This window comes from Pinus tabuliformis, chromosome 2_2 (genome assembly GCF_031772625.1).
Source record: "Pinus tabuliformis cultivar Carrire ecotype Pingquan chromosome 2_2, CPIR1, whole genome shotgun sequence".
In the NCBI taxonomy this organism is placed as follows: Eukaryota; Viridiplantae; Streptophyta; class Pinopsida; order Pinales; family Pinaceae; genus Pinus; species Pinus tabuliformis.
In genome coordinates this window covers 472,818,900-472,890,988 of record NC_142300.1, presented here as the reverse complement: position 1 = coordinate 472,890,988, position 72,089 = coordinate 472,818,900, and the positions used below count along the sequence as shown (strand labels likewise).

The 72,089-nt window shown below is 33.1% G+C and overlaps 1 protein-coding gene across 1 annotated transcript; it reads left to right on the top strand.

Moving 5' to 3' along the window:
* The first annotated feature begins 39,910 nt into the window (after nt 1-39,910).
* Nucleotides 39,911-49,205, top strand: LOC149193382 (laccase-12-like). Its single transcript, XM_089406620.1, has 7 exons — nt 39,911-40,145; nt 40,663-40,814; nt 40,957-41,207; nt 41,322-41,450; nt 41,535-41,652; nt 47,805-48,631; nt 48,755-49,205. Exons 1-7 carry the CDS (start codon nt 40,023-40,025, stop codon nt 48,883-48,885), a joined length of 1,731 nt encoding a protein of 576 aa, XP_089262746.1. The 5' UTR covers nt 39,911-40,022; the 3' UTR covers nt 48,886-49,205.
* Nucleotides 49,206-72,089: the final 22,884 nt, after the last annotated feature.

Here is a 72,089-nt window from a genome sequence, read left to right as displayed (position 1 = left end):
ATATAGGCATATTGATATGGAAAATATGATAACAAATGGGTTGTATGCAGAGATATTGCAAGAAGCAGGTTTTCAACTAAGAACACAAAGTCTTGGAAGAATGCCAAAAGCAAACATGCATTATTCTGATAAAATGAAAAATGAGCAATAGTTTCCTTAGTAATATTAAGTAACAGATTATGATATGTATCATAGCTAAAATTTTGCATCTATAAATTCTCACAAATGGTTTGAAAACAATGTTATAGGTAGCTATGAAAGGAGAAGACTTCTTGATACCGATATAGCTATGGAAGAGGAGCCCTCTTTGTGACCAATGTAGCTATGGAAGAGGAGCACTCTTGGTGACCAATGTAGCTATGGAAGAGGAGCACTCCTTGTGACCAATGCACATCAAAACAATTGCATCAGATGACAAAAATGTGATAGTTGTTGATTCAAAAACCAGCTACCTGTGAATGAGGACATGATGCAGTGATAGACTAAGGACATCGTAAAATTTAGGGGGGGGGGATATGTAACACCTCTCCCTTGCATTCTAAATTATTTTAAACCTAAGCTGAGTTAAATCTAGGTGTGATATCCTCCCTTGTGTGTTAAAATGATTATAAACCTAAGGTGAGGAAAGCTAGGTGTGATACTGTTGGGTCCCTATAATACTAGTGATTACCCCATTACTATTGTAGTTATACCTCTTATTAATATTGTTGTGCCCCTATTGCCCCCATATTGTTATTACTGTGCCCCATAGAATGCCTCTATTGTTATTTTTGTGGCTTTATATTATTATTGTTAGGTCTGCTCGATTATATTGTGACTCCTTAGACTCCTATATATAGAAAGGAAGTTTTGTCATTTGAATCATCCAAGAATTGTTAATTTATGTAATGTAAAGGAGGTTTCCCCCTCGAAGAGGCTGAATTCTAAGGCGTTGATCTATCTTTTCTTGAGCTGGTTTCATAACATTTGGTATCAGAGCTTTGGATTCTAGGGTTTTGCTTCTCCAAACAGGTCATTGTGGAATTTTCGCTATAACTTTTTTCTGCGACGTTTAAGAAGTTGAAAAAAAAACCCATTTGAGAAGAAATCGCGTTGAACCTCGGGTCAAAATTTCAAATATTTTCGCGCTATATTTGCAGAGATATGATTTGAGGAATTTGGTCTTTCTGCAGACTTCTGAATTACATTCCAAACAGCTGACCTGGGGAAAATCGTCATAACTTTCTCTCTGGGGATCGGATTTAAATTTCATAAGAAGGTACAAAAATAGGACGGACTGTAGTTTCTTGTATGCATTTTTCAAATCCAAAGGTCGAAACAGTGACTCGTGGCACGTCGTACAAGTTCGCTCTACTGAACTAGTCTATAATCAAGTCACTGTGGGAGATTTCACATAACGCTTCCTTGGAGAATCTAATTTGGGTCTGACTTGTGGCATTAGAAAGAGGACACAAAGGGCTACTTCAGGTCACATATGTAGAACTAGATGATCAGAAAGTACAGAGATACATCAGAGGCAATATCGAGCTCCTACAAAGTGAAAAAAGGTGTGTAGATTTTCTTAAATTTTTGCTTAAGCTTGGTTTGAAAATTTATTTTGAAGGAATTCAATGGGCATAATAGAGCATTATTATTGGTAACTGATGCACCAAGGAAAGAAAATGCAAACACCTAGTAAGGAAACTGAAAGCTCTAGCATGAGTCATGAAGAAGAAGAAGAAATGCTATATGATATATCAAAATTACAAGAACAAGTGCAACAAGTGTCACTTGCACAAAAAGCAACAGAATCTAAGATGGATGATTTAAGGAAAGATGTAGAAGCTAAGATGGATGGTTTAAAGAAAGGTGTAGAAGCTAAGATGGATTGTTTAAAGAAAGGCGTAGAAGCTAAAATTGATGGCATGGATGATAAGATGGAAGAATTGAAGATAAATATGAATAAGTTGCTACAAGAAATGGTCACTAAGGGTGAAAGGGTACTAAAGGAAACTCATGATGAGAACAAAAGAAATGTTAATCATGATTCCATAGACTCTAATGTTGGATCGAAGACTCACCATATTCCAAAAATCAATATGAGGAAGTTTGATGGCAAGGATCCCGCCACATGGATATTACAGATGGAGCAATTCTTCGATCTCAATAATGTGCAAAACACACAAAAGGTACGTATGGCAACTTTATATTTGGAACCAAATTAGTTTGTATGGTATCAATGGCTTTGCTCTCGTAAATAATTTATCACTTGGGCAATTTTTACAGAAGAATTGATAACACATTATGAGGATACAAAAAGAAACACTTTTTTTAGCCAATTGATAAGTCTCAAACAAAAGGGTTCAATAATGGAGCACATTGAGGAGTTCCAAAACTTGAACATAAGGGTAAAAGATATTCCAGAGGAGCATAGGATTGATGTGTTCATAGGGTCTTTAAAGGATAATATCCAACATGATGTTCACCTTTGGGAACCTGATTCACTATAGAAGGCATTTAGGTTAGCAAGAACGCAAAATTATGGAAACCAAGAAGCATACCACTCACAACTATAAAGACGGAAGTGTTGTTGCCCCTAGTCTTCCACAACCTATAAGGTTGACACCACAACAATTGGAAGAAAAAAGAGCAAAAGGGTTTTGTTACAGTTGTGATAGCAAATACACTAAAGGTCATAAGTGTGCTGAGAAGAAATTATTCTACATAGATTGTGAAGAGGAAGAAGAAAAGGAGCAAGAAAGGTCAAAAGAAGAGGATATACTCCAGGAACAAAGCCTAGATGAAGAACAAATAAATCCGACCATATCTTGTAATGCATTGGCAGGAATTACCACTCCTCAAACCATCAAGATAGAAGGACAAATCAAGAAGAAAAAGGTAATAGTGTTGACTGATTCAGGAAGCACCAACAATTTTATTCATTATAAGGTAGCAAAAGAAATGAATTGCTTCCTATATCCAACACTAGAGTGTCGAGTGATGATTGCAAATGGAGGAACAATAAATTGCTTTGGAAAGAGCCATAGTATCAAGCTATCCATGGAAGAATATGTATTGACTAGCCCAATGCTTTCCATTCCAATGGGAGGTGCTGATGTTGTACTAGGAGTCCAATGGCTACAATCCTTGGGTACAATAGCTTTTAATTTTCAAGAACTTTTCATTAAATTTTCTACGGAAGGATAGGAATTTGAATTAAGGGGTATTGCAGGGAAACGATGAAAGATAATCAGCTCTAATGGTATGACAAAGCTTCTAAAAAAGGAGAAAATAGGTGTAATTTCACAATTATGTTCGCTAGATATTTCCACATCAGAATCATCTATTTCTCTAGATCTCCAAAAAGTCTTGGACAATCATTCCAAGGTATTTGAGACTCCCAAAGTTCACCCACCTATGCGTGATCATGATCATGCTATTCATCTGATTCCAGGAAGTGTTCCTCCAAACATCAGGCCATACAGATATCCCTATGTCCAAAAGAGTGAAATTAAACGTATGTTTGCAGAAATGCTAGAGGCTGGTATAATTCAACCGAGTCAAAGTTCTTTCTCTACTCCAGTAGTATTAGTGCATAAGAAGGATGGATCATGGTGCATGTGTCTGTATTATAGGGAGCTCAACAAGCTCACTATTAAAGATAAGTTCCCCATTCTTGTCATTGATGAATTACTAGATGAATTTCATGGATCAATTTACTTCACCGAGCTGGATCTTCGTTTAGGATATCATCAAATCAGAATGAAGACTGAAGACTTTCTGAAAATAGCATTTAGAACTCATGAGGGTCATTATGAATTATTGGTCATGCCTTTTGGCCTTACCAATGCACCTTCAACATTTCAAGGTTTGATGAATTCAATTTTCAAACCATTCCTTAGAAAATTTGTGTTAGTATTTTTTGATGATATACTAATCTACAACAAGTCTTGGAAGGATCATGTTGAACATGTTGATAGGGTGCTACAACTATTGGAGGAGAAACAATTATATGAAAAAAGATCCAAATGTTTCTTTGGAGTCCAGGAGGTGGAATATCTGGGTCATATTGTATCTCATGAAGGAGTTAAGGTAGACCCTAGCAAAATTAAAGCCATTAAGGAATGGAAAATCCCCACATCCATAAAGCATCTACGAGGATTTCTCGAGTTGACAGGGTATTATCGCAAGTTTGTTAAGAATTATGGGAGAATAGCAGCACCTCTAACAACATTATTGAAGAAAGATGCATTTTCATGGACTCCGGAAGCAACAAAGGCCTTTGAACATCTTAAAGAGGCAATGTGCCAAGCACTGGTCTTAGCTACACTGGACTTCACAAAAACCTTTATTGTGGAATGTGATGCTTCAGGAAATGGAATTGGTGTTGTTCTAATGCAAGATGAAAGACCCATTGCTTTTGAAAGTCGTCCAATCAAGGGAAAGTTTTTAAGCAAAGCTATTTATGAGAAGGAAATGTTGGCAATACTCCATGCACTTAAGAAATGGCCACCCTACCAAATGGGAAGACACTTCAAGGTAAAAACGGATCATGATAACCTTAAATACTTATTGGAACAAAGATTATCCTCTAAAGAGCAACAAAAGTGGGTCACAAAGATGTTGGGTTATGACTTTGAAATCATCTACAAAAAAGGGAAGCAAAATGTGGTGGCAGATGCACTCTCAAGAAAGGATGAGGATGTGGAAGCATTGTTGTGCGCCATTTCTATTATCCAACCAGATTGGATAAATGAAGCAAGGGAGGAATGGAAGAATGATGAAGAAGTGTGGGCACTTATTCGAAAGTTACAACAAGATTCCAATACGTCTGATACATTTAGCTGGCAAAATGATTTGTTATGGTACAAAGATCGCTTATACCTCTGTAATAATTCCCAGCTAAAACAAAAGATTCTTATGGAATTGCACACTTCTCCCTTAGGAGGGCACTCAGGATTTTTAAAAACTTACCACATGGTTAAGAAGGATTTTTTTTGGGATGGCCTTAAATCAAATATTCGAAAGTTTGTGCCGGAATGTTTGGTTTGCCAACAAAATAGAGTTGAAACAATTAAGACACCGCGTCTATTACAACCTTTATCCATTCCAAACCAACGTTGGGAGGATGTTTCAATGGATTTTATCACAGGTTTACCCAAGTCTGAGGGAAAGAGTGTTATCATGGTGGTAGTTGACAGACTTACCAAGTATGCACACTTTTGTGCATTATCACATCCATTTAAAGCCAGTACAGTTTCTACTGCATTTATGGAAACACTTCAAAAGCTACATGGAAACCCAAAGATTATTGTAAGTGACAGAGATCCCATTTTCACTGGAAATTTTTGGACAGAATTACTTTCTTGTCTTGGTACTCAGTTAGCTCATAGCTCATCTTATCATCCTCAATCTGATGGGCAAACTGAGATAGTAAACAAATGTTTGGAAGGATATCTTCGTTGCTTTGTATCTGATAAACAGACACAATGGGTCAAATGGTTGCCTCTGGCTGAATGGTGGTATAACACTTCCTTCCATACAGCAACAAAAATGACCCCATTTATGGAACTTTATGGGTATCAACCACCATCCATCACATCATATTTAAGAGAAAATTCTAAGGTTCAGGCAGTGGAACATCACATCGAACATCAACAACAAGTCCTCCAACTCTTAAAGGATAACCTCGTGTTGGCACAAAATAGAATGAAACAACAGGCAGATCAATATCGCAGTGAAATAAGTTTTGATGTAGGTGATTGGGTATTCCTACGGCTACAACCATATAAGAAAATGTCCCTCAAGCAAGCTAAGAAGGATAATAAATTATCACCAAAGTATTATGGTCCGTACAAGGTGTTGCAAAAGATTGGTACTATGGCTTACAAATTGGAGCTTCCTGCAGCTTCTCGATTGCACCCAGTTTTCCATGTTTCATGTTTAAAGAAGGTTATAGGCGACAAGCTCCCAGTTCAAACAATATTGCCAGAACTTGACGAGGAAGGAAAAATTATATTGGAACTGGAAGCAGTCACAGAAACAAGAACTCGACAGCTACGAAACCGATCAATTTCAGAGTATCTTATCAAGTGGAAGAACTTATCAGCTGAAGATTCCACATGGGAGGATGAGAATTTTATGCAAAAGTATTCAGAACCACTCAAGCGTTGAGTAAAACACTTTTTTGAAGGAGAGGGGCATGTTGGGTCCCTATAATACTAGTGATTACCCCATTACTATTGTAGTTATACCCCTTATTAATATCGTTGTGCCCCTATTGCCTCCATATTGTTATTACTGTGCCCCATAGAATCCCTCTATTGTTACTTTTGTGGCTTTATATTATTATTGTTAGGTCGGATGGATTATATTGCGACTACTTAGACTCCTATATATAGAAAGGAGGTTTTGTCATTTGAATCATCCAAGAATTGTGCATTTATGTAATGTAAAGGAGGTTACCCCCTCGAAGAGGCTGAATTCTAAGGCATTGATCTATCTTTTCTTGAGCTGGTTTCATAATAGATACCCTCCTTTGTAAGTTAAACTATTCTAAACCTAAGCTGACGAAAGCTAGATGTGATAACCTCCCTTGTGGGTTAAACTATTCTAAACCTAAGCTAAGGAAATCTAGGTGATGTATTATGAAAAGAAAATGTGTTATTATATAAATTAATAAAATAAATCACTTGGAGGGTGGAGCACCAAGAGAAAGGAGATTCTTGCCAAATTCATTGAGAATGGGATAGAGATTAATCTTTCACGATAAATCTTGTAGATGTGATTCTAGATCATCTTAGATGGATTGGATATCCATTGGATGGATGGGAGATAGATATCCATCGGACATAAAAGCTTTGCGGGAGATAAAGGAAAGATTTTATGAGGAAAAGTCTCATGGGAGATAAAGATGAGCTTTTCTGAAAAAGACTTAGGCAAATGGAAAAATCCATAAAAGTGGGATGCCGCTAATGAAAACTAAATCATGAAAGAGGGTATTGAATAACCAATGCATTGATCAATTGAGGACAGTTGATCCTTGGCAAGAACTTTGACTCGAGGGGAAATCAGAGGTGATTCATGGTTCGATGGTGGTGCTCCTCCCTCCAAGTGATTGTTTTAGATGGAGTCATATGCGTTGAATGTATTGTATGATTTCTTACCTCTATATTTTATTTCTTTCTATTGAAATGGTTAAATCATGTAGCTCAGTTGTATAGATGAGATGTTATCTGCATGGAAATAATCGTTGTCTTATGTATGTGAATTTTAATGTATATGAGAAATGGGGGTATCATGGAATTTAACTGTCGATACTTGTGTCAAAGCGTTAGAATTCTCATGATCGACTTGCATGTGTTTTTCTAATGTGAAGTTATCTATACAAGTATATTGAGTGGATTGACAATTTTAATACCCATGCATGGTAGCATATTGCACTTAATTAGATTTCATGTGTTAATTTATTTCTATGAGAGTGATGGCAATATTATACATGTGACTCATTTTACATCCAAGAATAGGCGGAAGAATGGCATGAAGTTATATATATACTAACGTTGCTTATGCAGAGATTATGTGTGAATATGTGAGATGACTATGGATTCTCTAGCTAATCGTATTACATTTAGTAAAGAGAGATGGTATGACATAATGCTCTAAAGTGATAACTTCTTACGCATGCTGACTAATTGAGGAAATAATGTTTTCCATTGTAAGACTCATGGGTTAAGTATCTGTGTTTGCATGTCTAATCTAGCTAGTATTCAAGGGAATGAAAGGTTAGTCAATGACGTAGTGGCTATGTGTAATCGGCTATGATCATGAAATTAATGTCCGTTAGCGTTGATATAAATTAACCTAAATATTTGATAGGGTGGATACATTACAAGTTTTAAATATTGATCACATACATTAGACACATTAATGAAACTAAGGAACCAGTAAAAACATTTAAGGAGAAATTTGGACTATGTTCTAATTGTAATATGTCTCAAATACCTTTATAAGACAAGATCTGCAAGGAAGAGTAAAGCTTTAATGTTGAATGAACTGAAATTTAAAATTTTAGGGGATTTGGGCTTATTTTCTGAATACGCCATGGAGGTTCATTACAGTTGACCACCTACATCACCTCTAGACCAATTAGAGTTATGATGTGGCAACTTTGACCATTTTTAACTCCTGTTTGGTGGATTAACCACCATTGTGGAAATTTGACTCATTAAGTAATTTCACACGTGGCTTGAACAATTTATTTTAATGACGTGATAAATTACTTGAATTTAGGAGTTATTTAGAGTTATTTTTCCTTAGCTAGATCTAGGGAATTAAATTAAATAATGATATTTTATTTTGAAGGAAGTTATATCTCACTTTATATATCCCCGTCTGCAGTTATGGTTGGATTATGAGGGAACTTTTCTCCTTCGAGCTTAATGGAAATATATTTATTAGAGAAATTTTAGTGTTAATGGATTATCAATGTGGTGATGCTTCTGACTTAGAAGCTATTCCTTTTTGTCTATTTATTCTACATTACCGAATGCATCATTTTTATTACTCAAGACTACCACAAGGCTACTAAGATGAATTCATTTGAAGAGAAACCTTGTTACTTGGATGGAGGAATCCTATATTCCCTTCTCACATGCTCTCCTTTCTTAGTTTGGGGTGAGTTTTAACCCTCCTTTCTAGGTCATACACTAAATTTCATTAGTAATGGTTTTGATTCTATTTCAGCCATAATCAACCTTATGGTTAAAGGGCTTCTCCTTGGAGGGATCCCTTCTAGTGGGGTCATGGTTTAATGATATTCCTTAATTAGTTGAGAAATTAACTTAGTTATTAGTTTTTAATCTCTTATCCTAATCCACAAGCACCAGATAACTACTGGAGGGGCTAGTTGATTAAGTCGACTAGCCCACTTGAGTTAACTCACCAAAAATTTATTATAAGTTGGATGGATCCTTTGTCGATAAAACTTACTAAGTTAGTTTGGATAAGTTAGTTCAAACAATTAAATATTTGTAACTGTCTACAAGGATATAAAAGTGTACGTACTTGTCTATATGTAGTTGGTTGGTAACCTTTTGAGATATATGTAATATAATTATGCATTTTCTAATTCTCCCCTACTTTTGTGCCTCTTTGTCTCTTCCATGTGATGTATATTACTCTTTAAGCTTACTTAATTTTATACTCTATGGGTAACTAATGCATACTTTTCAATATACTATGACATTGGTTATGTTTTCAGTAGCGCTGGACCCAAGTTCATACCATATGCTCACATGAATGTTAACTTTGGAAGAGATAGAATAATGGTGGGAGAAAACATTCAATAATTACTTGAAAAAATATGCAAAGAAAAATTAACTATCTATGGAAGAAACCATGGAACATTTGGGGAATTTTGAATTCTAAAATGGGTCTCCTAGGGGAAATAAAAAAGTAATAGTTAAAATAAATAAAAAAACATTTATCAATTTTTAAATAAAAGGAAAAGAAACTACTCTTTTTATTGTATTTTTAGTTTATCTCCTTGAAGGTTTACTCAAATGTCAAGTATAGACACCCATTGGATGTAGAATTAATTTCCACATCTAACGAGTACCCACTATGAATACTTTTGAGTATACCCACATAAAAAAACAATTGAAAATACATGAAAAAATGTGACCCAAATTGAAAGTGATGTTTTTTTTTCATTTTTTTCCATTTATTTTCGATGTGGAAATTTATTTCATGTATTTTCAATTTTTGATGTGGATATATTTAGAATTATGTAGAGTGGGAATTTGTTGGACGTGGAATTTAATTCCACATCCAATGAGTGTTTGTGCTTGATATTTGAGTAAACATTCACAAATATAAGCAAAAAAATACAATTAAAAAAATGTAGTTTTCTTATTTTCCTCCAAAATAATCTCCCCTAGGGTTGACATCATCATATTAAATATTATTAATTCTTTTAAAGTTAATTTTTGAAGTACATTTTTGTTTTGAGACCCATTTTTTACCTCAAAATTTCCTAAATGTGTTTATTCACTAAAGCACATGAGAAGTTCATTGGATCAACCACCATCAGAATAAAGAAATGTATCTTTTGATTGTTTTTTTAAGTTAATTAAAATTTAACATTTGAACTATTTGAATCTCATTAAACCAACAAGATAATGAGAGGAGATGCTCTAAATTCGTAACTAAGGTTTTTTTTTTTTCTTTTTTTCTTTTTCTTTTATGATTAACGTCTATATCATAGGAGGGAAGAATTTACATTAAAAAAAGAAAGGATATACATGATAGAAATAAACTATTTATGATGAGGGAGTTGATGGAAAAGAAGGAAACAAAATAAAAATTGAAATAAAATCAGGTTTAATTAAAGTAGAAAGTTAGTCAAATTCTGGGTTCAAAGACCTCGAATTTTGTAAAGGATAAGTTGCAAGAATTTAGAGAAAGAAAGAGATATTGTTGTCACAAAATATAAAAATAAATACTGAGATATGCACAATAACAAATTTCCAAATGAAAGCATGATTTTATTTATAATGAAAAGTACATCCGCAATCTCGTAAAGCAAACCGGTCTGAGAACAAAATTATTGCAATGTAAAATAAATCGTATACAATGGCATGGAAAATAAGTAAGGATGCCAAATCATTGAAATAATTCAAGAAAATGTAGTTATGGTCAGCTTTTTCCTTGCAAAAGGATAACTGTTATCATTGGTGAAAGGATGTCAAGACCTTCAAACAACAATAAAATAGATTAACAAAACACAAGATACCTAGAAAATTCCATGGAAAAATATTAATGGGGTCACCATAACTTGTCTCCCCTTAGTGAAATGAGATTGTTGTCACCGTCAATATTAGCTTCCAACTTTTGAAGAAAATATAATTAGAGGACAAAATGACAACAAATTTATGGCATACCTCTCTTCACAGTTCTATCCCCTTTTCCTTCATAGATCCAATCCATATTTAGAAGACTTGAAAACAATTTTGGAAGTTTTTACATTTAAAATACTACATTATGTTTTTCTAATCTGAATTTGATTAGAAAGCAGGAGGAAGGGACGTTCTGAAGGTACAAAAAAATAAATTAATTTATGTGACTTTACGTTTAATCCTAGTAGGTGGAACTCTTCTTTCCATTAGTTGGGTTTCATACATTACTCCTTTAGAGACATAAATGAGAAAAACTTGTAATCATATGATTTTCCACTGATAAATGTATAATTTCCAATCATGATTATAATAATATAATATAACATGTCACAAGCGAAGTATATTATAATCACATGTGCAACCATTCAAAAAACATAAGATGACATACTATTAAATTCTCCATTGCATGTAACATCAACGTAAACAATAGATTATCATCATGAAAAATAAACCCTTGTGTCTCCCAAAATACCTTGTTCTTCCATAACCTTTGTAATCCATAGATACTAGATGTGCTCTCAAAATATGTACATGATAAACAAAGGGTCGTATGCACGGAAAAAAGCCAGACTATAAATAAAGTGAAACATAAAAAATATCCATATATGTGTGTGTGTGTGTGTGTGTCTCATGAGGTGCCCAAAACAAACTGAAGCATTAACATCATTTACTAGTGTCTATCAACCATACAGTAGCAACAACTCAACAACATACATAAGTGCATCAAAAATTGTACTACAAGCCTCCATCATCTATTATGATGGTATGTGTGAAGGAGAAATTTCTTCCTATTGCTCTTCATGGCGAGGGTGAGATGTGATGGAATGGAAAGAACCATGTCAAGAATTATGTCGAGTAACCTAGGAATTTTTCCTTTTATCACTTGTGGTAGGTTGAGGAATAGTTGCATGTGTGGAGGATTGACCAGTTGGGTTGGAAAGTAAAGTGGGTTTCTTGGAGACCTAGTCAACATATGGAGGATGTTGACTTGTAGGTGTAAAAGGTTGTGGTGCTACCCATGGAGAACGTACAACATGTGAAGTGACTGATTACAAGTGATGAGAGACATTTGCTTCAAGAGGAGGGGGAAATTAAGTGGTAGGCGAACCTTGAATAAAGCACAAAGGTTGTGTTGGAATTTCATTTTTCCAACCATCATTGTTAGAAACAACGAGAGGAGTAGAAACATGTGGTGGCACAGGGATGCCAATGATTATTGTATGATGAGAAGGGGGTTGATGTGGTTGAGCCATAGGCTGAGGGATATGCTGGCCTATAAGGTTAACTATGCAATTCTTAAGCAACTACCTCGGTTATTTTGAGTTTGCATCAAAATGAATTAACACTCTGGGCATCATATTGCTCCTGATTCCCAAATTTCCATCTATGTTATGTCTCCCTCTCCTTTCATTTCTGTTAAATAAAATCATGTTGGAAAACCATAATGGTTAATTTCATAGGTACTAAAAGATAAGGCATATAACATTAATGAAAAAATAATTTTTCTAAGTCAATAAACAAAATAAAGAGTTAAATAAGGAGGGAATTGTTGCTTAGCAAGTTGACATAATTAACTTCTATGCGAAGAATTCGGGAATTTTATTAAAGAGAAAATAACAATGGAAATGAAATATAGAGGGAATGTAAAAGTATAGATTTCTATTTACACACACATATATATTCCTTTCATTTTTTTCCCTCTAATAAAAACACAAAAATAGAATAGGAATCAAACTTGTATGAAGAGAGCATGTTTTCTAGTGTTCGATGTGCAGTAGAAAGCACAAAGAAGAGGGATATTATATGGAAAGTTTAACACAAACATACCTTCATGCTCGTTTGGTAGATAACATAAGTTCAATAATAAATCCCTTTCACAAATAGTGCAATGGTTCATTTTGAGGCAAGGCATTTTCCATTACAAACAACGATTGGATATTTTGAGAAGAAGGTAGACAACCTTTTATTTTATAGAGAGAGAATGGAGATTTGAAATAAAAGTCAAAATTACTTAGGGGGAAGAGCACTCTATTACATTTTTATATTTTTATTTAATTGTAATTATCAGGAACAAGGTGCACATGATCGATAGTGATTGAACCTATGAAATGCAACAACAAAAAAGATGAATTGTGCTAACATGGTTTAAATAGAGATGATAAATCTATGGCACCAGCATAATCAAATGGTTTTTTTCCTAATATTAAATTATATATGAGGCTCCCATTGATATGATTAGGATTTAAGGCTTTGCCAGTCAAGGTTGAAAAAATTAATTGTTTTATATCAATAATTAAATATTTTGAATAATGAGAAATTAATCATAAAATTAAATAGTTTGGGAAAGGATTTAGCAGGGAAATAAATTTCTTTGAATAAATTCAGCTTATGGTTCCAATTCTTAAAGCATGGTTCAAGCACAACAAAAGGTTTTCTGCATGAAGTGCAGTGAGGTCTTACTCCTTTAAAAACATATTGCAATTTGGGTAGTTCCAGAGCTTTTGTTCCCGAGGAAGTCCTTAAGGGCTAAAAATTCAAGTGTGCAGGTGACCAGTACTAGAGTGAGATTGGAAGAATCAAGGGAATTTGAGATAATTTTAATTATTTCACTTTTTTTCTACCCAGTAAAGCAAAAAAATGCATTGTAAACAATGGTAAAATTGATAGTTTGAAAGCTCAAATGGAAACATGGTCCCTAGGTTAAAACTCAAGATTGTACCAAGCAAGATAAACCTAGGAAAAAGGAGAAAGGGAAAAATGGGAAAATCAACTCAGAAAAACCATTCAACTCATGAATGAGAGAATACCAATTAAAACATATTTGTGAAACTCGTGTACCTTGAAGGTGAAAGAAAGCTTGATTGTGGTGAAAAGAATCCAAACTATTGCCTCATCCTTTGAGTTTGTAGTAGGAATTTCCCTATGTTATTTTAAAAATAACTGAACCATGTAAACTGAAACACATATTTTACTCTTGGTAACTGATGAAGAGTTATTAGAATAGAGTAATAAAATTGAGGCATCGATGTGATGTGAGAGTAAATTTGGGAGAGGCAATTGATGTAGAGAATTGTGAATAAATACAATGATGAATTCAAAGTAAAGGGTGGTATGGAAAGATGAAATACAACGTAAAAGATGTCATTCCATGTGATTTTGCTGATGGACATGAACCAATATGAATGAGCCACCAATATGCTAGAAAATCTTGAATAAATTGGTAAAAACCTTTATTTCAACTTGAACATATATGTTGATCTAATTTTTTTTTCACATTAGGTGGATCAAAAAATGATATATGCATCACAAAAAATCTTATGCAATATTTTTTTGAACATTGCCACTACAAAGACATTTATTTATATTAGTTTTATTTTATGATAATGATGATGCCATGACTTAAATAGAGTTGGAAGGAAACATCCAAATTGGACAATTAAAATGCATTCAATTTTCATATTCCATTTTAATTCCCCATTCTAATGTTAAACTAACACAAGGATTAAAACAACTCCAAATACATCACTAGCATGTTAACAAAAAAACAACATATTAAACCATAATAAAGTACAAGGTTGGTTTCCATTAGATGGACTCTCCTTGTTGTTGGAATAATGGAGAAACATGTAGAATATGCTCCTATAATTAGAACTAGTTATGTATGGTTAGAAAGTTGATTGTCTTTTTTTAATTATACATTGTAGGTTGGTAGTTGTTATATTCCAGGAATCCGTTCAACAAGAATCTAATCCTATATATCTAATAGTTTTTTGACCTACTAAATACAAGCGTGGTGTGGTGCAATCTCATAATTGAGGGATTTTTTCACTAGAGAGATGCATCCTTCTTCAATGTTTTCTTTTATTTCTCCGTGTGGGTATCAGAGCAAGGTTACTTGAACATAGAGTCGTGAGGCTATGTTGACGAAGTCTTGCATGAAATTGTGAAGGGTTGTTGGTATGGATTGCGTGAGAGAAGTTGTGTGGATGTTGAGTGTTGTGTGCTATTTGAATATAAGATATACCATTGATATAACGAGGGATGTGATACACTATTGAGTGTAGGCATTGTTATTGTAACTGACAGTTATCGTGTGCACTAGAATTTGAAGGTTATGCTATATGAGGTCAAGGCTCTAAGCATGTACAGGAAAAGAATGAATCATGAGCAAGTGGAGTTGTATCTTGAGTTAAATGAGGAGTTCTGTGTGATGTCTATTCTTGGTGGAATGAACAACGACATGAGTTGGTGATCATGGAGAACAACAATTACTATGTAAAGGACATAATAAGTAATCTTTTTTGGATGGGATAATACAAAGGCTAAAAAATAGAGACAAAACACCAACGGACAATGTAGGGTAATGTTGGACACGATTTCTTTAAAAAAATTGCCTTTGTTGGATAAACTTCAATGCAATGGTGGAGGCCAAATTTACAATAGTGTGTTTAATGTAAATAAAATTTCGAAGAGGAATCAAATGATAGTCACAACATGTGGTGGCTTGTTGATTTTAGATGCATGGATTTCAATGAAAATTGGATTGGAATTAAAATGTCATCTGTCTTAGTGGATTACTTTTCTTCCCTGGTCTATTCCTGACCATGTTAAGTAATGAAATACCTAGAGAAGAAGTGATCTTCTCAATATTATCAACAAATAAATATATTACATAGGAGACATCAACAATAAATAATTGAACTTGAAATCAACTGTAACTCAATCGAACTACAATAGACTATGAAACCTAGATTGACACATAGTAGGTGGTTGGAATTAGTTTCTCCAACACCCCCCCTTAATTAAAACCACACAAAATCTAAAATAAGATTTGTCCATGAATGTCATCTATATCTAAAATCTAAATCTTTTTTTGATTTGTCCATGAATGTCATCTATCTCTTCAAAAATTTGCTTGTATTTGGTTTGCTGCCACATGTTATCTTTTGTAGTGTGTTGTTCATTATCAATGTTTTGAACATCAATTTGCTGCAACATAAGATGAGAATAAAATTTTATCTCCAGGGCTCCAATACATGAATATTTCATTGATTCTTTCATCATCCAAGTTGTCTTCAACATTCATCTCCATGACTTGAATGTAGACTTTATCAAAACATGGCATTGCAAGCCATCCTTAATTCACTTGTTCCTGTTTGCTGCTAACATTTACACATTCAAAATCAAGTTTAAGTCTAAAAATATTGCAGAACCATATTCTTTCTACTCTCTAATGAGTGCTTTCTCTTTGTGTGTTTCCTTCTCTACCTCTATCGCTTCCACTTCTTTACTAAGCTGTGTTGCTCCAAATAGGTTGTATTACACTTGGTTTTCAAACCTAAGTGAGCTTCTCTCATTAAATAAAAACATGTCAATAAGATTTTTTTGTTGCATTATCTACAACCATTCATCATTAGCCAACTCGTCTTCATCAGATTAAACATAAACAAATTGAACCATAACATTAGCTTCTCCAATAATAGTGCCATTATCATCAACCAACACTATTGTTGGATTCACCAAATCTTGATCCACTTGTGGTTGTGCACGGTGGGATTCAGGAGCATCTGTGTGCTATTTCTCTACTTCTTCTCCAAATTTTCATTGTCATCATCCACTTGTGACTGAGCACCATGGGATTCAAGATCATTTATGTGCTATTTTTCTACTTCTAGTAACAAACCATCATCATTGTCATCCAATTTCAAGTGGAATTCACCAAAATCTTCACCTCTCTATAGATTTGTTGTTATAGATCCACCTTCATCTTCAACTTGAATGCTCCCCTTTACACAAAAACTCCTTTCAAGGGTTTCCCAAGCCTCCATTGATGTCTTTGAATCCGCAATGAGGGGAAGAATGGTGTCACCTACACATTCTTTTATGAGTTTCAATGCGAAGGAATTCTTTAGCCTTTTAACTTGCAAATCTTTGAAATAGATCTCAAATAGCTCTAAGACTTCCTGAGCCTCTTGGTTTTTCCAATTTGTTGAACACTGGTTGATTACGGCTGAACAAGAAAATCGACTCACAAATAATGGTGGTTTCACATCTCAAGAATCCAAAATGGATTCACCTTCAAATATTGATCAAAATCAACACTGCAATGAAACTCTTTACTTTATCCTCTAGCCGTAGAATTGAAATCACTTTGAAAATTTCTCACGAGGAAAACGATCCACACATACTTTGACAAACTCCTTTTCATTTAATAAACTAAATATTCTTCCAAAATCCAACATCACAATGGTCATACGAATATGAACCAAAAATTTGAATCACCTCTTTTTTCAAAAGAAATAGTTCTTCCAAAACAAGACAACTTTTCAAAGGAATTTGGCTTACCTTACAATGATAGTTTTTTTTAAATACACCTTTCTAAAAAATCACATGATCCCTCTCTTAGACGAATGAACCTTTTTCTAATTAAATATGAAGCTTTTTTTTAATCAAAATAAATGACCTTTTTAATAGAAACGAGGCCCCTTCTTAAGTAAAAATGAAACTTTGGATGAAGAAAGGAGGAACATTTTGGAAAATGCATAGTTGTGACTTGTACTTTGACCAGTCGGCTCTTGGGGTTTTCGTACCTTGTTTTTATTAGATTCAAACGGAAGATTGCAGAGGGCCCAAAATTAAAAGTTAGAAATGTCGTGCCTTCAATATATAGTACTTGTGATAATAAGATGGAAAGGTTAGTTTCATAAGTTTGTGGTTTTCATCACACCTGTTTTATCTTCAGGGATGTGATGCAATAGAAAAACAACTCATTTCCTTAGTTGTTTCAATTTTTGTCATCCTTTTTTAGCTATATATTTAGAGCCCATTCACGAAAGGCTTTCTATGCATGAAGAGTGGCTTCAGATACCACACTATGACTAGGACAATTCGTGCTTTAAAAAAAAAACGACTTTGACTGATGGATCCGTCAACAATTTGTTTCACCCTAGCTTCTTGGCCTTTCTTCAATGGCTACACAACGACCTGCTTCTGGACAAGAACACTTTCTTTACAATTGGCTTCTTCTGCTCCTTGACTTCTTGATCTCTGCTGCTCTCAAGGAGTCTTATGCAGACTGAGCTTTGATACCATGTTAAGGAATGAAACACCCGGAGCACAATTTCTCTTCTCAATATTATCAATAGCTAAATAGATTACATAAGAGACATCATAAATAAATTACTAAAATAGAACTCAAATGTAACTCAACCGAACTAGAATAGACTACGACACTTGAATTTAGCCCTAGCAGGTGATTGGAATTAGTTTCAACTAAATTGGAATAGACTATGACACCTGGATTGACATCTAACAAGTGGTTGGAATTAGTATTGTTTCCCCTTCGGGGTCGAGTTGGCTTGTATTATGTCTGTGAGTTCCTTTAGTAGTTTTTTTCTTTTCTAATTATCATGCCCCTGATCCTCAAACGTGTTAGTTCCCTTTCGCGTGTGAAGTGGTGGGCATGTTTTATCCCCTCTAGGGTCACGTTGGCATCTACATACTAGGTAAGTGAGAGTCGACCTACCCCACTTTGCTTTCTGGTGTCTATGGTACTTTGTAGCAGTTTTTTTCATGCACAGAGGGAGCCAGGGGTGGTCGAGGCATTGTGTGGTTTGAGATCACTTCATTGTCGAATCACAAAGTCCAGAGGTGTAGTAAAAGCCACTTTGTGGAGGAAGCAGTGACTACAAGAATGAAGGAGAAAATGGATGAACATAATGGAAAGGTGTGCAACATGGTTGCTCACAATGGTAGAGCACACCGATGTTTGGAGATGTGTAGAGTCTAAAGACACTATCAGCAACAACAAAAGCAAGCATAGGTACAAGGATAAACAAAGGATCCTCTATTATGATGGTATGTGTGAAGGAGAAATTTCTTCCTATTGCTCTTCATGGCGAGTGAGGGATGTGATGGAATGGAAAGAACCATGTGAAGAATTATGTCGAGTAACCTAGAAATTTTTCCTTTTAACACTTGTCTTAGTTTGAGGAATAGTTTCATGTGTGGAGGATTGACCAGTTGGGTTGGAAAGTAAAGTGGGTTTCTTGGAGACCTAGTCAACATATGGAGTATGTTGACTTGTAGGTGTAAAAGGTTGTGGTGCTACCCATGGAGAACGTACAACATGTGAAGTGACTGATTACAAGTGATGAGAGACATTTGCTTCAAGAGGAGGGGGAAATTAAGTGGTAGGCGAACCTTGAATAAAGCACAAAGGTTGCGTTGGAATTTCATTTTTCCAACCATAATTGTTAGAAACAACGAGAGGAGTAGAAACATGTGGTGGCACAGGGATGCCAATGATTATTGTATGATGAGAAGGGGGTTGATGTGGTTGAGCCATAGGCTGAGGGATATGCTGGCCTATAAGGTTAACTATGCAATTCTTAAGCAACTACCTCGGTTATTTTGAGTTTGCATCAAAATGAATTAACACTCTGGGCATCATATTTCTCCTAATTCCCAAATTTCCATCTATGTTACGTCTCCCTCTCCTTTCATTTCTGTTAAATAAAATCATGTTGGAAAACCATAATGGTTAATTTCATAGGTACTAAAAGATAAGGCATATAACATTAATGAAAAAATAATTTGTCTAAGTCAATAAACAAAATAAAGAGTTAAATAAGGAGGGAATTGTGCCTAGCAAGTTGACATAATTAACTTCTATGCGAAGAATTCAGGAATTTTATTAAAGAGAAAATAACAATGGAAATGAAATATAGAGGGAATGTAAAAGTATAGATTTCTATTTACACACACATATATATTCCTTTCATTTTTTTCCCTCTAATAAAAACACAAAAATAGAATAGGAATCAAACTTGTATGAAAGCAGCATGTTTTCTAGTGTTCGATGTGCAGTAGAAAGCACAAAGAAGAGGGATATTATATGGAAAGTTTAACACAAACATACCTTCATGCTTGTTTGGTAGATAACATAAGTTCAATAATAAATCCCTTTCACAAATAGTGCAATGGTTCATTTTGAGGCAAGGCATTTTCCATTACAAACAACGATTGGATATTTTGAGAAGAAGGTAGACAACCTTTTATTTTATAGAGAGAGAATGGAGATTTGAAATAAAAGTCAAAATTACTTAGGGGGAAGAGCACTCTATTACATTTTTATATTTTTATTTAATTGTAATTATCAGGAACAAGGTGCACATGATCGATAGTGATTGAACCTATGAAATGCAACAACTAAAAAGATGAATTGTGCTAACATGGTTTAAATAGAGATGATAAATCTATGGCACCAGCATAATCAAATGGTTTTTTTCCTAATATTAAATTATATATGAGGCTCCCATTGATATGATTAGGATTTAAGGCTTTGCTAGTCAAGGTTGAAAAAATTAATTGTTTTATATCAATAATTAAATATTTTAAATAATGAGAAATTAATCATAAAATTAAATAGTTTGGGAAAGGATTTAGCAGGGAAATAAATTTCTTTGAACAAATTCAGCTTATGGTCCCAATTCTTAAAGCATGGTTCAAGCACAACAAAAGGTTTTCTGCATGAAGTGCAGTGAGGTCTTACTCCTTTAAAAACATATTGCAATTTGGGTAGTTCCAGAGCTTTTGTTCCCGAGGAAGTCCTTAAGGGCTAAAAATTCAAGTGTGCAGGTGACCAGTACTAGAGTGAGATTGGAAGAATCATGGGAATTTGAGATAATTTTAATTCTTTCACTTTTCTCCTACCAAGTAAAGCAAAAAAATGCATTGTAAACAATGGTAAAATTGATAGTTTGAAAGCTCAAATGGAAACATGGTCCCTAGGTTAAAAGTCAAGACTGTACCAAGCAAGATAAACCTAGGAAAAAGGAGAAAGGGAAAAATGGGAAAATCAACTCAGAAAAACCATTCAACTCATGAATGAGAGAATACCAATTAAAACATATTTGTGAACCTCGTGTACCTTGAAGGTGGAAGAAAGCTTGATTGTGGTGAAAAGAATCCAAACTATTGCCTCATCCTTTGAGTTTGTTGTAGGAATTTCCCTATGTTATTTTAAAAATAACTGAACCATGTAAACTGAAACACATATTTTACTCTTGGTAACTGATGAAGAGTTATTAGAATAGAGTAATAAAATTTAGGCATCGATGTGATGTGAGAGTAAATGTGGGAGAGGAAATTGATGTAGAGAATTGTGAATAAATACAATGACGAATTCAAAGTAAAGGGTGGTATGGAAAGATGAAATACAACGTAAAAGATGTCATTCAATGTGATTTTGCTAATGGACATGAACCAATATGAATGAGCCACCAATATGCTAGAAAATCTTGAATAAATTGATAAAAACCTTTATTTCAACTTGAACATATATGTTGATCTAATTTTATTTCACATTAGGTGGATCAAAAAATGATATATACATCACAAACAATCTTATGCAATATTTTTCTGAACATTGCCACTACAAAGACATTTATTTATATTAGTTTTATTTTATGATAATGATGATGTCATGACTTAACTAGAGTTACAAGGAAACATCCAAATTGGACAATTAAAATGCATTAAATTTTCATATTCCATTTTAATTCCCCATTCTAATGTTAAACTAACACAAGGATTAAAACAACTCCAAATACATCACTAGCATGTTAACAAAAAAAAAAACATATTGAACCATAATAAAGTACAAGGTTGGTTTCCATTAAATGGACTCGTCTTGTTGTTGGAATAATGGAGAAACATGTAGAATATGCTCCTATAATTAGAACTAGTTATGTATGGTTAGAAAGTTGATTGTCTTTTTTTAATTATACATTGTAGGTTGGTAGTTGTTATATTCCAGGAAACTGTTCAACAATAATCTAATCCTATATATGTAATAGTTTTTTGACATACTGAATACAAGCGTGGTGTGGTGGAATCTCATAAGTGAGGGATTTTTTCACTTGAGAGATGCATCCTTCTTCAATGTTTTCTTTTATTTCTCTGTGTGGGTATCAGAGCAAGGTTACTTGAACATAAAGTCATGAGGCTATGTTGACAAAGTCTTGCATGAAATTGTGAAGGGTTGTTGGTATGGATTGTGTGAGATAAGTTGTGTGGATGTTGAGTGTTGTGTGCTATGTGAATATAAGATATACCATTGTTATAACGAGGGATGTGATACACTATTGAGTGTACGCATTGTTATTGTAACTGAAAGTTATTGTGTGCACTAGAATTTGAAGGTTGTGCTATATGAAGTCAAGGCTCTAAGCGTGTACAGGAAAAGAATGAGTCATGAGCAAGTGGAGTTGTATCTTGAGTTAAATGAGGAGTTCTGTGTGATGTCTATTCTTGGTGGAATGAACAACGACATGAGTTGGTGATCATGGAGAACAACAATTACTATGTAAAGGACATAATAAGTAATCTTTTATGGATGGGATAATACCAAGGCTAAAAATAGAGACAAAACACCAACGGACAACGTAGGGTAATGTTGGACACGATTTCTTTAAAAAAATTGCCTTTGTTGGATAAACTTCAATGCAATGGAGGAGGCCAAATTTACAATAGTGTGTTTAATGTAAATAAAATTTCGAAGAGGAATCAAATGATAGTCACAACATGTGGTGGCTTGTTGATTTTAGATGCATGGATTTCAATGAAAATTGGATTGGAATTAAAATCTCATCTGTCTTAGTGGATTACTTTTCTTCCCTGGTCTATTCCTGACCATGCTAAGTAATGAAATACCTAGAGAAGAAGTGATCTTCTCAATATTATCAACAAATAAATATATTACATAGGAGACATCAACAATAAATAATTGAACTTGAAATCAACTGTAACTCAATCGAACTACAATAGGCTACGAAACCTAGATTGACACATAGCAGGTGGTTGGAATTAGTTTCTCCAACACCCCCCTTAATTAAAACCACACAAAATCTAAAATAAGATGCATGCTGGTATAAGTCTCAGATAGGCTTACAATTCAAATTTTTTGACATCAGCTAGGTTTCCTTTTCCTCTTATTTTCTTGAAGATCTCGTATCATCTAAATTGCTTCAACTTTTTCTTTTCATTTTGCATTTCAAACATCAGTTTCTTCATTTTTTGGTTCAACTCTTCCATTGTTTCTTCGATTTTTCCATGAATGTCATCTATCTCTTCAAAAAATTTCTTGTATGTGGTTTGCTGCCACATGTTATCTTTTGTAGTGTGTTTTTCATCATCAGTGTTTTGAACATCAATTTGCTCCAACATAAGATGAGAATAAAATTTTATCTCCAGGGCTCCAATACATGAATATTTCATTGATTCTTTCATCATCCAAGTTGTCTACAAGATTCATCTCCATGACTTGAATGCAGACTTTATCAAAACATGGCATTGCAAGCCATCCTTAATTCACTTGTTCCTGTTTGCTGCTAACATTTACACATTCAAAATCAAGTTAAAGTCTAAAAATATTGCAGAACCATATTCTTTCTACTCTATAATGAGTGCTTTCTCTTTGTGTGTTTCCTTCTCTACCTCTATCTCTTCCACTTCTTTACTAAGCTGTGTTGCTCCAAATAGGTTGTCTTACACTTGGTTTTCAAACCTAAGTGAGCTTCTCTCATTAAATAACATCATGTCAATAAGATTTTTTTGTTGCATCATCTACAACCATTCATCATTAGCCAAGTCGTCTTCATCAAATTAAACATAAACAAATTGAATTGTTGGATTCACCATAACATTAGCTTCTCCAATAATAGTGCCATTATCATCAGCCAACACTATTGTTGGATTCACCAAATCTTGATCCACTTGTGGTTGTGCACGGTGGGATTCAGGAGCATCTGTGTGCTATTTCTCTACTTCTTCTCCAAATTTTCATTGTCATCATCCACTTGTGGCTGAGCACCATGGGATTCAAGATCATTTATGTGCTATTTTTCTACTTCTAGTAACAAACCATCATCATTGTCATCCAATTTCAAGTGGAATTCACCAAAATCTTCACCTCTCTATAGATTTGTTGTTATAGATCCACCTTCATCTTCAACTTGAATGCTCCCCTTTACACAAAAACTCCTTTCAAGGGTTTCCCAAGCCTCCATGGATGTCTTTGAATCTACAATGAGGGGAAGAATGGTGTCATCTACACATTCTTTTATGAATTTCAATGCGAAGGAATTCTTTAGCCTTTTAACTTGCAAATCTTTGAAATAGATCTCAAATAGCTCTAGGACTTTCTGAGTCTCTTGGATTTTCCGATTTGTTGAACGCTGGTTGATTACGGCTCAATAAGAAAATCGACTCACAAAAAATGGTGGTTTCACATCTCAAGAATCCCAAATGGATTCACCTTCAAATATTGATCAAAGTCAACACTGCAATGAAACTCTTTACTTCATCCTCTAGCCGTAGAATTGAAATCACTTTGAAACTTTCTCACGAGGAAAAAGATCCACAAATACTTTGACAAACTCTTTTTCATTTAATAAACTAAATGTTCTTCCAAAATCCAACATCACAATGGTCATACGAATATGAACCAAAAATTTGAATTACCTCTTTTTTCAAAAGAAATAGTTCTTCCAAAACAAGACAACTTTTGAAAGGAATTTGGCCTACCTTACAATGATAGTTTTTTTTAAATGCGCCGTTCTAAAAAATCACATGATCCCTCTCTTAAACGAATGAACCTTTTTCTAATTAAATATGAAGATTTTTTTTAATCAAAATAAATGACCTTTTTAATAGAAACGAGGCCCCTTCTTAAGTAAAAATGAAACTTTGGATGAAGAAAGGAGGAACGTTTTGGAAAATGCATAGTTGTGACTTGTACTTTGACCAGTCAGCTCTTGGGGTTTTCGTACCTTGTTTTTATTAGATTCAAACGGAAGATTGTAGAGGGCCCAAAATTAAAAGTTAGAAATGTCGTGCCTTCAATATATAGTACTTGTGATGCTTAGATGGCAAGGTTAGTTTCATAAGTTTGTGGCTTTCATCACACCTGTTTTACCTTCAGGGATGTGATGCAATAAAAAAACAACTCATTTCCTTAGTTGTTTCAATTGTTGTCATCTTTTTTTAGCTATAGATTTAGAACCCATTCACGAAAGGCTTTCTATGCATGAAGAGTGGCTTCAGATACCACACTATGACTAGGACAATTCGTGCTTTAAAAAAAAACGACTTTGACTGATGGATCCGTCAACAATTTGTTTCACCCTAGCTTCTTGGCCTTTCTTCAATGGCTACACAACGACCTGCTTCTGGACAAGAACACTTTCTTTACAGTTGGCTTCTTCTCCTCCTTGACTTCTTGACCTCTTCTGCTCTCAAGGAGTCTTATGCAGACTGAGCTTTGATACCATGTTAAGGAATGAAACACCCGGAGCACAATTTCTCTTCTCAATATTATCAATAGCTAAATAGATGACATAAGAGACATCATAAATAAATTACTAAAATAGAACTCAATTGTAACTCAACTGAACTAGAATAGACTACGACACTTGAATTGAGCCCTAGTAGGTGATTGGAATTAGTTTCAACTAAATTGGAATAGACTATGACACCTGGATTGACATCTAACAGGTGGTTGGAATTAGTATTGTTTCCCCTTCGGGGTCGAGTTGGCTAGTATTATGTCTATGAGTTCCTTTAGTAGTCTTTTTCTTTTCTAATTATCATGCCCCTGATCCTCAAACATGTTAGTTCCCTTTCGCGTGTGAAGTGGTGGGCATGTTTTATCCCCTCTAGGGTCACGTTAGCATCTACATACTGGGTAAGTGAGAGTCGACCTACCCCACCTTGCTTTCTGGTGTCTATGGTACTTTGTAGCAGTTTTTTTCATGCACAGAGGGAGCCAAGGGTGGTCAAGGCATTGTGTGGTTTGAGATCACTTCATTGTCGAATCACTAAATCCAGAGGTGTAGTGAAAGCCACTTTGTGGAGGAAGCAGTGACTACAACAATGAAGGAGAAAATGGATGCACATAATGGAAAGGTGTGCAACATGGTTTCTCACAATGGTAGAGCACACCGATGTTTGGATATGTGTAGAGTCCAAAGACACTATCAGCAGCAACAAAAGCAAGCATAGGGACAAGGATAAACAAAGGATCCTCTATTATGACGGTATGTGTGAAGGAGAAATTTCTTCCTATTTCTCTTCATGTTGAGGGTGAGATGTGATGGAATGGAAATAACCATGTGAAGAATTATGTCGAGTAACCTAGGAATTTTTCCTTTTATCACTTGTGGTAGGTTGAGGAATAGTTGCATGTGTGGAGGATTGACCAGTTGGGTTGGAAAGTAAAGTGGGTTTCTTGGAGACCTAGTCAACATATGGAGGATGTTGACTTGTAGGTGTAAAAGGTTGTGGTGCTACCCATGGAGAACGTACAACATGTGAAGTGACTGATTACAAGTGATGAGAGACATTTGCTTCAAGAGGAGGGGGAAATTGAGTGGTAGGCGAACCTTGAATAAAGCACAAAGGTTGTGTTGGAATTTCATTTTTCCAACCATCATTGTTAGAAACAACGAGAGGAGTAGAAACATGTGGTGGCATAGGGATGCCAATGATTATTGTATGATGAGAAGGGGGTTGATGTGGTTGAGCCATAGGCTGAGGGATATGCTGGCCTATAAGGTTAACTATGCAATTCTTAAGCAACTACCTCGGTTATTTTGAGTTTGCATCAAAATGAATTAACACTCTGGGCATCATATTGCTCCTGATTCCCAAATTTCCATCTATGTTGCGTCTCCCTCTCCTTTCATTTCTGTTAAATAAAATCATGTTGGAAAACAATAATGGTAAATTTCATAGGTACTAAAAGATAAGGCATATAACATTAATGAAAAAATAATTTGTCTAAGTCAATAAACAAAAATAAAGAGTTAAATAAGGAGGGAATTGTTGCCTAGCAAGTTGACATAATTAACTTCTATGCGAAGAATTCAGGAATTTTATTAAAGAGAAAATAACAATGGAAATGAAATATAGAGGGAATGTAGAAGTATAGATTTCTATTTACACACACATATATATTCCTTTCATTTTTTTCCCTCTAATAAAAACAAAAAAAAAGAATAGGAATCAAACTTGTATGAAGAGAGCATGTTTTCTAGTGTTCGATGTGCAGTAGAAAGCACAAAGAAGAGGGATATTATATGGAAAGTTTAACACAAACATACCTTCATGCTCGTTTGGTAGATAACATAAGTTCAATAATAAATCCCTTTCACAAATAGTGCAATGGTTCATTTTGAGGCAAGGCATTTTCCATTACAAACAACGATTGGATATTTTGAGAAGAATGTAGACAACCTTTTATTTTATAGAGAGAGAATGGAGATTTGTAATAAAAGTCAAAATTACTTAGGGGGAAGAGCACTCTATTACATTTTTATATTTTTATTTAATTGTAATTATCAGGAACAAGGTGCACATGATCGATAGTGATTGAACCTATGAAATGCAACAACAAAAAAGATGAATTGTGCTAACATGGTTTAAATAGAGATGATAAATCTATGGCACCAGCATAATCAAATGGTTTTTTTCCTAATATTAAATTATATATGAGGATCCCATTGATATGATTAGGATTTAAGGCTTTGCCAGTCAAGGTTGAAAAAATTAATTGTTTTATATCAATAATTAAATATTTTGAATAATGAGAAATTAATCATAAAATTAAATAGTTTGGGAAAGGATTTAGCAGGGAAATAAATTTCTTTGAACAAATTCAGCTTATGGTCCCAATTCTTAAAGCATGGTTCAAGCACAACAAAAGCTTTTCTGCATGAAGTGCAGTGAGGTCTTACTCCTTTAAAAACATATTGCAATTTGGGTAGTTCCAGAGCTTTTGTTCCCGAGGAAGTCCTTAAGGGCTAAAAATTCAAGTGTGTAGGTGACCAGTACTAGAGTGAGATTGGAAGAATCATGGGAATTTGAGATAATTTTAATTCTTTCACTTTTTTCCTACCCAGTAAAGCAAAAAAAAGCATTGTAAACAATGGTAAAATTGATAGTTTGAAAGCTCAAATGGAAACATGGTCCCTAGGTTAGAACTCACGACTGTACCAAGCAAGATAAACCTAGGAAAAAGGAGAAAGGGAAAAATGGGAAAATCAACTCAGAAAAACCATTCAACTCATGAATGAGAGAATACCAATTAAAACATATTTGTGAACCTCGTGTACCTTGAAGGTGGAAGAAAGCTTGATTGTGGTGAAAAGAATCGAAACTATTGCCTCATCCTTTGAGTTTGTAGTAGGAATTTCCCTATGTTATTTTAAAAATAACTGAACCATGTAAACTGAAACACATATTTTACTCTTGGTAACTGATGAAGAGTTATTAGAATAGAGTAATAAAATTGAGGCATCGATGTGATGTGAGAGTAAATGTGGGAGAGGAAATTGATGTAGAGAATTGTGAATAAATACAATGATGAATTCAAAGTAAAGGGTGGTATGGAAAGATGAAATACAACGTAAAAGATGTCATTCCATGTGGTTTTGCTGATGGACATGAACCAATATGAATGAGCCACCAATATGCTAAAAAATCATGAATAAATTGATAAAAACCTTTATTTCAACTTGAACATATATGTTGATCTAATTTTATTTCACATTAGGTGGATCAAAAAATGATATATACATCACAAACAATCTTATGCAATATTTTTCTGAACATTGCCACTACAAAGACATTTATTTATATTAGTTTTATTTTATGATAATGATGATGTCATGACTTAACTAGAGTTACAAGGAAACATCCAAATTGAACAATTAAAATGCATTCAATTTTCACATTCCATTTTAATTCCCCATTCTAATGTTAAACTAACACAAGGATTAAAACAACTCCAAATACATCACTAGCATGTTAACAAAAAAACAACATATTTAACCATAATAAAGTACAAGGTTGGTTTCCATCAAATGGACTCGTCTCGTTGTTGGAATAATAGAGAAACATGTAGAATATGCTCCTATAATTAGGACTAGTTATGTATGGTTAGAAAGTTGATTGCCTTTTTTTAATTATACATTGTAGGTTGGTAGTTGTTATATTCCAGGAAACTGTTCAACAATAATCTAATCCTATATATGTAATAGTTTTTTGACTTACTGAATACAAGCGTGGTGTGGTGCAATCTCATAAGTGAGGGATTTTTTCACTAGAGAGATAGATGCATCCTTCTTCAATGTTTTCTTTTATTTCTCTGTGTGGGTATCAGAGCAAGGTTACTTGAACATAGAGTCGTGAGGCTATGTTGACGAAGTCTTACATGAAATTGTGAAGGGTTGTTGGTAGGGATTGTGTGAGAGAAGTTGTGTGGATCTTGAGTATTGTGTGCTATGTGAATATAAGATATACCATTGATATAACGAGGGATGTGATACACTATTGAGTGTAGGCATTGTTATTGTAACTGACAGTTATCGTGTGCACTAGAATTTGAAGGTTGTGCTATATGAGGTCAAGGCTCCAAGCATGTACAGGAAAAGAATGAGTCATGAGCAAGTGGAGTTGTATCTTGAGTTAAATGAGGAGTTCTGTGTGATGTCTATTCTTGGTGGAATGAACAACGACATGAGTTGGTGATCATGGAGAACAACAATTACCATGTAAAGGACATAATAAGTAATCTTTTTTGGATGGGATAATACCAAGGCTAAAAAATAGAGACAAAACACCAATGGGCAACGTAGGGTGATGTTGGACACGATTTCTTTAAAAAAATTGCCTTTGTTGGATAAAATTCAATGCAATGGAGGAGGCCAAATTTACAATAGTGTGTTTAATGTAAATAAAATTTCGAAGAGGAATCAAATGATAGTCACAACATGTGGTGGCTTGTTGATTTTAGATGCATGGATTTCAATGAAAATTGGATTGGAATTAAAATCTCATCTGTCTTAGTGGATTACTTTTCTTCCCTGTTCTATTCCTGACCATGCTAAGTAATGAAATACCTAGAGAAGAAGTGATCTTCTCAATATTATCAACAAATAAATATATTACATAGGAGACATCAACAATAAATAATTGAACTTGAAATCAACTGTAACTCAATCGAACTACAATAGACTACGAAACCTAGATTGACACATAGCAGGTGGTTGGAATTAGTTTCTCCAACACCCCCCCTTAATTAAAACCACACAAAATCTAAAATAAGAGGCATGCTGGTATAACTCTCAGATAGGCTTACAATTCAAATTTTTTGACATCAACTAGGTTTCCTTTTCCTTTTATTTTCTTGAAGATCTCGTATCATCTAAATTGCTTCAACTTCGTCTTTTCATTTTGCATTTCAAACATCAGTTTCTTCATTTTTTGGTTCAACTCTTCCATTGTTTCTTCGATTTGTCCATGAATGTCATCTATCTCTTCAAAAAATTTCTTGTATGTGGTTTGCTGCCACATGTTATCTTTTGTAGTGTGTTGTTCATCATCAGTGTTTGAACATCAATTTGTTGCAACATAAGATGAGAATAAAATTTTATCTCCAGGTCTCCAATACATGAATATTTCATTGATTCTTTCATCATCCAAGTTGTCTTCAACATTCATCTCCATGACTTGAATGCAGACTTTATCAAAACATGGAATTACAAGCCATCCTTAATTCACTTGTTCCTGTTTGCTGCTAACATTTACACATTGAAAATCAAGCTTAAGTCTAAAAATATTGCAGAACCATATTCTTTCTACTCTCTAATGAGTGCTTTCTCTTTGTGTGTTTCCTTCTCTACCTCTATCGCTTCCACTTCTTTACTAAGCTGTGTTGCTCCAAATAGGTTGTCTTACACTTGGTTTTCAAACCTAAGTGAGCTTCTCTCATTAAATAACATCCTGTTAATAAGATTTTTTTGTTGCATCATCTACAAACATTCATCATTAGCCAACTCGTCTTCATCAAATTAAACATAAACAAATTGAATTGTTGGATTCACCATAACATTAGCTTCTCCAAGAATAGTGCCATTATCATCAGCCAACACTATTGTTGGATTCACCAAATCTTGATCCACTTGTGGTTGTGCACGGTGGGATTCAGGAGCATCTGTGTGCTATTTCTCTACTTCTTCTCCAAATTTTCATTGTCATCATCCACTTGTGGCTGAGCACCATGGGATTCAAGATCATTTATGTGTTATTTTTCTACTTCTAGTAACAAACCATCATCATTGTCATCCAATTTCAAGTGGAATTCACCAAAATCTTCACCTCTCTATAGATTTGTTGTTATAGATCCACCTCCATCTTCAACTTGAATGCTCCCCTTTACACAAAAACTCCTTTCAAGGGTTTCCCAAGCCTCCATGGATGTCTTTGAATCTACAATGAGGGGAAGAATGGTGTCATCTACACATTCTTTTATGAATTTCAATGCGAAGGAATTCTTTAGCCTTTTAACTTGCAAATCTTTGAAATAGATCTCAAATAGCTCTAGGACTTTCTGAGCCTCTTGGTTTTTCCGATTTGTTGAACGCTGGTTGATTACGGCTCAACAAGAAAATCGACTCACAAACAATGGTGGTTTCACATCTCAAGAATCCCAAATGGATTCACCTTCAAATATTGATCAAAATCAACACTGCAATGAAACTCTTTACTTCATCCTCCAGCCGTAGAATTGAAATCACTTTGAAACTTTCTCACGAGGAAAAAGATCCACAAATACTTTGACAAACTCTTTTTCATTTAATAAACTAAATATTCTTCCAAAATCCAACATCACAATGGGTCATACGAATATGAACCAAAAATTTGAATCACCTCTTTTTTCAAAAGAAATAGTTCTTCCAAAACAAGACAACTTTTCAAAGGAATTTGGCTTACCTTACAATGATAGTTTTTTTTAAATACGCCTTTCTAGAAAAACACATGATCCCTCTCTTAAACAAATGAACCTTTTTCTAATTAAATATGAAGCCTTTTTTTTAATCAAAATAAATGACCTTTTTAATAGAAACGAGGCTCCTTGTTAAGTAAAAATGAAACTTTGGATGAAGAAAGGAGGAACATTTTGGAAAATGCATAGTTGTGACTTGTACTTTGACCAGTCGATTCTTGGGGTTTTCGTACCTTGTTTTTATTAGATTCGAACGGAAGATTGCAGAGGACCCAAAATTAAAAGTTAGAAATGTCGTGCCTTCAATATATAGTACTTGTAATGATAAGATTGAAAGGTTAGTTTCATAAGTTTGTGGCTTTCATCACACCTGTTTTATCTTCAGGGATGTGATGCAATAGGAAAACAACTCATTTCCTTTGTTGTTTCAATTTTTGTCATCTTTTTTTAGCTATAGATTTAGAGCCCATTCAGAAAAGGCTTTCTATGCATGAAGAGTGGCTTCAGATACCACACTATGACTAGGACAATTCGTGCTTTAAAAAAAAATGACTTTGACTGATGGATCCGTCAACAATTTGTTTCACCCTAGCTTCTTGGCCTTTCTTCAATGGCTACAAAACGACCTGCTTCTGGACAAGAACACTTTCTTTACAGTTGGCTTCTTCTCCTCCTTGACTTCTTGATCTCTGCTGCTCTTAAGGAGTCTTATGCAGACTGAGCTTTGATACCATGTTAAGGAATGAAACACCCAGAGCACAATTTCTCTTCTCAATATTATCAATAGCTAAATAGATGACATAAGAGACATCATAAATAAATTACTAAAATAGAACTCAACTGTAACTCAACCGAATTGGAATAGACTACGACACTTGAATTGAGCCCTAGCAGGTGATTGGAATTAGTTTCAACTAAATTGGAATAGACTATGACACCACGATTGACATCTAACAGGTGGTTGGAATTAGTATTGTTTCCCCTTCGGGGTTGAGTTGGCTAGTATTATGTCTGTGAGTTCCTTTAGTAGATTGTTTCTTTTCTAATTATCATGCCCCTCATCCTCAAACATGTTAGTTCCCTTTCGCGTGCGAAGTGGTGGGCATGTTTTATCCCCTCTAGGGTCACGTTGGCATCTACATACTGGGTAAGTGAGAGTCGACCTACCCCACTTTTCTTTCTGGTGTCTATGGTACTTTGTAGCAGTTTTTTTCATGCACAGAGGGAGCCAGGAGTGGTCGAAGCATTGTGTGGTTTGAGATCACTTCATTGTCAGATCACTAAATCCAGAGGTGTAGTAAAAGCCACTTTGTGGAGGAAGCAGTGACTACAAGAATGAAGGAGAAAATGGTTGCACATAATGGAAAGGTGTGCAACATGGTTGCTCACAATGGTAGAGCACACCGATGTTTGGAGATGTGTAGAGTCCAAAGACACTATTAGCAGCAACAAAAGCAAGCATAGGGACAAGGATAAACAAAGGATCCTCTAACCCCTCAATCCCTCCCTATGGTGGGAAACACCCCCCTCTATGGATGATACTATGAACACTCTCTATTAGATGGATAAATCACTTCACTCTTTCAGTCGAGCTCGTCAAGATGACCATAATGATACCCTTGACTTCATAAACCACCTTCAACACACTCTGTGGGAGAAGCACAATCAACTAGTTAGTCTATGGCAAGGATAATGACGCATTCAAGAGAAAATGAAATGCCAGAATCTTGGCTGGCACACATGGAGGGTCACATCCATTGTGAATTTAACCCATTTCATCTCGTGGCTTACCTTTAGTAAATTCTAATGATGCCTCATGAGTGTTGATTGTATTTTTGTCTTCTTATTCTTTTGGCAATAGTTGTGGGTTAATGTATGTCTATCACAACCATTTTAGCAATTCACTATGTATTTGAGAATTCCCCTATTAGCTAAAAAATCTAGTAGGAGTGAGGGAAAAAAAACCTTTGAAATATGCTTTAAAACGATGTAAAAATCTCTACCATACGTCTAATAATTATTAATGTAGTAGATATATAACTATGGACGTATATCCATAATGTGTAATAATATGATTGTGCTAGTTCATAAAGTAAAAAATTCTATATAAACTTTCATATATACAGATTATACTATTTTAATAATTAATATAAAAAACTTTCATATATACCAGTTATACATTTTAATAATTAATATTATTTTATATTGTTTACATTTATTTGTTTAATAAGAATAATTCCAAAATAAATTGATATATGAAATTCTTGATTTATGAGATAAATACCTCTTATTTATTAAATTTATCTAATATTTAATATTAATTTAAATTTATTACAGAGAAAAATCTGGGAGGTTGGGGCATATTAGATTTGGCTAATTTCAGGAAAGCTCTTTTATGCAAATCAATGTGGAAGGCTGTCATGGGCAATTCAATATGGAGCTTAGCGATTCGCACAAAATATATGTATAACAGGGACATGACATTCTGGATAAGGAAGAATCATATTGGATCCCCAATTGGATCAGCTATCTAGAGAGGTTTCACGAAGCTAGAACCATATTTTAGAAAGAACATCATCTGGAAATTTCAAATGGGTTCGCAAATCTTGATTGGCAGAGAAGCGTTTGCGGGTGGAGCGGGGAGAATTCAAGTTTCCCCTCGATTATTGAGAGTGCTCCATAACAGAGGCAATTTCTATTGGGCCAACGTCATCCCGCAATGGGAAGGGGCCATTCCCATTTGGAAATCTGCAGAAGAATTGCAACTCAGTGGAGACATGAAGGTGCAGTGGGATGATGTTTTATCTGCATTGCATGGCCATGGGATTTTCCGATCGGCGGACAAAGACCTATTAATTTGGGGAGGTATGGATGGTTCCACAAGGGTGAGGGTAAAACATGTTTATTTGTAGTTCCTATGTACTGGAGCTGATATTCCTGGCAAAATTTTCCCTCCCTCACTGTGGAAATCGAGTTGCCCCACCAAGATTATCATGTTTTCTTGGTCTATCTTTTGCAATAGGAATACTACATGGGAGAACCTACAAAAACGCAATTGGTACGGGCCAGCCATTTTTCCGCTATGCAGAGAGAACTCTGAAAATAATTTTCATTTATTCCTCAATTTTCTATAGGTGCGGCCAATCTGGCAGAGTCTTGTGGATCTATCTGGTTTCCCATTCGGCACTTATCCATCCATCTCTGAAGCAATTAAAATATGGGGCACCATGAAGAAATAATGGAGAGCCATTCCCTTAATTACTATTTGGGGCATTTGGAAATGGAGGAATGGAAAAATTTTCAGCTCAAAGGTGGATTCTAGCTCTTCTGTAATTGATTCTATAATTGCCCTGTACTACACCCTTGATATACATGGGAAGGTCATCAACACCCAGGGAAGGAATTATGAGTCTTCTATGGACAGATATGTGAGTGGTAGTAGATCCAGGTTATCATCTGTGTCATCAACTCCATGTGCATATTTCGATGGTGCTGCCCAACAAGGTATTTGTGCATGTGGTGTTTTCATTAGTATAGAAAATGCACAAGCTATAGAAATATGCTGGAATGCTGGCCCAGGAACAAGCAATAGAGCTGAAGCGGTGGCATTAGCGGGTCTCCTCACATTCAACAATTTCCTTGATATTCCAAAACTGCAAATCTTCGGAGACTCCAAGGTAATAACGGATCATGTTCTGTCAAAGCAACAAGTAAAAGACATTCACCTTTTCGGATGGTTGGATAGGATAGCAGCATTATGGAGAAACGGGAAGGACTATTATATACCACATATAGACAGGCACAAAACAGAAGGGCTGATGCCTTATCTAAATTGGGTCTATCCTTGCCCTAGGGTTCAGGGAGAATGCAGATAAAGGTGGACAGCAATATCTACCAGATCTAGGATTTCCATCTTCAAGGCATATATTGACAACTGGGGGGAATTTTGGTTAATTTTATTACATCTTATGCATACATTTCAGTTTCAAACAGTACTGGTATTTTCTTCCTTTATACACAGTTTTTTGAATCATTTTGAGCTCAATCTCATATGAGTTCCACACAATCTTCCATCAGCTTCTGAGTGTATATCCTGGAACTTTTGTGTCAATTTCAGTGTGGGGATACGTTGTCTATCCATTGTTATCTTCACGTTGTTGCATAGTTATAATATGTAGTCATTGTATGTATCATCATGGATTATAATACACATATTTAATTTTTCGTGCGGAAAAGAGATTAAAATTAAAATGTATTAGACAAATGAAATTTTAAAATTTCCCATTTACGGTTATCTAATGCAAAATAAATTTTAATTTTAAAAATATATTAAATTAAAAAAAAATACTTATTCGAAGAAAATAAAATTATAAAAATAAAAATATTACTTATTCGAAAAAAATAAAATTATAAAGATAATAGATATAAAATTGTACATTTTTTTAATACATTAATATGAATTATTTCTAGCTAACACTGAACCTCGAATAATCCTTTCGATTCCTTTATGAGCGTCACTTAAAATTGTTATTTATTTGAGAAGATAGTTTAATTTATAGTCGCAAGAGTGTTTGGGTTAAAGGGAATCGAAAACTATAATAACATCGTAATTAATGATTTTGGGTTCAATATAATATTTAGCAAATCATATTTAATGGTTTCGGAAAATTTAATTTAAGGTGAGTAAAATTAACATTGTTAATTTTAACCAATCAGACTATCCTTAAAAATAATGTACTACAACTAAATAATTATATTTATAATATTAAATAAATAGATATATTTCTGTAAAATATATATATTTATTTATATGAGATGAGATATCTAAATTTCTTTTCTGGGTTGAACGAAAAGTACTCTAATATTTTGATGTTTGAAGTAGAAACACGGTTAGTATAGATTTTCTAAAAGCAATATTAGGAATAATGCGTTTAAAGGACTGTAGTATTTTAATAAGTTTTCAATATATATTTAATATAAATATGTATAGATAAATATTTTTAAGAAGAAGTATTTGTTAAAATGCTTATTTTGAAATGAACTTAGGTATAATGAGCTTCAGTTATTTTAATTTGGTTAACTAGGTTTCAATGCAAGGGGCTTCTCCCAAAGTCATGGAAACCAAAAATGTGTATAATATTGCCCATCATAATTTTATTTTAGTTTTAGTTAAAATATTTTTTGTTTTGCTTATGTATAAATTAGGGTTCAAATGCAATACTCTCCATCATAGATTAGTATAATAAGATGAAAAAGTTGAGTTTCACTATTTTTTATTTAGATTTTCCTTTTTAATGGACTAAGTGCAATCATGTCTTCATTGAAGGTTTAAAAAAAAAAACCCATATATTAAACACATTTTTCCATGGTAATAAGAGTTTTATAGCTTTTGATAAGGAACTCACATTTGTGTCATGAAAAAAGTCATGATTGTTGCTTGATGCAAAAAATGTGAAGGGATAAAATATGGAGGCTTTAGATCCATTCATGATTGCTGCCTAATGCAAAAGATGTGAAGGGATAAAATATGGAGGCTTTAAATCCATTCAATCATTTCATGGAAGTGATGTTGTTGGATTTCTTTTCAAATCAACCTTATCTCATAAAAAGGAGAGAACCATTGAAAATATTTCACACCAGGTACATTGATTTGATTAGGCCTCCACTCATTTCAGAATAGAAAAGTTGTTATTGATATTGCAGCTTATAAATAACACTTGAAAAAACTACCCATCTTAGTGATTAGCTATGTGGCAGGATGAAGAAGCCCCTTGAAGAGTCATTTGAGCAGGATCTAGATCTGACATGGACACATTATGATGACAAAAAGTGTGAACCTATTGGCAGAGAATCCCGCATATAGCTGGGACTGAGTTATCTTCATGTATTGAGACAATGTAACTGTACGAGACAAGCTTAAGCTTGTGGTTGGCATATCCTTGAGAGGGAGGATGAATATACATACATACATACATACATATATAATTGTTTACGTTCTCATATGATATTTGATTTGATGTACTGCATCAACAGGAGACCTCTCCTATTGCTACATGATGATCAAGCTGATACTAGATATGAGTATGATGAGATAGAGCTCCCAGTGTGAGGAATTGAATTGAGATAGGGGCTCATAGAGTTGAGAAAACTCTAGACAATAGGGTATCACCTTTATCTGTGATCCATAGGGTTGGAATAATAAATCACCCTATCTTGACTTTTTCAGAGTATACCCCAATTGACATCATACCCACAAAATAAACTTGTTGAAGATACCTCTCCCTATTTAACCAACAAATTGAAAATGTTCAAATTACACTACCTTTTAATACATTAATATGAATTATTTTTGGCTTACAATAAACCTCTTTCAAATAAAATAAAAAATAAAAAATTAATGAATATAAAATTGCACTATTTTTTAATACATTAATATGAATTATTTCTCGCTTACACTGAAACTCGAATAATTCTTTCGATTCCTTTATGGGCGTCGCTTAAAATTGTTATTTATTTGAGAAGATATTTTAATTTATAGTCCTAAGATTGTTGTTTGGGTTAAAGGGAATCGAAGACTGGAATATATTATTATTTATATTTTTAAATATAAATAATTAAGATGAGTAAAATTAACATCGTTAATTTCACCCAGTCAGACTATCCTAAAAACAATGTACTACAATTAAATAATTATATCTATAATATTAAATAAATATATATATTTCTGTAAAATATTTATTTATTTATATGAGATGAGATATCTAAATTTCTTTTCTGGTTTTAACATGATATTTTGGTATAGAGTAGTGTAATAATTTGAAGTTTGAAGTGGAAACAGATTTCCAAAGGAATAATGAGTTTAAACGACTGTACTATCTTAATAATTTTTCAATATGTATTTAATATAAACATGTATAGATATAATGAGTTTAAACGATTGTAGTATTTTAATGAGTTTTCAATATGTATTTAACATTTGTAATAAAAAGTATTTGTTAAATATATATAAACATGTTTTGTAATAAAAAGTAATTGTTAAAATGCTTATTTTGAAATGAACTTAATCATCATGAGCTTCAGCGACTCCAATAATATTGAACGAACGCTCACTGATGATATTTAACGAAGGCTCATTATAATGGTAGCAAACGAAGAAGAAACTTATCTTAATAATTAATACAAGCATCAAATTGGACAAGAATTTGTAATAACCCGTGTTTGAATATGCAATGACAACTGAATGTATAAAAAACAAGTACACGAACATTAAATTGGACAAGAATTCGTAATAATCCGGGTTTGAGTATGCAATGAAAACTGAAAGAAAGTATAAAGAACCGATCAAATTTCATTTCGGTGGAAAAGCACGGACTAATTTGAAATGAAATGTGGCAGCTGTGGATTTCCTTACGATTTCTTTAGCATTCTAATGGAAAAGTCAAAATACAGAGTATTAGAAACATGGTTGAAATTAATCTCAACTGTTGCATCGAAGAACAGCAATCTAAAGTGGATAGGTAAGGATTTTAATCTCAATGCAAATATTTGATAATAATCCGATGGCGGATGGCGTACCCTTCGTAATTTTATGATTGGTTCAACGACCAAACTTGATTAAGAGCTTTCTTCGTTACCTGTGTCGCGTATATTGTGCATAAGAAATAATGAGGAGAAACAATTAGCATACAATGCCGTTATTATTAAGGAAACAGGAGAACAGTGGTGACTGGCGTCAAGGTATGGGTTATTTTTATTTTCACGTCGTATAAAATGCAGTTATAAAGAAGGAATGAAGAAAACAGTGTTGACTCAACCCCAGGTAATTGATTATCAGCGGCGCCGTCATTGTAACCGAGGAAAGAGACGTTTCAAATACCTCGGTACCTGGGTGCGGTACACGTCGACTACCAAGAGGGCGTTTTTCATCTTTCTACAGCTCAGCGCCTAATTTCACCGAGTTTAACCTTTTCTAACAACTTCTAACTTCACCAACTTTGAACGTTTTGTTACGGCTTTAACAACTTGAACGTAGACTTATCACCAAACTAAACGGAGTTCAACTGGCAATTCACATGTATAAAAACTTTGATCTCACTACTTTCTGATTCATGCCTATCTTGTCCATTCCTCCTCTGACACATATGTTTGCTTGTTTCTTTTTTCCAAACTTCTGTGGAGCTTCACGTTGAAATAGAAACAGTGCAGCTTGCTAAGTTTATTAAAAGTATATAAATTCAATGGAAAGGTTTAATCAACATTTGTGGGCATGCCCATTTGCGACTAGGTTGTTTCGGATAGTCATATGCCTAACCTGGCTGACTGCTATGGCCTCGGCGAAGCTACACAAACATATATTCGTTGTACGTTTTCTCATCTTTCAATACTCCTATTTAAAATGTATGTTAGCGTTTGCTTGAAAAAAGGTGTTATAATGAGCTGGGAGATGTTGCTGCCATGGAATTTTAAGTCTCTGCTTTAATCCATTGGGTGTTACAAAAGTATATATTTATATACGAAAAATAAATCTATGGATTTAGATGAAGCATCCTGGGTGCATTAGCCATTTTAACATAATTTTTTTTTTTTTTTAATGGATACACGCATGGAAATAATAGGAAAGCACTCTCTATTAAGATAGAATGAACATTAACGTGCAATTCCTAGTTTCTGGTATTCTGAGCGCTCTGTGCACTTCAGATGTCTGTCACTAACATGGATGTATAATTAACTCTTCTTTATGAATTGCGGTAATTTCTCTGGGAAACATTTAGTAATTGCCTCCCCTCATTGACTATGTAGGAATAATACCTAGGTATCTGATCAACTCATCACTTATTAATATAATGAATTTTGTGGCTGGTTAATCGGAAAATTCAGCTTCGATCTACACCTGTGAAAAGGCTATGTGGGACACACAATATCATCACTGTGAACGGACAGTTCCCGGGTCCAACGCTGCATGTGAGAAATGGAGACAATCTTAAAATCAAAGTGCACAACCAGGCGCAATATAACGCTACCATTCACTGGTACGTCACGTCTCTAACCCACCGAGTAGTACTGCATGATATTGATGTTAATGCATTTTTAAGTCTTGTTAAACGGCAGAGCATCGTGTATGTCTGGTTTTGCATGTTAAAAGGAATAAATTGTTTATGCTCGTATTTACAGGCACGGAGTGCGCCAATTTCGCACCGGGTGGTCCGATGGACCTGAATTTATAACACAATGCCCCATTCGGCCAGGGCGAAGTTACACATACAAATTCACCATCACTGGTCAGGAAGGAACTCTCTGGTGGCATGCCCACAGCTCTTGGCTTCGAGCTACTGTCTATGGAGCTTTGATCATCTTGCCTAGGCTGGGAAGCACTTATCCCTTTAAATTTACAAGGCCACATCGCCAGATTCCCATTCTTCTAGGTATGCTATAGCTATTCAATTTGTTATGCTCCTTGGTTAGAAATATAATTGGGAGCTTGATTTCAATGTAAATTCTAATGCGATTGAAATGTTTGACCGTGTTTGAATTCGCAGGAGAATGGTGGAATAGGAATCCTATTGATGTTGTGAATCAAGCAACCCGAACAGGAGCAGCCCCCAACGTTTCAGATGCATTTACTATAAATGGACAACCAGGCGACTTATATAAATGTTCTACTTCAGGTACATTTCTTCCTACATTAACGCATATCAAATAGATAGAATCTGTTCAGCTGGCAAATGATCAATTGCAAATGATGGATACAGATACCTTCAGTGTCTCAGTAAAAGCTGGGGAAACAAATCTTCTGCGTGTCATCAACGCTGCTCTCAATAGTGACCTGTTCTTCTCGGTAGCCAACCACACAATGACCGTTGTTGCTGTGGATGCTGTTGGGTATTTTTCAATGGGAAAATACCAAAACCACACAAACAAACATCACAGAGCCAATGCTCTGTTTCCTTTGTTCACATGACCTTTTGCACAGGGAAGCCTTTTAATAAAAATTGACTGAACAGAGTATTACACAGCCATAAAATCATTTCCATTCATTAAAATATAAAGCCTGAAACAACATTCATCCTCTTTGCTGAGAGGGATTCACCAAAATTACTTTCACCCATCAAAACTCTGTTTTCACCTGAGAAATTACTGTGCTGGGTTTACTGCAGTAAAACCCATTTTTACATTTGCTGGTGTAAAACTATTTTTACACATACTGTTGTAAAAATATTTTACACATACAGTAAACTTTATATTACATTCACAATCTCAGAGAATACCTGAGCGCTCTTTTCTTTTGCATTTCAATGCAAATTCAATACATAAAAAAAAAACTTACTTAACACACATGCGCTCCTCTCTTTTTCTTCTCTTCATGCACTGCTGTGCATTTCCTTGGCTTTGCCTCCTGCTTCATTTTTACAATATATTCAACTGCATAAAAACACCAGAACATATGCGCTCCACTCTTTTATTTACAGATAGCTGCTGTGCATACATTTTCAAAATGAGCAGCCTTTCTTATGCACTACTGTGCATTTTTATAACAAAAAAACATTCTTCATTCTTTTCGCACGAGATGTGCTTCACCCTTAATTTTTCGCTGCACCAACGCTTTACGATGCCCCACACAAAAGCATTACAACCCATATGCCGAACAAAACAAAAATACAGAGCGCATTTTACATTGCTCCTTCGTCCTTTTTACAACACAAGCCCTTTTCATTTTTCTTGTTATATATATGAAAACTAAAGCAAAAACATATATGTGAAAAACAAAAACTACATTTTACGTGCCGTAAATAAAAGAACATAAATATCTACCTAATTTCTACGACACCATTTATCTTGTGTTTAATTCTTTTGCAGAAGGGACATGCGGTCAACGAAGCTTGACTTTTACTCCACGCAAATATTAAATTCGATGCAGGCCCGTGCACCTTCAAGAGATCGACGACTGACAACACGCAAGGAGATCCGACGGCTGGAGTGGATATCGGAAGGCATTTTAATGCTGAGCTTTACCTCCCGATATGTCAGAGATGCTGACGTCAGGCGAGAGCCACGTGCCTGCAACAAAACGCATCGGAGGCCAATATACGGAAACCACCTTTATGCAAAAGCGGTGCGATATGCCTCAGTGGGATTGTGGTATTGTTCTGGCGGTTTTGGGTGCAGCGTGCTGGCTGAGTCGGTTGCCCACGTCCGCCTACAGCCAGCAGTTGGAATTAACATTCCAACACTCCCCTTTAATTTCAACTGCTGGGCGCTCAAACATACCCAAACACTTCCTCACATCGAGGGATTCACCAACACTGCTGTTACAAAGACATCTTCCTCACATAGAGGGATTCACCAACTGCTTCTGATGCAGTTCACAAACAAACAAAGTTGTCTTCCTCTTAATAGAGGGATTAACCTGAAACTGTGCTTAAGAGCACCTTCCTCATGACAGAGGGATTCACCATAACAATGTGCTGAAGAGCACCTTCCTCTTGACAGAGGGATTCCCCTGTGACTATGCTGAAAAGCATCATCCTCTTGATAGAGGGATTTACCATGTGTATGCTAAAAATCATCTTCCTCTTGACAGAGGGATTCACCAAATGACTGCTTCAAATGCAGTTCCAAAACAAACAATCATTGCACTGCTGTGTGTGCAAACTCATTACTTTGTTCTTTTATGCTGCTGCATATTCTCTGCTGCACTGTTGTGCCATCTTCTTTACTGTGTCTATCCCACACTGCTGTGTCTACACTTGCACTGCTTCTGCACTTTTCAAAGACAAAATACTCTGTCTTTCTTGGAACAATTACACTGTCCCAACTTACAAATTTACACTGCTGTGTGTAAATATTTCTTACATTCACTTTCATTTCTTCAACAAAACTTCATGCTGCTGCATTTTCTTATTTGCATTGCTGTGTGCTTCTCCTTCTTGTCATCATGCTGCTGTCCATAACTTCTTGCTGTTGCATTTTTCATATTCACTGCTGTCCATACCCATAACCATAGACTGTCATCCCTGGGCTTTTTATTTGCTACTGCGTTGCCTCTGCAATTTACACTGTCGCTACCTTTTGTTTCATCATACTGCTGTGCCCATACTCTTGGCACTTCATTCTCCACACAAAAAAAATAACACGGGCTGTTACTTTTTACACCCTTGCTTCACACAATCTTCAGTTTCATTTTTTTTAATTACACAATGCACTGCTGTGCAATTCCTTTCATTTTTCTGCTGCCACACATTATCATTCACCCATGTGCATTAAAAATCTGCTGTCCATGTTTTTCTTTATGCATTTCTTTGCATGTTGCATTGCATACAAAAAAAAACATTACCTTTTTCACTGTTGTGTCAAAAATTTCATTGCATTCTCAGCCACTGGGCATTTACGCTCTGCTGCGTTTTGCCTTCTTCTCATTTTCTTCTTACTGCTTTGCATTTTCATTCCCAATACAAAACATTTCCATCTGCTGTGTATTATACTCACTCTGCTGTGAGCATATTCTCTCACTCTGCTGTGAGCATATTCTCTCACTTTACATAAAAGGAAACTACCTTCCATTGCTATGCATTTCAATGCATGTGCACCACAAAAAAAATTTCAAACTACTGTTCATGTTCTATCTTCCCACTGCTGTGAGGGTCTCCATGCTTTGCATTTTTCTCTTATCTCGCTGCTGCTCTTTACATTTCAGCGCTGCCATCTTTTCTTCTTTATGCATTTCTGTGCATATTGCATAAACACAAAGCAAAAACATTGCTGATTTCATCACTGCTGCATATTACCTTTTAGAGGGATTAACAAAGATTTCATTTGCAACTGTTGCGCTGCAATACATCCTCCATCAACAAATGACTGTTAATATAGTTCAGCAACAAAAAAAAATTCAAGCTCCCCTTTAGTGTATGCTTGTCTTCTTTTAACAAGGTTTTCTCAAAAGAGACTTAGATCAGCTGGGGAGTTCAAGGGGGTTTCAGGTTGCATTTCCTTCCTTCTCCATACTTATGTAGCTTTCTTCTTTTGTGTGGGTCTAGCTTGCATAGGAGCCCATCTTAAGTTACAGTCTCGTGCCATATGCCCAATGTTATGACACTTGAAACATTCAACATTGTTCATGAATAACATTTCATGATTTCTTCTAAAATTGTTTCTTGGAGGTTGTCGAAGACCACAACATCTATCTCCATGAAATGCTCTACAGTCTTTTGCCATATGACCAAAGTTTGAACAAGCATAACAATAACCATAAAATGAACTTTGGTACCTGGGAGATGGAGGTTTTCTTGATGCACTTCTGAAGCCTTGCTGCCTTGAGATCCTTTGTTGATGACCATTACATCTTGCCTCTTTGACATCAACTACATTTCTTCTTGGAGCTGGATCTCTTCTATTGCTGCCTTCATTTTTCTCCTTGCCTTTGCTGGAACTAGGAGCATCACAACTTCTTTCTGGCTTCTTCACATCTCCTTTGCTTAGAGCATCCTCATCCTTGTTTGAGGGTTCACCTACATACCCAAGTCCTGATTTATCATATGGAGATCTGTGATAGCTGAGCATGTCATCCAAAGCTTGAGAGCTCTTCATCATCTTGTTCATCCCTTCAACCTTCTTCCTGAGGAGGACAATCTCTTCTTCTAACTTTTCACATTCATTATTTTTCTTTGCTAGTTGTCCCTCAGTTTCTTCCTTGCTACGAGTAGCTTCAGCTGCTACTATTTTGAAGGAGATAATATCTGTCTTCATTTTGGAGATTTCTTCATCTTTTGCTTGACTGCTCTTCATTTTCTTTTCAGCTCCTTGTGCCTGCTTCTTGGCTTCTTGTAGTTCGGACTTAAGGGAGGAGACCTCTACCTTGTACTGTCCAATCTCTTCCACAAGCTTATTCACTTTCGTGTGTCTTTGTTCAAGTTGACTTGTCAAGGCATCTCCTGCTTCTTTGCTTCATTCAACTGATTTGTCATGGATATGACTTCTTCATGATGTTTCCTCTTGCATTGGTCAAGCTCCTTCTTCAGCTTGGCGAGCTCTTCATCCCTTTCTTTTACTTGAAACTTGATGAGGTCAAGCTTTTCATTCTCAGCTTCTATGATGGGTTCTTCTTGACTCATTGTCATGGTCAGTGCTCCCTTTGCATGAAGGTCATGCAGTCTGTCCCATATATCCTTTGCTGATGTATATTTTCCTAGATTCTTCTTCACAGAATCAGGGAGTCCATCCAAGATAGTCTTTGTTGCTTGTGCATCATACTCCATGGATTCTTTATCCATTTTGCTGTCATCAATCACTGACTCCCAGACTTCAATCTCCTCAGACATTAGGAAAGCCCTCATCATTATTTCCCATACATCAAAGTTTCCATCAAACTTTGGAAGCTCAAATACTATGTTTTCAAATAGATTGCCTTCTAGTTTAGTAGAGGAGGGAGACACATTTTTAACAGGCTTGGAGGCTCTCTTCTTTGACCTTGCCATTCTTATCTAGGCTTTAAATACTTGACTGTATTTTTTAATCACTGACTGTTTCTATAATAGTAACACAAAGGAAAGCTTGAGGAATACCTTAATTCTTTTGGCTGAGACTTCACACTGCTGGAGAAGTTTGACTGCTGCAACAACACCTTCCTTCAGCTTCTTTGAGTCTTCAAAGAGCCTGGACTAGCTCTGATACCACTGTTGGGTATTTTTCAATGGGAAAATACCAAAACCACACAAACAAACATCACAGAGCCAATGCTCTGTTTCCTTTGTTCACAGGACCTTTTGCACAGGGAAGCCTTTTAATAAAAATTGACTGAACAGAGTATTACATAGCCATAAAATCATTTCCATTCATTAAAATATAAAGCCTGAAACAACATTCATCCTCTTTGCTGAGAGGGATTCACCAAAATTACTTTCACCCATCAAAACTCTGTTTTCACCTGAGAAATTACTGTGCTGGGTTTACTGCAGTAAAACCCATTTTTACATTTGCTGGTGTAAAACTATTTTTACACATACTGTTGTAAAAATATTTTACACATACAGTAAACTTTATATTACATTCACAATCTCAGAGAATACCTGAGCGCTCTTTTCTTTTGCATTTCAATGCAAATTCAATACATAAAAAAAAACTTACTTAACACACATGCGCTCCTCTCTTTTTCTTCTCTTCATGCACTGTTGTGCATTTCCTTGGCTTTGGCTCCTGCTTCATTTTTACAATATATTCAACTGCATAAAAACACCAGAACATATGCGCTCCACGCTTTTATTTACAGATAGCTGCTGTGCATACATTTTCAAAATGAGCAGCCTTTCTTATGCACTACTGTGCATTTTTATAACAAAAAAACATTCTTCATTCTTTTCGCACGAGATGTGCTTCACCCTTAATTTTTCGCTGCACCAACGCTTTACGATGCCCCACACAAAAGCATTACAACCCATGTGCCGAACAAAACAAAAATACAGAGCGCATTTTACATTGCTCCTTCGTCCTTTTTACAACACAAGCCCTTTTCATTTTTCTTGTTATATATATGAAAACTAAAGCAAAAACATATATGTGAAAAAAAAAAACTACATTTTACGTGCCGTAAATAAAAGAACATAAATATCTACCTAATTTCTACGACACCATTTATCTTGTGTTTAATTCTTTTGCAGAAGGGACATGCGGTCAACGAAGCTTGACTTTTACTCCACGCAAATATTAAATTCGATGCAGGCCCGTGCACCTTCAAGAGATCGACGACTGACAACACGCAAGGAGATCCGATGGCTGGAGTGGATATCGGAAGGCATTTTAATGCTGAGCTTTACCTCCCGATATGTCAGAGATGCTGACGTCAGGCGAGAGCCACGTGCCTGCACCAAAACGCATCGAAGGCCAATATACGGAAACCACCTTTATGCAAAAGCGGTGCGATATGCCTCAGCGGGTTTGTGGTATTGTTCTGGCGGTTTTGGGTACAGCGTGCTGGCTGAGTCGGCTGCCCACGTCCGCCTACAGCCAGCAGTTGGAATTAACATTCCAACAGATGCTTTGTATACAAAGCCTCTTAAGACGAATGTTCTGATGCTCGGCCCCGGCCAGACAACAGACATACTTGTAACTGCCAATCAGGCTACAGGTAGATACTATATGGCTGCTCGAGCATATTCCAGCGGGCAAGGGGTTCCATTCGATAACACCACTACCACTGCCATTTTAGAATACGAGGGGAGCTCTAACAAATCAGCTCCAATCATGCCGAATCTTCCATTCTATAACGACACCCAGAGTGCCACTAGCTTCGCCAATGGTCTCAGAAGCTTGGCCTCACAAGATCACCCCGTCTTCGTTCCTCAGAGGGTCACCGAGAATCTCTTCTACACCATAGGTTTAGGATTGATCAAATGCCCGGGGCAGTCTTGTGGAGGTCCCAACGGATCAAGATTTGCAGCCAGTATGAATAACATATCATTTGTGCTGCCAACAACTTCGTCAATTCTTCAAGCTCAACATTTTGGCATGAAAGGAGTATTCTCCATAGACTTCCCCGATAACCCTTCTGTGCGATTTGATTATACCACACAGAATATAAGCAGAGGTCTGTGGTCCCCTGTGAAAGGTACAAGAGTGAAAGTTCTTAATTATAACACAACGGTGCAAGTAATTCTTCAAGGAACAAATATATTTGCGGGTGAAAGCCATCCTGTTCATCTCCATGGTTATGACTTCTACATAGTGGGAGCAGGATTTGGCAATTATAATCCACAAACCGATCCTCAGAAGTTCAACCTGGTGGATCCTCCTATGCGCAACACTGTGAACGTTCCAGTCAATGGCTGGGCTGCAATAAGATTCGTGGCTGACAATCCTGGTGAGCATTTAATTTGTTTCACAGCTTTCCACTTTCCATCTGTAGTGGTTTCGTCTCTTGTTCTGAATTGGATCATACTTTGTGCAATAGAGTGGTAATGGCCGTGATCATTACTTATTGCAGGTGCTTGGGTGATGCACTGCCACTTGGACGTGCACATAACATGGGGGCTGGCCATGGTGTTTGTGGTTAACAATGGACCTGACGCTCTTTTGAGTCTGCAGTCACCTCCCAGAGATTTTCCGCGATGCTGAGGAAAACTGCCATCCATACCAATCGATAATAGAGATGAATCCCGATCTTCTATTGATCCCACTTCATGCTTTTTACCTTGTCCTAAATTTTCTTCTTCCATTCTTATATCCATTATGATCCCGATTGTTATGGCAAAGTTCCGGCCTATTAGGAAATGTGTATATGTAAGGTAGTTACACGAGAGAGGTAGGAAATTTCGTAATCGTGTGACCCGCTCGGAAATGAAAAATACCTTGGTCATGATCACAGCAATAGAAAACCCACTTACTTTTGAATCAATGTTATTGGTATATTTTTTATGATTCAGTAACGTAAGATTAATGCGTGGAGCCAAATTGATTCGTTCAAATGATTTGTCGGCCGCTTATAAAAGGTAACAATTAGGGCACGGTTAAAAATTAGCGATAAAAATTCATTTTTAAACAAAATTGTCTTTATTTTTAATTTTATATAGTAAATATTTTTTTCTAAATAAGTAAATTAATTTACTTTAAATAATTTCTTGATTAGTATAAATTTTTTTAATAATAATATCTATTTTTAAGGTCACAGTCAAGCAAGACACCAAATTAGTGTATGAGACCTTGTTTGTGGGATAAGGGACCTACCTCCGCGTAGTAATTTGACTGCTAAGTCTAGCAAGGCATACATACTCTACCCCTCTCTAGTTATTAACTGCTAAGTCTAGCAAGGCATACATACTCTACCCCTCTCTAGTTTTGAACCTGTAACCTCTTATAAGGAAACACATGCTCTTAACCATTAGGCCCACTCAACATGTATAGAAAAAAGATATTATTATTATTATTATTGTTATCTATAGAGAAAAATATTTATTTATTATTATTTTTTAATTAAAATTATTAATTAATTATTTTAAAAAAAATCAAACATTACACCTTAATCACATATTTATTAGTAAAATAAAAAATTTAATTAAAAATTTAATCTAATTATATAATAGTATACACTTAAAAAAAACAAAAGACTCTCTTTTATACTACCAAACAATATCAATGTTTCATACCACTAATAGCCTTGAAATGTAACCACGATTGCTCAACAAGAACTAACAATATCACCTTTTTAATATTTTAAGCTATCAATGTTTTTATATCACTAATCGTCTTGAAATGTAACCACGATTGCTCAACAAGAATTAACAATATCACATTTTTAATATTTTAATCCATCGTTGTTTCTATACCACTAATCGCCTTGAAATGTAACCACGATTGCTCAGAGGAACTAACAATAGCACCTTTTAAAATTTATAAAATATTAGTACAATGACATGGAACGAGTATATTAACCACATTGTTACATTATGCTAGTATCTAATATTTAGGAACCTAAACTCTCTTAAAACGATGAGATGATCCCTGGGTATTTATATGTTACCACCGTTCAAATTATGTTTTGAAATGTTAAGATACCATAGCTCTCTACATTCACGTCTTGTAAGATGTCAAATTCCAAGGCATAAAAATATTATTTGGGATTCTAGTACAATATTCTGAAACAAGAGTTCAACATTCGTTAACGAAGTCTCCACGGAGTTTTGGATGACCAATAATATATTCTAGGTTGAATCAAATCGTCTTGATTCGTTGACGAGCACATGACTGTCTCGTTAGTTTAATTTTTAAGTTTTTTTGTTTATTGGTTCTTTTCCCATTAATTCTAAACAAAGTAAAAAAAAACACTTATGAAATGACATATTTTATAATAATTTTTCTTTTAATATATATCAAAAATATAAAATATACTTAAAAAAATGAAAAACAAATTTTCTTTTTAAACATAAATTTGAAATTACCAAACTATATTGGTGTAGGGTTTCATTAAAATTTTAATTTACTTGAAAAATCTTAATTACATATTTACGTTGATAGGCATCCCTCCTATGGGAATTGGTTACCTTAATCTTTTTGTTAATTAATTTTTTGATCGGATGGTCTCAATTGAAAGACGCTCGTATATTCTCGTAGTCGCCACTAAATCAAAGAATGAAATTAGCAATGATAACTTTGAATTTCTGATCGGAGAACCCACAGTAATGGAGTTTTTACACCAACGTTTCGAATCCCAAATGGGATCCATCATCAGGAAAAAGAGAAAGATGAAGAGAAAGATGATAAAAAGAAGAGCCAGATGGAGGGAATATATACTTATGAGGGCAGAATAATAGAGGCAAAGCAGGTCGGCTTGGAAAAATAATGAAACCTAATTTTAATTTTAATTTTAATTTTAATTTTATTTATTGATTTTAATTTTAATAAATTAATTTTATTTATTTAGTAACTTTAAAATAAAATCATTAAACTAAACATTTTAAAATAATATTAAAATCATATAATTATCTAGAAACTAAAATAAATAATGATAATAATATCAAAAAATATTTTTAAAAACCTGAAACCCTAATGGTAATAATATCTAGAAACTAGAATATAAATTTTAATATTTTAATATTTAAATCAAAACCTAATAACATTAATATTTATAAAACCTAAAGACATAACTAAGAATTTATCTAAATATTTATCTAACCTAAGGTCTAAATAAATTCATATATATATATTAGAATTAATAACAATCAAGCCTACAACTTCATATATATAAATTAGATTTAATCAAAATCAACCCTAAAGCCTATATCAATCAAAAAACTAAAATAAATATTTTAATATCATAACCTTTATAAGACATAATCTTTATATAAAATTATTATCTAAAACTAATGTAAATATATTAATATTAATAAATATGATACTATAAGTTAATGACACTATATGACAAAATAATGTTAATATATAAGACATATAACTTAATAATAATAATAATATATATGGCTATATAACTCTAATATTAATCTAAATATGAATAAATAACCTAATGACTATATAACCTAATAATTTTATAAACCAGATCACTATATGACTCAAAACTTTTTTATTTATATAACATAAAGTCTTAAATAGCTTAAAATATGAAATATTAATAAAAACCTAACCACTATCTAAATAAATTCAAATTAATAACAATTAATAAAACCTAAATTTTATATTAATTCAATATTAAAGACTAGACTATAATAAGAACATGCATTAATGCCTAAATATTATTAAAAACAAACAATGAGGTTATATTAATAATTAGGGTTTTAATATAATATAATATAAATAACCTAAAGATAATATTACTATGAAAATCAAAACACTGCCATTGTCTATAATAACTATGGAAACTTAAATTCATATCTATCTTGATAACTATCTTACCTGTTAGACAACTTACCTGCTTAGACAACTTACTTGTTAGACAACTTACCTGGGGCCGGGCTGACGTTTCTTGATTTCACTGATCAGGGGAAGCCAGCTTCCGCTAATCTCCAAACCGCCGTCTCTGTTCAAATTACAAGGATGCTTCAAGATTTCGAGGGCTTCTCTGATTTTCCGTTTCTGATGCTGCTCCTCTCTTGCGATGATTGAGGCATTTTCTAAGCAGATGTGGTGTTTAGTCTTCGAGGAGTGTTCTGCCAAGACTGAGGTACGAGATCTTCCTTTCCTGATGTCAGCGCCATGTTCTTTCAGTCTTGTCTGTAGGGAGCGACCAGTTTCACCTATGTAGCTTTTCCCACACGAACAGTCTATTTTATAGACTCCTTTGAGCTGCAGTTTATCAATATCATCCTTAACAGATTTTAAACTTTGTCTGATGGTACCGGGAGCTGAGAATTGCGTTAGAATGTTTCTCTTTCTTAGGATCTTTGCCATTTTATCTGTGACCCCATGGATATAAGGTAGAAAAACCCTACCATCATGAGGTTGATCCTCCTCTTTAGGTTTGGGAGAGGACAACCTTTTTTCGGCTTTCTTTATGGCTTTTTTAATCTCATGATCCTTGTAGCCTATATTTCTGAAAGTTGAGATTAAATGCCTCTTCTCTTCATTTATATGTTCTGAGTCAGAAATTCGGAGGGCTCTAATGGCAAGAGTGTTCAGAATGCCAAGCTTTTGGGCTGGGTGATGGTGGGAATCCGCATGAAGGTAGCTTTCCGTGTGAGTTGATTTCCTGAAAACCTTATGGCCCAAAGAGCCATCCTCTTTTCTAATGATAAGAATGTCCAAGAAAGGGATGCTCATATTTTCTTCAAGCTCCATAGTGAATTTTATATCAGGGGAAATGGAGTTAAGGTGATTGAAAAACTTGTCGAGTTCTGCTTTACCATGGGTCCATTTTATATTGGTGTCATCGACAAAACGCTTCCACCATGCTGGTTTTAAGGGATAAGATTCCAAGGCCTTCTTCTCAAAATATTCCATGTACAAGTTGGCCACAATTGGCGAGAGGGGAGATCCCATTGCTACACCAGATGTCTGTTCATAAATTGTTCCTGGGAATGTGAATACAGTTGACCTTAAGCAGACTTCAGCCAGCTTTGCGGTTTCTGGATCGGTGACACTTCTTATGACCTGAATGGCTTCATCAAGAGGAATCTTCGTGAATAAGGAAACCACGTCAAAGCTTACAAGGATGTCATCATTTTCCATTCTTTCATTTTTAATAAGATTCACAAAGTCATGTGAGTCTTTAATGAAGGAGTCAGTATTTCCAACCAGGGGCTTCAGAATCTTGGCTACATATTTAGCAAGCTCATAGGTTGGGGAGCCAATGGTATTAACTATCGGTCTCAGTGGGACACCCTCCTTATGGATCTTGGGTAATCCATAAATTCTAGGAATGGTTTCACAAGAGGGGGTTAATTTCTTCTTCAATTTTTCGTCAAGGTTGGAATCTGATATAATCTTTTTTACATCCTTCATGATCTTGGCCATGGGATTACTGTTTAGCTTCTTATAACTGCTACAATTTAGGTGATCATTCATTTTCTTAACGTAGTCTTCTTTATCAAGGATAACCGCTGCTCCTCCTTTATCTGCTTTAAGAACAACTATTTTGTCATTATTTCGTAAGGAAGTGAAAGCCTTTTGCTCTTCTTTACTCAAGTTACTTTTGGGAGCCTTGGCTTTCCTCATGATGAGAGAAAATTCTTGCCTTAATGCCTCCTTGTCTTCAAGAGGGAGGTTGCTAATCCCATCTTCAATGCAACAGATCATCTTTTCAATAGGGAGGCTTTTAGGGGCCATTGCAAATCCCATTCCCTTGCTGAGAACATTGACTGCTAACTGGTCGAGAATCTCGGAAGACAGGTTAACTACTTTTCTTTTTGATGTTGATGCTGCATAAGAGTTTTCGCTAGTCTCCTTGTCACCCTTGCTCAGTTCATTGCCTTTTACCACATCTTTTTGGGAACTGGCAATATTAGTGTTTAATTCTAGCCTTTTTACATCTTCATAGACCTTTCTGTCATGCGCATCATTTCTGGAGACGTGCACCCTTTCGAAGCTATCCACATTGTTTTTATTCTCGGCCCTGCCCAGGTAATAATCATTATCTATGATGATCCTATTTGATGCTACTGGGTTAGCTTCACAAAACACCTCTGCGCCTATAATGTCATACTCATACTCATTATTCTTATTGGAATTACCAATTAAAATATTTTTAGAATTTTCATGCGTCTCACCTTTGCTTTCAATATTGATACCTGAAATGCTGGTCGAATTAAACGTTCTGTCCTTGATATTTCTCTCCAACATTACTATGCTACCTGTTTGTTTATTATTAATGTCTTTGCCGCCGTCATTTTCACCACCAATAGGTAGCATAGTAATGTTGGAGAGAAATATCAAGAACAAAACCTTTAATTCGACCAGCATTTCAGGTATCAATATTGAAAGCGAAGGTGAGACACATGAAAATTCTAATAGTATTTTAACTGGTAATTCCAATAAGAATAATGAGTATGAGTATGACATTATAGGCGCAGAGGTGTTTTGTGAAGCTAACCCAGAAGCATCAAATAGGATCATCATAGATAATGATTATTCCCTGGGCAGGGCCGAGAATAAAAACAATGTGGATAGTTTCGAAAGGGTGCACGTCTCCAGAAATGATGCGCATGACAGAAAGATCTATGAAGGTGTAAAAAGGCTAGAATTAAACACTAATATTGCCAGTTCCCAAAAAGATGTGGTAAAAGGCAATGAACTGAGCAAGGGTGACAAGGAGACTGGCGAAAACTCTTATGCAGCATCAACATCAAAAAGAAAAGTAGTTAACCTGTCTTCCGAGATTCTCGACCAGTTAGCAGTCAATGTTCTCAGCAAGGGAATGGGATTTGCAATGGCCCCTAAAAGCCTCCCTATTGAAAAGATGATCTGTTGCATTGAAGATGGGATTAGCAACCTCCCTCTTGAAGACAAGGAGGCATTAAGGCAAGAATTTTCTCTCATCATGAAGAAAGCCAAGGCTCCCAAAAGTAACTTGAGTAAAGAAGAGCAAAAGGCTTTCACTTCCTTACGAAATAATGACAAAATAGTTGTTCTTAAAGCAGATAAAGGAGGAGCAGCGGTTATCCTTGATAAAGAAGACTACGTTAAGAAAATGAATGATCACCTAAATTGTGGCAGTTATAAGAAGCTAAACAGTAATCCCATGGCCAAGATCATGAAGGATGTAAAAAAGATTATATCAGATTCTAACCTTGACGAAAAATTGAAGAAGAAATTAACCCCCTCTTGTGAAACCATTCCTAGAATTTATGGATTACCCAAGATCCATAAGGAGGGTGTCCCACTGAGACCGATAGTTAATACCATTGGCTCCCCAACCTATGAGCTTGCTAAATATGTAGCCAAGATTCTGAAGCCCCTGGTTGGAAATACTGACTCCTTCATTAAAGACTCACATGACTTTGTGAATCTTATTAAAAATGAAAGAATGGAAAATGATGACATCCTTGTAAGCTTTGACGTGGTTTCCTTATTCACGAAGATTCCTCTTGATGAAGCCATTCAGGTCATAAGAAGTGTCACCGATCCAGAAACCGCAAAGCTGGCTGAAGTCTGCTTAAGGTCAACTGTATTCACATTCCAAGGAACAATTTATGAACAGACATCTGGTGTAGCAATGGGATCTCCCCTCTCGCCAATTGTGGCCAACTTGTACATGGAATATTTTGAGAAGAAGGCCCTGGAATCTTATCCCTTAAAACCAGCATGGTGGAAGCGTTTTGTCGATGACACCAATATAAAATGGACCCATGGTAAAGCAGAACTCGACAAGTTTTTCAATCACCTTAACTCCATTTCCCCTGATATAAAATTCACTATGGAGCTTGAAGAAAATATGAGCATCCCTTTCTTGGACATTCTTATCATCAGAAAAGAGGATGGCTCTTTGGGCCATAAGGTTCTCAGGAAATCAACTCACACGGAAAGCTACCTTCATGCGGATTCCCACCATCACCCAGCCCAAAAGCTTGGCGTTCTGAACACTCTTGCCATTAGAGCCCTCCGAATTTCTGACTCAGAACATATAAATGAAGAGAAGAGGCATTTAATCTCAACTTTCAGAAATATAGGCTACAAGGATCATGAGATTAAAAAAGCCATAAAGAAAGCCGAAAAAAGGTTGTCCTCTCCCAAACCTAAAGAGGAGGATCAACCTCATGATGGTAGGGTTTTTCTACCTTATATCCATGGGGTCACAGATAAAATGGCAAAGATCCTAAGAAAGAGAAACATTCTAACGCAATTCTCAGCTCCCGGTACCATCAGACAAAGTTTAAAATCTGTTAAGGATGATATTGATAAACTGCAGCTCAAAGGAGTCTATAAAATAGACTGTTCGTGTGGGAAAAGCTACATAGGTGAAACTGGTCGCTCCCTCCAGACAAGACTGAAAGAACATGGCGCTGACATCAGGAAAGGAAGATCTCGTACCTCAGCCTTGGCAGAACACTCCTCGAAGACTAAACACCACATCTGCTTAGAAAACGCCTCAATCATCGCAAGAGAGGAGCAGCATCAGAAACGGAAAATCAGAGAAGCCCTCAAAATCTTGAAGCATCCTTGTAATTTGAACAGAGACGGCGGTTTGGAGATTAGCGGAAGCTGGCTTCCCCTGATCAGTGAAATCAAGAAACGTCAGCCCGGCCCCAGGTAAGTTGTCTAACAAGTAAGTTGTCTAAGCAGGTAAGTTGTCTAACAGGTAAGATAGTTATCAAGATAGATATGAATTTAAGTTTCCATAGTTATTATAGACAATGGCAGTGTTTTGATTTTCATAGTAATATTATCTTTAGGTTATTTATATTATATTATATTAAAACCCTAATTATTAATATAACCTCATTGTTTGTTTTTAATAATATTTAGGCATTAATGCATGTTCTTATTATAGTCTAGTCTTTAATATTGAATTAATATAAAATTTAGGTTTTATTAATTGTTATTAATTTGAATTTATTTAGATAGTGGTTAGGTTTTTATTAATATTTCATATTTTAAGCTATTTAAGACTTTATGTTATATAAATAAAAAAGTTTTAAGTCATATAGTGATCTGGTTTATAAAATTATTAGGTTATATAGTCATTAGGTTATTTATTCATATTTAGATTAATATTAGAGTTATATAGCCATATATATTATTATTATTATTAAGTTATATGTCTTATATATTAACATTATTTTGTCATATAGTGTCATTAACTTATAGTATCATATTTATTAATATTAATATATTTACATTAGTTTTAGATAATAATTTTATATAAAGATTATGTCTTATAAAGGTTATGATATTAAAATATTTATTTTAGTTTTTTGATTGATATAGGCTTTAGGGTTGATTTTGATTAAATCTAATTTATATATATGAAGTTGTAGGCTTGATTGTTATTAATTCTAATATATATATATGAATTTATTTAGACCTTAGGTTAGATAAATATTTAGATAAATTCTTAGTTATGTCTTTAGGTTTTATAAATATTAATGTTATTAGGTTTTGATTTAAATATTAAAATATTAAAATTTATATTCTAGTTTCTAGATATTATTACCATTAGGGTTTCAGGTTTTTAAAAATATTTTTTGATATTATTATCATTATTTATTTTAGTTTCTAGATAATTATATGATTTTAATATTATTTTAAAATGTTTAGTTTAATGATTTTATTTTAAAGTTACTAAATAAATAAAATTAATTTATTAAAATTAAAATCATTAAATAAAATTAAAATTAAAATTAAAATTAAAATTAGGTTTCATTATTTTTCCAAGCCGACCTGTGCTTTGCCTCTATTATTCTGCCCTCATAAGTATATATTCCCTCCATCTGGCTCTTCTTTTTATCATCTTTCTCTTCATCTTTCTCTTTTCCCTGATGATGGATCCCATTTGGGATTCGAAACGTTGGTGTAAAAACTCCATTACTGTGGGTTCTCCGATCAGAAATTCAAATAACACAAACCACAGATCTCTGAAATCCAATGATAACTTTCTTGCATATCTAAATCATGTGATTAAACCATGTTTAAATTAAAAATTTACAAACCTTCAATAAAAATTTGCAATGCCATTTGTTAATCGCCACCTATTATGATTAAGACAAAGTAGAAAGATTAAAAACTGTTGCGAAAAGTACGAATAACCATCACCATTCGTTTCAATTAGCTTAGCAACACCAACAGCTTCAATTTCGCCTAGACATCACTTAGCGATTCAATTCGCCTATACGAAACATCGCCATAAGGATGTAAGACATTGGTTTAGCCTCACAATCACGAACAATTTGAATTTCATATAGCTATCGCTTACCATTTTAGTTGGCCTCCTCCATGCAGATAACCACGCATTAGATGAGGCTTCGCTCAAGGGATGTAAGATAGTGTATGCCCTGAAAATGTAAGATAGTGTATGTCCGGAACTATGCGTGTAATGCAAATTGATACAATTGCAAAGATTCAAGGGATGAATGCATGATCCCCTCAAAGACATGGGAAGAACTCTTGTTAATGATTTTAAAGTCCAGCGCCATTTTTGACTTGGTATATAGAGCATTGATAATTTGTTGTAGCAATCATATGTATGTAATTAATCCTTCAAAATTATTTATGTTTTTTCAATGTACAAATTATTAAAATAAATGTTTATGTTTTTCACAGCACAAATTATTCAAAGAAATATGTTTAAAACTTTTGAAATTTTGTTCGTTTTTTAGAAAAACAGGTCGTAAGCAAAGTTTAGGAAATAGGACGCTAGGAGGCCTGAATATAAATCAGTTTGTTGGTGTAAAATCAGAGTGTTGCAACTTAGATCACGCACTCATCAAATCTCACATGGGTTAAGTGGGCGAGATTTCCTGGTCTTGCCTGTTGTCAAGGGTTCCCAATAAATATTGAAAGATTTAAAAAATGCATGTGTTGGATGTTTCATTAATTAGTTGGCCCTTTTTGTAATTCCCTTTATTCCCTTGAATTAATTGGTTTTTTTTGTTAATTCCCTTTATTCCATATTACTAGATGCAAATGGAAATATCTCACCTCTTAGTGACAATGAAGGGAGCCCTGTAAGAATGTGTTTAGTTTCTTTTGTTAATTCCCTTTATTCCATATTACTAGATGCAAATGGAAATATCTCACCTCTTAGTGACAATGAAGGGAGCCATGTAAGAATGTGTTTAGTTTCTTTTGTTAATTCCCTTTATTCCATATTAAATGGAAATATCTCACCTCTTAGTGAAAATGAAGGGAGCTCTATAAGAATGTGTTTTTCAGATAGAGTGGACTTGTCTATTCCAATAATTTGTGTGGTTTCCTTTTACAATTATAAAAATGATTCCAAATACATTAGTTAATGCAAGAAAAACTATAGCATATAGAAGGTATCATTGTGTTTTGTGTATTCTAAATTGCACGGAAATAATTTATAATGATGAGAATTTTCTTCGCAAACTTTGAATTGAAAGAGCATAGAAAGTTGTTTACCATACAAAATGAAGTTGGCATTCCATAGTTTAATGGAAAAGGTTGTAAATTTTTTTTTGCTCAGTTTACATAGTTAATATGGGATTATGTACCACATAGTTAATATGGGATTATGTACCACAAAATGAATTGAAAAATAAAATCTTCAATGTAACTTAAAGCCCAGAAGTTATAAAAACAACATAGAATAAAGCAAAGTGTTGGTTGTATTATTTGGATATAACTTAAACATGAGATGTTTTACGATACATAGTAGCTTTCACGGTCGAAGAAATCTACAACAATGCAAATGTTGATGTGGCTTTTGAGATGTAAATTTCATTGTATAGTATAGTATAGTATAGTATAGTATAGTATAGTATAGTATAGTATAGTATAGTATAGTTTAGTTTAGTTTAGTTTAGTTTAGTTTAGTTTAGTTATTTATTCATTTATTTATTTTATGTTTCATGTGTTTGTAGGGTTGTCGATAAATCATGGTATCAAAGTCATAAGTAATTCTTTGTTTGGAAATTGAAAACATATTTATTTATTTTTAAATGGTATTGAATATTATATTTATTTTTAAATGTGGTAACAGTTGATAATTTAACAATCCACTATAATCTTTGATTTTTTTTTAATTAAATTGAACATTTGTATCACATAAATTTTTGTTATATTTTTTTATATATGTAAAATAAGTTTGTGAAATGAAATTTATAAGTTTCAAAATTAGAATTTTTTGTGTATGTTTTGGAAAATTATTAGTTGTCATTTGTTATTTTCATTGAATTTGAATTTAGAATTTATTCGTTGTTGGTCTACTACATAATTTTGATTTTACCACTATTTCTTAATAATTTTTTATTTTTTATTTATTTAATTTTATTTATTTAGTTTCTGTATTCATGTTTATGTGATCCATAATGAATTAGATAAAGTCTTTCGGTAGAAATCACATGAGAGAATCTTTTGGCCGATGCGTTTCAAACCAACAAGTGTGGTTCATCTCATGTGATTTCTACCAAAGACTTTGTTTAATAAATTTATTTTTGTAATAAAAAAAAACTTTGTTTATATACTTAGTGTTGGTTTGTAAATTTACAGTGATAAATAAATTGGTTTTATCTCAAAAAATATTAATTTTAATTCATATAGAATTTCTTTCATAAATTTTTTTAAATGCTTTTTTATGAATTAAGATTTTAGACACAGTTTCCATTCATCTATTTATCCAGATATCATAATAGTATTGAATGTTAATAAATAAATATTTTAAAATTATATTTAAACTAATTTTATAATTTATATTTTAATTTTTCTTATTCTATAAAATTCACATTTTCCATTCATCTATTTATATATAATAGTAATATTGAATGTTAGTAGATATCATAGAAATATCGAATGTTAATAGATGAATGTTTTAAACTTATTTTCAAACTATTTTTATAAATTATATGTATTTTTTCTTATTTTAAATAATTACGCCATAATCCACATTCCAATGTTATAATGGAAACCCCTCAATAATAGAAACTCCTCAATAATATAATTATTGTTTTATTTTCAAGTATTAAAAACCACTATTAACATCAACATTAAAGCTAAAATTGCTATTAATACGTAAGCTTTAACATTTCTTTTTAAGAATATTACTAATTTTAAAATTGGTTTTTAAGGTTAAGGCTTTAAGAGCTGTTTTTAGGTTTTCCCATTGCATTTTAAGTTTATTTTAATATTTATAATAAGATTAAATTTTATGTTAAAATCTAAACATTATATTTTAGATTTAATATTATTATGTTTATATTAAATTTTATGTTAAGCTTAATAATAACATTAAAATTTATATGAAATTTACGTTTAATATATATTAGGTTTTATAGATTTAATGTTTATATTGAACTAATTATTAATAATACCATTATGGTAATATTTTAATATTAAATTTTGTTATTGTTAATATTAATATTAATGTCACTATCAATTATTATATCATATTAATATTAATTATTAAAAACATTAAAGAATTAAAAAAAATTGGTATGCATTGAATCTTATTAGTTGATATTTATCATTTTTATTGAATTGGAATTTTTGAATTTATCAATTGTTAGCTTTAAAAGCCACTCTATTAAATAATATTGGTTTTACCACTCTTTTTTAATAAAATTACTTTTGTAATTAAAAAACTTGATTTGTATAATTAGTGTTGGATTTTAAATTTACATTAATTATTCATGTGGTTAACATGATTTTAAAACCAATTTTAAAATGGTGTGCCCAACAAAACAAAAAAGGATAATAATAATTTTACCTTTCACCAATATTAATATCGTTTTGATTTCTTTGGAATGAAAAGAAATAACTTACCATATTCATTTAACCAATTTTAACATAGTTTTGATTTCTCACAAATGAGCAAAAAGCTATGATAGTAGTTTTACCTTTCAAGATATAATATTGTTTAACTTTTGATAGTGGTTTTAAGTTATAATATTTAACTTAGGTAGGTTTGATTTGAAAATTCATTATAGGTTATAATATATAATATAAATTTTCTTAAGCTATTTGAATTTTAACTGTCATATTAATATTAATATATTATTTTTAAAGTTTGGTAGGACTACATCTTCCTCATGTCAAATATATCACCTCTATCGGGGTATGAAATTGAACCAATGACTTCACATCAAGCAGTGCCTTAATAGAGCACCCTATTACCGTCTATCCAAGAACTGTCGACAAAATTAATATTAATATTAATATTAATATTGATTGATACGAATACCAACATTAATATTACTTTTAATATTATTAATATTTATAAATTTTAATTTTAATATTAGTTATTAATATTTAAAATTATTAATTATTAGTATTAATAACATTTAATTAATAATATTAAAATTATTAATGGCATTAACATTATTATTATAAATAATACCATCAACATTTAGTATTAAAAATAATATTATATTTTTTTAGTATTAAAAATAATATTATATTTTTTTAGTTTACAATATTCTGTATTATTATTATTTTAATTTATTAATATTATTGATATTATATTAATTAATTAATTTTAATATTATTTATAAATGTTAATTTTTAGGTTTTTGTGATCCATATTGTAAATGAGAGTGCCTTTCTGATTATTCACATTACTAAGATTTGGTCGACATTTTGAACCAAATAATGTGGATGAACCACATTAGTTGATTTGGAATGTCGACCAAATCCTAATAATGTGATTAATCCAAAATGTACTCTCCTTTATTCATAAATATTAATTTTAATATTAGCTATTAATATTACTATTAATATTCGTATCAATTAATATTACTTTTAATATTATGAATATTTATAAATATTAATTTTAAAAATAATTATTAATATTAATAACATTAAATAATATTATTATGGTCAACCATGGTCCAACGTTGCATTGTGACAAAGATTGTCTCTATATGAAAATCAACCATGGTCCAACGTCACATTGTGGCAAAGATTATGTGAATATAAAAATCAACCATGGTCAGCGATGGACAACCATGTTTATTTTAGGGTTTATAATATTTATTCAAACTTCACATTGTCACATAGATTGTATATAAAAATCAATCATGGTCAATTATGGTCAATCATGGTCAACCATTGCCAATATGAAAATCAACCATTGTCAATCATGGTCATCCATGGTCCAACATCACATTGTGAAAGAAATGTCTCAACATGAAAATTGACCATGGTTAACCATCGTCGACCATGGTCAACCATGGTCAATAATCATGTTCACATTGTGACCAAGATTGTCTCTTTGTCCAACGTCACATTGTGACAAAGATTGTCTCAATATGAAAATCAACCATGTTCAATCATCGTCAACCATGGCCATTCATGGTCAAACATGGTCAACCATCACATTATAAGAAATGTTGTCTCAATATGAAAATCAACCATGGTCAACCATCTTCAATCATGGTCTACCATGGTCAAATGTCGCATTGTGACAAAGAATTTCTCAAATGAAAATCAATCATGGTCAATCATGGTCCATTATGGTCAATATAAAAATCAACCATGGTCCAACATCCCATTATGACAACGATGTCTCAATGTCAAAATCAACCGTGGTCAATCATGGTCAACCATGGTCAATAATCATGGTCACATTGTGATGAAGATGTCTCTTGGTCCAATGTCACATTATGAAAACCATGGTCATCCATGGTCAAACATGGTACAACGTCACATTGGGACAGAGATTGTCTTAATGTGAAAATCAACCATGGTCATCCATGGTCCAACATCACCTTTATAAAAATATTTTCTCAATATGAAAATCAATCATGTTCAATCATGGTCCAACATCACATTGTGACAAAGATTGTGTCAATATGAAAATCAACCATGGTTAATGATAGTCAACCATGTTTATTTTAGGGTTTTTAATATTTATCTTAGGGTTTATATACCTTGGGTTTATAATATTAAACCCTTGGGTTTAATATTATTCCCTTAGGTTATAATCCCTTGGGTTTTAGTATTAATCCATTATATTTATTAGTCCCTTAGGTTTATTATATTTATCCTTTTGATTTATTAATCTAAGGGTCCATATTCCTAGGGTATAATATTATTAATAGGGTTTATAATATTAATTCTAAGGTTCAATATAAATCCCTTGGGTTTATAATCATGGTCAGCCATGGTCAACCATGTTTCAATATTACATTGTGATAAAGATTGTCTCAATATGAAATCAACCATGTTAAACCACTGTCAATCATCGTCGACCATGGTCATTCATGGTGAAACATGGTCAAATGTCACATTATAACAAAGATTATGTCAATATGAAAATAAACCATGGTAAACCATGGTCAAATGTCGCATTGAGACAAAGGTTCTCTCAAAATCATGCTCGATCATGTTCAACCATGGTCAACCATTATCAATGATGGTCTAACGTCCCTTGGGTTTATTAATGTGAGGGCCCATATTCTTAGGTTATAATATTATTTATATGGTTTATAATATTAATCCTAGGGTTTAATATAGATACCTTAGGTTTATAACCTATTAGTTTTATAATATAAATTCCTTGGGTTTATAATATTAATCATAGGGTGAGGCAATGGCCTCAATCTGAAAATTTTGATGAACTTTATTTTTGCATATACTCTTTTATATACCTCAGTATATTTCAGTATGATCTTATGTACAGCATCTAGGCACCTTTTATGATGGACAATACCTATCTCAGTATCCTAATGGGAACCTTATGTATTTTTTTTTTTCTTTTTAAACAGTGGCGACAAACCACAATACAGCATATGCCTATGGGCATCAACAGCATGTAATTTCTTATCAATAGAAATTATGAATTTTCTTCTTCGGAAAAAAAATATTAATCATAGGGTTTAGATCCCTAGGGTTTAATATTAATCTTAGGGCTTAATGTTATTCCCTTAAGTCTATTCCTTGAATTTATAATGTTAATCTCTAGTTTTATAATATTAATCCTAAGGTTTATAATAGTAATCTTAGGGTTTATATTCCTAGGGTTTAATATTAATCGTTGGGTCTAATGCTATTCCCTTTGGTTTATAATCCCTTACATTTTTAATTCCAATTCTTTTCATAATCCCTTTGGTTTATAATATTGATCCAAGGTTTTTTAATATTAATCATAGGGTTTGTATTCCTAGGTTTTAATATTAAACCTATGGTTTATAACATTAATCTTAGGCTTTAATATTAATGTCTTTAGTTTACAATCCCTTTCGTTTATAATATTAATCCCTTAGGTTTATTAATATCAGGGTTTATGTTCCTAGGATTTAATATTAATAATAAAGTTTAACATTATTCCTTTGGTTTTTTAATACAATGACATGGAACGAGTATATTAACCACATTGTTACATTATGCTAGTATCTAATATTTAGCAACCTAAACTCTCTTAAAACGATGAGATGATCCCTGGGTATTTATATGTTACCACCGTTCAAATTATGTTTTGAAATGTTAAGATACCATAGCTCTCTACATTCACGTCTTGTAAGATGTCAAATTCCAAGGCATAAAAATATTATTTGGGATTCTAGTACAATATTCTGAAACAAGAGTTCAACATTCGTTAACGAAGTCTCCACGGAGTTTTGGATGACCAATAATATATTCTAGGTTGAATCAAATCGTCTTGATTCGTTGACGAGCACATGACTGTCTCGTTAGTTTAATTTTTAAATTTTTTGTTTATTGGTTCTTTTCCCATTAATTCTAAACAAAGTAAAAAAAACACTTATGAAATGACATATTTTATAATAATTTTTCTTTTAATATATATCAAAAATATAAAATATACTTAAAAAAATGAAAAACAAATTTTCTTTTTAAACATAAATTTGAAATTACCAAACTTGAAATTACCAAACTATATTATATTGGTGTAGGGTTTCATTAAAATTTTAATTTACTTGAAAAATATTAATTACATATTTATGTTGATAGGCATCCTTCCTATGGGAATTGGTTACCTTAATCTTTTTGTTAATTAATTTTTTGATTGGATGGTCTCAATTGAAAGATGCTCGTATATTCTCGTAGTCGCCACTAAATCAAAGAATGAAATTAGCAATGATAACTTTCTTGCATATCTAAATCATGTGATTAAACCATGTTTAAATTAAAAATTTACAAACCTTCAATAAAAATTTACCATGCCATTTGTTAATCGCTACCTATTATGATTAAGACAAAGTAGAAAGATTAAAAACTGTTGCGAAAAGTACGAATAACCATCACCATTCGTTTCAATTAGCTTAGCAACACCAACAGCTTCAATTTCGCCTAGACATCACTTAGCGATTCAATTCGCCTATACGAAACATCGCCACAAGGATGTAAGACATTGGTTTAGCCTCACAATCACGAACAATTTGAATTTCATATAGCTATCGCTTACCATTTTAGTTGGCCTCCTCCATGCAGATAACCACGCATTAGATGAGGCTTCGCTCAAGGGATGTAAGATAGTGTATGCCCTGAAAATGTAAGATAGTGTATGTCCGGAACTATGCGTGTAATGCAAATTGATACAATTGCAAAGATTCAAGGGATGAATGCATGATCCCCTCAAAGACATGGGAAGAACTCTTGTTAATGATGTTAAAGTGCAACGCCATTTTTGACTTGGTATATAGAGCATTGATAATTTGTTGTAGCAATCATATGTATGTAATTAATCCTTCAAAATTATTTATGTTTTTTCAATGTACAAATTATTAAAATAAATGTTTATGTTTTTCACTGCACAAATTATTCAAAGAAATATGTTTAAAACTTTTCAAATTTTGTTCGTTTTTTAGAAAAACAGGTCGTAAGCAAAGTTTAGGAAATAGGACGCTAGGAGGCCTGAATATAAATCAGTTTGTTGGTGTAAAATCAGAGTGCTGCAACTTAGATCACGTACTCATCAAATCTCACATGGGTTAAGTGGGCGAGATTTCCTGGTCTTGCCTGTTGTCAAGGGTTCCCAATAGATATTGAAAGATTTAAAAAATGCATGTGTTGGATGTTTCCTTAATTAGTTGGCCCTTTTTGTAATTCCCTTTATTCCCTTGAATTAATTGGTTTTTTTTGTTAATTCCCTTTATTCCATATTACTAGATGCAAATGGAAATATCTCACCTCTTAGTGACAATGAAGGGAGCCCTGTAAGAATGTGTTTAGTTTCTTTTGTTAATTCCCTTTATTCCATATTACTAGATGCAAATGGAAATATCTCACCTCTTAGTGACAATGAAGGGAGCCATGTAAGAATGTGTTTAGTTTCTTTTGTTAATTCCCTTTATTCCATATTAAATGGAAATATCTCACCTCTTAGTGAAAATGAAGGGAGCCCTATAAGAATGTGTTTTTGAGATAGAGTGGACTTGTCTATTCCAATAATTTGCGTGGTTTCCTTTTACAATTATAAAAATGATTCCAAATACATTAGTTAATGCAAGAAAAACTATAGCATATAGAAGGTATCATTGTGTTTTGTGTATTCTAAATTGCACGGAAATAATTTATAATGATGAGAATTTTCTTCGCAAACTTTGAATTGAAAGAGAATAGAAAGTTGTTTACCATACAAAATGAAGTTGGCATTCCATAGTTTAATAGAAAAGGTTGTAAAATTTGTTTGCTCAGTTTACATAGTTAATATGGGATTATGTACCACAAAATGAAATGAAAAATAAAATCTTCAATATAACTTAAAGCCCAGAAGTTATAAAAACAACATAGAATAAAGCAAAGTGTTGGTTGTATTATTCGGATATAACTTAAACATGATATGTTTTACGATACATAGTAGCTTTAACGGTCAAAGAAATCTACAACAATGCAAATGTTGATGTGGCTTTTGAGATGTAAATTCCATACTATAGTATAGTATAGTATAGTATAGTATAGTATAGTATAGTATAGTATAGTATAGTATAGTATAGTTTAGTATAGTATAGTTTAGTTTAGTTATTTATTCATTTATTTATTTTATGTTTCATGTGTTTGTAGGGTTGTTGATAAATCATGGTATCAAATTCATAAGTAATGCTTTGTTTGGAAATTGAAAACATATTTATTTATTTTTAAATGGTATTGAATATTATATTTATTTTTAAATGTGGTAGCAGTTGATAATTTAGCAATCCACTATAATCTTTGATATTTTTTTTAATTAAATTGAACATTTGTATCACATAAATTTTTGTTATAGTTTTTTATATATGTAAAATAAGTTTGTGAAATGAAATTTGTAAGTTTCAGAATTAGAATTTTTTGTGTATGTTTTGGAATCTTATTAGTTGTCATTTGTTATTTTCATTGAATTTGAATTTAGAATTTATCCATTGTTGGTCTACTACATAATTTTGATTTTACCACTATTTCTTAATAATTTTTTATTTTTTATTTATTTAATTTTATTTATTTAGTTTCTATATTCATGTTTATGTGATCCATAATGAATTAGATAAAGTCTTTCGGTAGAAATCATATGAGAGAATCTTTCGGCCGACGCGTTTCAAACCAACAAGTGTGGTTCATCTCATGTGATTTCTACCAAAGACTTTGTTTAATAAATTTATTTTTGTAATAAAAAAAAAACTTTGTTTATATATTTAGTGTTGGTTTGTAAATTTATAGTGACAAATAAATTGGTTTTATCTCAAAAAAATATTAATTTTAATTCATATTGAATTTCTTTCATAAAATTTTTTAAATGCTTTTTTATGAATTAAGATTTTAGACACAGTTTCCATTCATCTATTTATCCAGATATCATAATAGTATTGAATGTTAATAAATAAATATTTTAAAATTATATTTAAACTAATTTTATAATTTATATTTTAATTTTTCTTATTCTATAAAATTCACATTTTCCATAGTAGTATTGAATGTTAGTAGATATCATAGAAGTATCGAATGTTAATAGATGAATGTTTTAAACTTATTTTCAAACTATTTTTATAAATTATATGTATTTTTTCTTATTTTAAATAATTACGCCATAATCCACATTCCAATGTTATAATGGAAACCCTCAATAATAAAAACTCCTCAATAATATATTTATTGTTTTATTTTCAAGTATTAAAAACCACTATTAACATCAACATTAAAGCTAAACTTGCTATTAATACGTAAGCTTTAACATTTCTTTTTAAGAATATTACTAATTTTAAAATTGGTTTTTAAGGTTAAGGCTTTAAGAGCTGTTTTTAGGTTTTCCCATTACATTTTAAGTTTATTTTAATATTTATAATAAGATTAAATTTTATGTTAAAATTTAAACATTATATTTTAGATTTAGTATTATTATGTTTATATTAAAGTTTATGTCAAGCTTAATAATAACATTAAAATTTATATGAAATTCACGTTTAATATATATTAGGTTTTATAGATTTAATGTTTATATTGAACTAATTATTAATAATACCATTATGGTAATATTTTAATATTAAATTTTGTTATTGTTAATATTAATATTAATTTCACTATCAATTATTATATCATATTAATATTAATTATTAAAAACATTAAAGAATTAAAAAAAATTTGGTATGTATTGAATCTTATTAGTTGATATTTATCATTTTTATTGAATTGGAATTTTTGAATTTATCAATTGTTAGCTTTAAAAGCCACTCTATTAAATAATATTGGTTTTACCACTCTTTTTTAAAAAATTACTTTTTTAATTAAAAAACTTGATTTGTATAATTAGTGTTGGATTTTAAATTTACATTAATTATTCATGTGGTTAACATGATTTTAAAACCAATTTTAAAAAGGTGTGCCCAACAAAACAAAAAAGGATAATAATAATTTTACCTTTCACCAATATTAATATCGTTTTGATTTCTTTGGAATGAAAAGAAATAACTTACCATATTCATTTAACCAATTTTAACATAGTTTTGATTTCTCACAAATGAGCAAAAATCTATGATAGTAGTTTTACCTTTCAAGATATAATATTGTTTAACTTTTGATAGTGGTTTTAAGTTATAATATATAAGTTAGGTAGGTTTGATTTGAAAATTCATTATAGGTTATAATATAAATTTTCTTTTTAAGCTATTTGAATTTTAGCTGTCATATTAATATTAATAATTTTTTTTTTAAAGTTTGGTAGGACTACATCTTCCTCATGTCAAATATATCACCTCAATCGGGGTATGAAATTGAACCAGTGACTTCACATCAAGCAGTGCCTTAATAGAGCACCCTATTACCGTCTATCCAAGAACTGTTGACAAAATTAATATTAATATTGATTGATACGAATACGAACATTAATATTACTTTTAATATTATTAATATTTATAAATATTAATTTTAATATTAGTTATTAATATTTAACATTATTAATTATTAGTATTAATAACATTTAATTAATAATATTAAAATTATTAATGGCATTAAAATTATTATTATAAATAATACCATCAACATTTAGTATTAAAAATAATATTATATTTTTTAGTTTACAATATTCTCTATTATTATTATTATTTTAATTTATTAATATTATTGATATTATATTAATTAATTAATTTTAATATTAAGTTTTAATATTATTTATAAATGTTAGTTCTTAGGTTTTTGTGATCCATATTGTAAATGAGAGTGTCTTTCCGATTAATCACATTACTAGGATTTGGTCGACATTTTGAACCAACTAATGTGGATGAACCACATTAGTTGGTTCGGAATGTCGACCAAATCCTAATAATGTGATTAATTTAAAAAATGTACTCTCCTTTATTTATAAATATTAATTTTAATATTAGTTATTAATATTAATATTAATATTCGTATTAATTAATATTACATTTAATATTATGAATATTTATAAATATTAATTTTGACAATAATTATTAATATTAATAACATTAAATATTATTATCATGGTCAACCATGGTCCAACGTTGCATTGTGACAAAGATTTTCTCTATATGAAAATCAATCATGGTCCAACGTCGCATTGTGACAAATATTGTCTCAATATGAAATCAATCATGGTCAACCATGGTCCAACGTCTCATTGTGACAAAGATTATGTGAATATGAAAATCAACCATGGTCAACGATGGACAACCATGTTTATTTTAGGGTTTATAATATTTATTAAAACGTCTCATTGTCACATAGATTGTATATACAAATCAATCATGATAAATTATGGTCAACCATGGTCGATCATGGTCAACCATGGTCAATATGAAAATCTATCATCATCAATCATGGTCATCCATGGTCCAACATCACATTGTGAAAGAAATGTCTCAACATGAAAATCAACCATGGTCAACCATTGTCGACCATGGTCAACCATGTTTCAACGTCGCATTTTGACAAATATTTTCTCAATGTGAAAATCAACCATAATCAATCATTTTCAACTATCGTCAACCATGGTCAATAATCATGTTCACATTGTGACGAAGATTGTTTCTTTTTCCAACATCACATTATAGGAAATACTGTCTCAATATTAAAATCAACCATGGTCAACCATCTTCAATCATGGTCTACCATGGTCAAATGTTGCATTGTGACAAAGATTTTCTCAAATGAAAATGAATCATGATCAATCATGGTCTGTTATGGTCAATATGAAAATCAACCATGGTCCAATGTCCCATTATGACAAAGATGTCTCAATGTCAAAATCAACCATGGTTAATCATGGTCACATTGTGACGAAGATGTCTCTTGGTCCAATGTCACATTATGAAAACCATGGT

Bases quoted from the DNA above. Each gene is read 5' to 3' on its own strand.
- LOC149193382 (XM_089406620.1), top strand. From the start codon at position 40,023: ATGGAAAGGTTTAATCAACATTTGTGGGCATGCCCATTTGCGACTAGG. The intron at 41,451-41,534 runs GTACATTTCTTC...TGATGGATACAG, and splicing joins ATATAAATGTTCTACTTCAG to ATACCTTCAGTGTCTCAGTA. The intron at 48,632-48,754 runs GTGAGCATTTAA...TACTTATTGCAG, and splicing joins ATTCGTGGCTGACAATCCTG to GTGCTTGGGTGATGCACTGC.